This window comes from Vitis riparia, chromosome 12 (assembly GCF_004353265.1).
Source record: "Vitis riparia cultivar Riparia Gloire de Montpellier isolate 1030 chromosome 12, EGFV_Vit.rip_1.0, whole genome shotgun sequence".
NCBI lineage: Eukaryota > Viridiplantae > Streptophyta > Magnoliopsida > Vitales > Vitaceae > Vitis > Vitis riparia.
This window is the reverse complement of record NC_048442.1, coordinates 6,004,238-6,076,326: the sequence shown is the minus strand read 5'-3', so window position 1 is coordinate 6,076,326 and position 72,089 is coordinate 6,004,238. Positions and strand designations below refer to the sequence as shown.

The following is a 72,089-nucleotide window of genomic DNA, read 5'->3' as shown; positions in this document are numbered from 1 at the left end:
AATCTGGGCAGTGGGCAAAATAAAGGTCGACCCATTGTTTGAGGGAGTGGCCCGAAGAGAGTGACATTAGCACAATTTGGCTTAAAGAGTTACCAAAACAATGGTTGGTCCATGAATTGAGAGGTTCACTCCCTAACTTATATAACATAGCAAATTACTACGAAGTAAAATAGAATAATTGCATTGCTTAATGTTAAGTATACACTATGCATATCTATATTTACACCATTAATTATAGACTATGAAATGTAAATGATGCTCCTTTGTAAAGTTTCAAAGATAAACGATGTATTAATATATGATGGTCATAGGCGTGATAATCAGTTTTGTTATAAGTAAGTTGGTTTATGCAGTGTTATTAAGAAATTAGTTAATTGTTTCAGCTTGACTAAAGGTTCATGCTTCTAAACAGGGGCTGCACATGATCAAGTAGCATTTAAATGGATCCAAGTAATACAATTTATTGTTATCTGCACATTGGAGGAGAGCTAGTAAGGGATGAACATGGCAATGTGGAATATATGGGTGGGAGACGAGAGGGTCTAAGTTTAGAACGATCAATGACATATAATGATTTTGTTTCAAGGATTTGTGGGAAAATGAACATCAATATAGTGGGACCAACATTTTCATATACTCTCCCGTTTGATTTATATGCACTTCAACCATTGAAAAATGATGAAGACTTGACAAACATGTTTCAATTTAGTGACCGATGTGCACATGTATATATATGTTTAGCATCAACAGTTGAAGACGATGAAATGATTGAGAATGGAGGACAAGGGTAAGTTATATCAAAAAAATATCTAATCTTAAATGATTCCATGTATTTATTTATTTTTTTAATATTTATGTTTATTCATTAGATGTTATAATGCAGCTTGAACGAAACAATCGTAGGGTCTAACTCACCGGTCCCATATTCAACAAGAGATGTTGATATTATAATGCAATCACGAGGATTTCATCAAAGATGTGCTGAATCACATGTTGGTCTACTAGAGTCAAGTCGTTTTGAGAGTGCAATATTGGGTAGTGGGCATACCTTCTCAACTGCAAATGAATTTCGGGATGCAATATATCTCATGTCAGTAGGAGGCCGTTTTAGATATAAGTTTAAGAGGAATTGTCTTAAGCATATGACTGTAATATGTGTTGTTGAAGGATACCCTTGGAAAGTAACTGCTCATGCTATTGGGAGAACAAAAATAGTTCAAGTGCATACATTTAGAAATGAACATAACCACTCTTTAGAAGATGTGTCAATTTCCGAACCAACAGTTCATTGTAATCGAGCCACAGCTATGATTGATGATATTATTCGTTCAAATCCAGATTACTTACCCCGTCAAATATGTAAAGACTTTTGTCGACAATACGGAATGCAATTGAATTATTGTCAAGCATGGAACTTGAAAGAGAAGGCTAAAGAACGAATTCATGGTGTGCCGCAATGTTCATATAAGTTGTTACCTTGGTTATGTACAAGGCTTATTGAAACAAATCCGGGGACGATTGCTGAATATAGATGTTCGGATGATGGTCATTTTATGCAATTGTTTGTTGCCCTTTCAATGTCAATACATGGGTTTCAAATGGGATGTCATCTTATTATATCAATAGATTCATCCCACATGAGTGGGCCATACAAGGGTGATTTATTTTCAACTTCTTCCTATGATGCTAACGATGGCATATTTCCACTTGTTTATGACTTATTTAGCTCTGACAATTACGAGGATTGGCTTTGGTTCTTAGAGAAATTGAAGATGGTCATAGGTGAAAGAGATGTTATAATAATATCTGATAGGCACCAAGGGATTATCCGTAGTGTTTCAAAGGTATTTGGTAGTGAAAACCATGCACATTGCTATCGTCACATTAAAGAAAACTTTAGTAGCTTTCTAACAAAGCTGAACACTAAAGGGAGGAAAGGAAAGGAAAATGCTTTGCAAATGCTTGATTCTATCGCCTATGCTAGGTTAGATTGTGATTATGAGGTTGCAATGGATACTTTAAGGACATTTAATCATAATTTGGCAAAGTGGATTGAAGAAAATAACCCTCAACATTGGGCAATCCCTAAATTTAAGAAGATGCATTGGGATAAGATGACAAGTAATTTGGCCGAGTCTTTCAATTCTTGGTTAAGACATGAATGACACCATAACATTTGTGTTTTCTTCATCGAGCATATAGATAAGTTAGGATCTCTTTTAGTTGAGCATAAAAATGGACTTGTAAAATGGAATGAGTGTATTGGTCCTAAAACAGAAGAAAAGATTGCATTGAACATTGGAAAAGGTGAAAATTATATCACTTATTTACACTTGGGTAGTTCGATGAAAGTATCCAATGGAAAAGCATTCCTGGAAGTGGACGTAATAGAGCGAACTTGCACATGTAAAGCATGGCAAATGTCTGGAATCCCATGTGATCATGCTTGTGCAGCTATACGGTGAATGGGGTTTGATGTATCTGATTATGTTGATGACTGGTATAAGTACAATTTGCAAGAGAAGATATACTCTAGAAGCATGCGTACTTTGGTAACGCATGACATGCCAATGATTGATGAAGATGGAACCGTTCGTGATGCCTTGGGTCATACTTATCCCTTTCTTAATCCTCCAACCACAAAGCGACCTCCTGGAAGACCTAGGAAACGTCGAATAGAGTCTCAATTCATGTAAAAAAAAAAAACGGTTCATTGTTCTCGTTGTAATCAGCCTGGGCATAATCGTGCGACATGTAACAACCCAGTGTTGTAAGTTTTTTTTATTAAACTTCATAATGTAAGATCGACTTTATATTAGTATGAAATAGTTTGGTAATCTTCGTTGTTGTTTCCTTGATTATAAGCAATGAGTAATTTATTGGATTTGAAGTGTTTGGTGTACATATATTGTGATTGTATGTTGTTCTTCAATATTATGGGATATGTGACCGAAATTCTCTATTGTACCAAAATACTTAGCCTTTTTACGTAGTAACTCTGGTCAAGAAAAACTAGAGAAAGAGTCACTATGGCTTTTGTAGTATTCCGGGTATCGTTCTCAAGGACTGGCTTATGAAAATTGTTAATACTAGAATAGATGAATTGTTTTTGTTTAAATCCTTAAGTGAAAAACAATATGTGAATAATGTGAAACTAAGTAAAATAAATTAAATTAATAAGAAAAAATGAATATTGATTTTAAATTCAATTGATTCAAGTTTGGGGTTTTCCACAATCCAACCTAGGGTATAGAAATTAGAGAAAACAAGGGTATTTTAAGTAATATGATCTTAGGGTTTTGAGATCCTTGGCCACTCGCGATCAAGTTCAGTTCTATAACTCAAAATTGCATCCGAAACCTAATTTTTCCTTTTTAAAACAAATTCCTAAAACCATCAAATGAATGAGATTGATTATCAATTTAAGATTTGGCTTTTTAACCCTTCCTACTCCTTATAGCTTTGTTTAGGGTCAAATAAAGGTAGGTAAGACGAGGATAACTAATGATCAAGAATTACCAAGAATCACTAGTATCAAGTAATAACCTATCGTATCATTCCCTAAACGAACTCACAAGGATAGGATTAAAAAAATGATAAATTGTCACCCAACCAATAATTAATCTCATTATTATAATAATTTACCCATTGTCCCTATAGGTTTCCTAGCCCTTAGGTTTTCATGCTTCAAGCCCCAAGTTGGCTCTTAGCCTCTCATGGGGGTGATGTCACATTCACAATCCATAATTTGAATCAAAAGAAACTAAAAACAATATATTCAATAAAGAAGAAAAAGAAAACAAACCAAAGTTCTCGTCTTCTTCCACCTTCAATGTCAAACTCTCCAAAAAAAATCCAAGATCCCTCAAACCTAGAATTGAGAGAGTTTATATAATATCCTCAATTACCTAACATGTGGCATACTCTCATTGGCCACTTATTACAAAATAATTTCCTAAAAATGATTAAAAAAATAATAAAATGGTGATTTCTAGTCGTGTGGGGTCCACTTAGGGTGGATGAAGAGCCTAGATGCAATTCCCGAGGTAGAGGAGGCGAAACATCAAAGTGGCAGTGGGTGAATTCGAAATTAGTGTCATTTCGAAGTGGATATCGAATTCATAAGTTGAATAGATGCAATTCCCGGGGTAGAGGAGGCGGAACATCAAAGTGGCAGTGGGTGAATTCGAAATTGGTGTCATTTCGAAGTGGATTTCGAATTCATAAGTTGAATTTCGAAATCATAAGTTGAATTTCGAAATCATTTCAAAATGACCCTCCAGCTTGGTGTAGTTGTCTTTAAATGTCCATAACTTCTTCATTTCAGCTCCGATTTGCAAACCGTTTGAAGCGTTGGACTCCTGACTTCCCGAGATTTGAAATGATATATAGTATGTATAAAATGGACTCCAAAAAGTGCTCCAAACTTGTCCTCAAAATCAGAGTATATAATGTTATCAGATTTTTGAGTTCTAAATTTCCATGCAGCTGAATCTTGCTTCATGCCTCATTTCCCATGCTTTCTTACCTTTTTTCTTACTCCATAATGGTCATTTCTCATCTTTCAAACTCATGATATCCTTGTCTTGTCTTTGCTTACGTTCCATGAGTCTTGACTCACTTATTTCCTCATTTAGCCCTTTCTTGATCTTTCAAAATCTAAAGTCATTCAATTTGCACCATTTTCTTCCCTTGAACCTGATATAAGTCTCCAAAGTACAAATTAAACGCATGGCTAGGGCCTTAGCATTGATTTAGGTCAAGTTGGGTGATTTGAATGTCCTTTGGTGCGCAAATCATATCAAATATGTGCCATTAGAGCACATATTTTGGCTCCAATCAATATGTTACATGATAATGTAATTGTAATAGCAAAATATGTACCTTGGTCATGATTGTTCAAAGATGGCATTGGAGTGACATAGATTCATATGGAGTCCTTGGCAAAAAAAAAAAAATTATTAACTAGTGGGCATAATCGTGGCCAACCTTTACATGTAGGGGCTACCACTTTTTGGCTGATGACCCTTAAGCATATTATTTAGTTTTGTGTGAAATGGGCAGTAGCCAAAATAAGGTTGTGCCTGTTAGATCATAAGCAACCCTATCATTTTTCTTCTTTAAAATTGGTTTCGTGTTATGTGAGGTGTCTGTAAAAAGGAGGTTGAACCATTAACACCATGGGAAGGCATTCGAACATTTGTTTAGTATGTTATGCGTAGAAGGCAATCTAGGGGCGCACCTTCCATTTGAAAGGCATGCTTGTGTGTTAATGATATTATATAACTATGCTACATGCAGAAGGCAAAACAGGGGTGCACCCTTGGTTGCATAAGTATGCCCATGGGTATGATAACTTTATTGGGAAATTCTATATGCAGTATGCAAAGTAAGGGCACACCCTTGATTTTAGGGGCATGTCTATTACTAAAACCATTATATTGGCAGGCTATGTGCAGTAGTCAACCTAAGAGCAAAACCTTGATGGAAGATGCATGAATGTGGGTGAAAAACTTCTTTCTGTTAACCTACTTGCAGTAGGAAAAAGAAAGACATGACTCTCTGTCAAAGGCATGCCTTTAGGATGACTAGAGTTGAGGTGTGGGTTGGGCAGTAAGGCAATGGAGACATATTGATAGCTTGAAAGGTTGGCCCTTGACGTTCATATGAAATAAACGCTGGAAATGATTCCTTGTTGATTCAAAATCATAGATTTTTTCTAAATATTTATCATTTTAAAAAAATTTAATTGCTCAATTTTTAATTTATTTTTTATTTCAAATTTATATTATCATTTTATTTTATATTATCTTTATTTTTTTAACTACTTTTTTTATTTAGCTCATTATTAATCTTTTTTATTTATCCATTTACTTTTATTTAATTTCAAAATTTTGTATTTTAAAATATTACAAATATAGTTGTACTCAGAATTTGCTACAATATAAAAAAAATGATGAAGTCCTAATATTTTATAACTTAAAATTAATTTGATTAGATAAATAATTAACAATTTTAATTATTTAAATAAATTAATGTTAATAGAAAAATTGTCACCACATATTTGTAATAAATTTTTAGAAATCATATCTCAAACCAAATATTTGATATAAATCAATTTAGTTTTTATTTAAAATGTAATAAAATATGTTTTAATAAAAGTATTTTTTTAAATTTTAAAATAAATCACTTAAATATATTAAATGAATTTATGTGAATGTTTTGATAAAATTTAATAAATATTATCTTTAATCGTACTTATATCAATTACACTTACAAAATATCTTTAATATATATACACAGATATATATATATATATATATATATTACAAATTTTGCGAAGGATGTACAAATGTTTCCAAAGCGTGTTTCGAGGTGGGGATCAACCATGAATCCCTTCCTTATGGGTTGCCAAATTAAATTATGGTCCATCCCTATTCAGATGGGGGTCCCGGAAGCAGTCGGATCAGATGTACAAAATTTAACAAAAGATTTACCAAATTTTGTGAAGAATGTACCAAGAGTCCGAAAGTTCGTTCCGAAGTGGGGATTGACCCCCCAATCACTTACTTATGAGTTTTTAAATGAAATCGTGGACCATCCATGTTTAAATGGGGGTCCTGGAATTTGTCGGATCGGATGTACCAAATTTAATGAAGGATGTACCAAATTTTGTGAATGATGTACCAAGGGTTCCAAAGTGCGATCCGAAGTGGGGATCGGCCCCAAATCACTTTGTTATGGGTTTCTAAATGAAATTATGACCCATCCATGCTCAGATGAGGGTCCCGGAAGCACAAGGCTCGGATGTACCAAATTCAATGAAGGATATTCCAAATTTTGTTAAGGATGCACCAAGGGTCCAAAAATGCTTTCCGAGGTGGGGATCAGCCCCAAATCACTTTGTTATGGGGTTTTAAATGAAATTATGGCCCATCCATGCTCAGATAGGAGTCCCAGAATCACTAGACTTGGATATAGCAAATTTAATGAAGGATGTACCAAATTTTGTGAAGGATGTACCAAGAGTCTGAAAATGCGTTACGAAGTGGGGATCGACCCCCAATCACTTCGTTATGGATTTCTAAATGAAATTATGGACCATCCATGTTGAAATGGGGGTCCCGGAATCTGTCGGATCAGATGTACCAAATTTAATGAAGGATGTATCAAATTTTATGAAGGATGTACCAAATTTTGTGAAGGATGTACCAAGGGTCCAAAAATGCGTTCCGAAGTGGGGATCAGCCCCAGATCACTTTGTTATGGGTTTTTGGATGAAATTATGGCCCATCCATGCTCAGATGGGGGTCCCGGAATCACTAGGCTTGGATTTTTTAAATTTAATGAAGGATGTACCAAATTTTGGGAAGGATGTACCAAGGGTCTGAACGTGTGTTACAAGGTAGGGATCGGCACCCAATCACTTTGTTATGGGTTTTTAAATGAAATTATGGACCATCCATGTTGAAATAAGGGTCTCAGAATCTGTCGAATTGGATGTACCAAATTTAATGAAGGATGTTCCAAGGGTCTGAAAATGCATTCCGAAGTCCGGATTGGCCCCAAATCACTTTGTTATGGGTTTTTAATTGAAATTATGGACCATCCATGGTCAGATGGAGGTCTCGGAATCACTATGCTCGGATGTACCAAATTTTGTGAATGATGTACCAAGGGTCTGAAAATGCGTTCCAACGTGGGGATCGGCCCCAAATCACTTTGTTATAGGTTTCTACAAGAAATTATTGACCATCCATGTTGAAATGGGGGTCCCAAAATCTGTCTGATCGGATGTACCAAATTTAATGAAGGATGTACCAAATTTTGTGATGAATGTACCAAGGGTCAAAAAATGCATTCCGAGGTGGGGATCAACACCCAATCACTTATGGGTTTCTAAATGAAATTGTGGACCATCCATGTTGAAATGGGAGTCCTGGAATCTGTCGGATTGGATGTACCAAATTTAATGAATGATGTACCAAATTTTGTTTAAGGATGTACCAAGGGTTCCAAAGTGCGATCCGAAGTGGGGATCGGCCCCAAATCACTTTGTTATGGCTCATACATGGTCAGATGGGAGTCCCGGAATCACTAGGCTCGGATGTACCAAATTTGGTACATCAGATCCGACTGATTCCCGAACCCCCATTTCAATATGGATGGTTCATAATTTAATTTAGAAACCCATAACGAAGTCATTGGGTGTCGATCCCCACTTCGGAACGCACTTTCGGACCCTTGGTACATCCTTCATTAAATTTGATACATCCAAGTCGACAGCTTCTAGAACCCCAATTTCAACATGGATGGTCCACAATTTTATTTAGAAACCCATAAGTAAGTGATTGGGTGTCGATCCCTACCTCGGAATGCACTTTCGGACCCTTGGTACATCCTTCACAAAATTTGGTACATCCGATCTGACAGATTCCGGGACCCCCATTTCAACATGGATGGTCCACAGTTTCATTTAGAAACCCATAACAAAGTGATTGGGTATCGATTCCCACTTTGGAACGCATTTTTGGACCCTTGGTACATCTTTCACAAAATTTGGTACATCCTTCATTAAATTTGGTACATCCGATTTGACAGATTTCGGGACCCCCATTTCAACATGAATGGTCCATAATTTCTTTTAGAAACCCATAACAAAGTGATTGGGGGTCGATCCCCACTTTGGAACGCATTTTCGGACCCTTGGTACATCCTTCACAAAATACATCCTTCATTAAATTTGGTACATCCGAGTCTAGTGATTACGAGACCCCCATCTGAGCATGGATGGGCTAAAATTTCATTTAAAAACCCATAACAAAGTGATTTGGGGCCGATCCCCACTTCGAAACGCATTTTTGGACCCTTGATACATCATTCACAAAATTTGGTACATCCTTCATTAAATTTGGTACATTCGATCTGACAGCTTTTGGAACCCCCATTTCAACATGGATGGCCCATAATTTAATGTGTGCTAAAATTGTGTTACATTATGGTAGGAATGATTGTCCTAATATATTCTTCTTACAGCATATGACATGTAAATATTTCAAAATTAATGATGGTTGGAATATATTCCTCCTACAACATTACATCAGGTTTATGTACATAGGGTTCCATATATTGTGGGAATCCGGACAGGAATATATTCCTAACCTATACTATGTAGGTCTTATGTACCAAACAGTTGTGCATGGAAACCTATTTGAAAGGAATATATTCCCCCTATGTGTAAGATGATAGATCATTGTCTCATTAGTAGGAAGGAGAAGGTTGTGGACGTACATATGGATGTGAAAGGAGTGAGTGGAAGATACAGCTTGCAATGACTTTGTCACGACTAAATAATACTTGATGGATAATCAATTCTATGCATGATAAAGGTGTATAAAATGGGTGAGGCAACAAATAGTTCATTCCATATGTGAAACATTTACAGAGCAGCACACATTTGGAGGCAAAATTTGGAGCCTTGCTTGACGAACTCCACACTGGAAAATAGTTCGGTTTGGTAGGGTAAGTGGTGGTTGAATGTGTTTAAAAATTGTGTTCGAACATTTTTTTTGTGTCACTATTATAACGTATGATTCGTAGCTCTTGCAATCATGTCAATCCACTTTGTTCATGCCAAGACCGTCATTTGAAATGAATTATTCTTATTTTGCAGTTATTACGGATGGCTAATGATGTATATTATGTAGTTTCGCTGGTTGAAAAAGAGGTATTTACAATTCGTGGCCAGAATGTCAAGAACAAGTGGTTAGGTACAAAGGAAATGTGTATAAGTCGTACAAAACATTCGAAGAGGCTAGACGGACTTGGGTGTTCTATAAACCAAGGGTGAACTGTACGAAAAGCACATCTACCCCAAACCTTGGAGGAGAGGTGAATCTCCCAACTCTGATGGAACAGAAAGGGGATAAGGGAATGCATTGGGCAAAACATCAACCTTTCATGACTCCTTTCATTATGGGTTGTGTTTGCACAATTGTTTTTATGTGGATAATATCAAAAATTTGAAAAATAAAAATTGATTTTAGGTCCTTCATGTAATATACATGTACTGCAAAATAAAAGTGATTTGCCAAAAAAAATTCAGTATGTGGTATGTCATCTTTATCACAATTATAAAAATTGAAGTTAAAACTAGGGTGATTAATCATGTATACATTATTGGGACTAATACTGATAATAGAAACCAATCAATGACAACTAATTAGGTAATGACAACGTTTTTTGTAGGAATCAGCATGAAGGAAAACTACGGCCACCGCCTTCATGTTATACACATCCCCAATGGTATGATAAACTTTGGAATCTTATGTTATATGCAATACACAAAATAAGGGCCCACCCTTTATTTCACAGGCATGCCTATGTCTCGAAGATGTCATGTGCAGTAGCCAAATTATGGGCACACCTTTTATATGACATGCATGCAAGTGGGTGAAAACCTAATCGTAGTTATTATTTGTGCAGTATAAAAAAGATAGGCATGCCCCTTGTGCAGGCGGCATGCCTTCATAGTGACTTTATCTTACTTGTTGATTGGACAGTATGGTCATGGGAGGCAGACCCAACGCATGAAGGGTTGGCCCTACACGTTCACATCGAAATAAAATGTATGGACAATTGCTTCATATGTGTTGAAGCCTAAAATATAGAGTCAATACATACTAAGATTGGAAAATGGGCAAAATGTCATTCAGACATTCAAAATAACTTAAACCAACATCATAACTAGCATCGCATTTACACATAAATATTGCATAGAGTGTTGACAATTGGTGCAAGAGAGTATAAAGTTTACTGATGATTAATGAAAGCATGCATATAGATAAGTATTGGAAAGCGTTGAAGTAAAAGGAGTTAAGAAGTTGTTTGAGAATGAGAATTTATAAACTTATTACAGAATCCATGAAAATGTTGTGCGCACACATACGCATTCGGTTGTAAGACGACCAAAAACTAAGGTTACTTCTCTCCATCAGTCGGTGCATCTTCGTCTTCTTCATCTCCACCATCATCATCACCATCTTCCTCGTCATCTGTCTGTGATGGCGTAGGAGGTAGAGCATCAGGGTGCAATGTTTTCCATGCTGCAATGGAACGATCGCATTGTTGACACACAATCTTCAATTGATTGTTCATTGATTTGCACATTGTGTAAATATCCCTAAGCTGAGAACTTTTAGTTGACCTACACGAAGAAGAGGATGTTATTTGTTTGTCTATCGACATTTTCATGCGCATAGGTTGCATACGCGGGATTCACTCATAAGGCAGTGTCTTGAAATCCAATCCTGCATTTTGTAAAAGCAAGCAAACAGTTGAACCATATGGTAATGCACGTGTGCTCACATTGCTACGTCGTGCCTCTATCATGTTATGGCAAATAAGTGCGGGCAAATTAATTTTACGGCGACGTGCCATGTGGAACAAAATATGCAGAACATATAGTGTAAGCTCATTAAGATGACCCTTCTTGTTCAAGACGGTATGAAACAATATCAGACTTAGAATCCTGTATTTTAGAAGAAGAGATCTACGTTCAACGCTTGTACCCAACTGAAAAGAATGGCTGCATAATTCCTTTGTTATTGTGTCTAACATTGCCTTTATATCAATCTCTGAAATACAAAGTTAATTGCTTTCTTGAGTGTTTCTAAAGAGAAGGTGCATCTAATAAGGGATGGGGAAACTCGCACAGCAACCCCCTTGAATGAAGTGTGAAACGAATATTTCTCCTCGTCAACATTTCTGATATTGCTATAGAATGCTCGCGTAGGAGTTGGATAACATTCTTGCATTAGCTGTATAAATGGTCTCAACTTGTAAAAATCTAGTAATTCAGCAACACCATGTTCTTCAAACCCAGCAATTAGTATGACATGCTCAACGACAATTGGTCATTTTGCTATGAGCTTATCACATTCGTGCTCATCAGGTGGGTGGCGAGGCATGAAAGGGTCATGTTGGACTTCCTCAAGTACAATTGACGTTGAGCCATGTCTAACCTTCTTTTTAGGCGGCATGATGTTTGGTCCTTGTAATGGCACTACATATCGTTAAAAATTCAGTGATGGAAGTTAGAGATGAAAAGTTTAGATTCATTACATCCAAGCCAACCACAAATAGCTTAAAAAGGAATTCAAGCAACTCCCAAAAGAGTGGTCGCCACAACCAAGAGAAAATATGTGCAGAAAACAATGAAAAACAAACCTTATTAGTGTTGTAGCGATAGTAATTGTTGATGATTATGCCGGTGAAAATCTTAGAGTGAAAGGAAAGGTTAACTACAATGGAGGAATTGGTAGGTGGAAGATAATTGTTGTGATGTGCAACGTGTATAGGTGGTAGAATATGAGGTGTAAATGGGAATGAATATGAGTTGTTGAGGATGTGATGTCAACCAAACTGAGTAAATGGTTGAAGTTGGAATGGAGGTCCGCCTGTGCAAGAGATGTAGCTAGTACATACATGCATTTAATGTTCCATAATGAGTGCATAGTTACAAGTCACTAAAGTTGGATGGGATGAAACAACGTGAATGAAGTCTTCTACAAGCCTACAATTGGAGACTATCATTATGTGGAGTGAATGTGAAGTTATTATGTGGTAGGTGCATCATAAATATTGGTAATATGTTGACCTCTAGTTATTAACTGTCCACTGTGGTACAATCAAATCAAATGCAACAAAAGTTTTCCAAGTTTTTGTTCTCTTCGACACAAAATGGCCAAATATTTATCAAATAAGTGTAATGTGGTTGATATAAGTATGAATAAATATAATGTTTATTAAATTTTTATAAGAAAAGTAGCATTAATTGATTTAATATATTTAAGAGATTTATTTTAAAATTAAAAAATACTTATATTAAAACATATTTTATGACATTTTAAATACTTTAAAAAATATATCATTAAATTATTAAAAATTGACAAAAATGCGCATGGACTCCAATTTTTTTCCACAAAAACAATAGTAGAAGTTTATTTAATTCAATTTGGAAAAAAATGACCCATATCATTAAAAATAATTATTTTTAAAAATCATTCGTAAATATAAAATTGTATGGCTTTATTACTCTGATAGCTACACATAAAAGCTAATCACCTTGCTAAACAAAGATTTATTACCACTATGATATTTTCCATCATGCCAAACACTGCACAAGTATGCAATTTCGTTTTGTAAATGCTTATATCATCCGCAATCATTTAAACCTCCATAAATGATCAATAACTATTTGTATTTCATGGCATTGGCAGAATTGAACCTTTTGGGAATACAAGAAATAATGTTGATGGGACAAAATTAGAACTTCTAACAAAGTACATAAATTGGAAAGTTAGGACAAACTTGAGAAACTGAGAAAGAACCACCAGATTCAGCACACATTTAGGGTTCCATTCTGAACTTTCATCATGAAACATATCCTGGAATCAGTAGCTAGGTATAGTCCCCAATGCAAACCAATTGGCATCTTTTAGAGTAGAAATACTGGTGGTTGATGAGCCCAATCATAGAACTTCATGAGCTTTCCCATAATACCTGTTTATAAACGGTGCCTGAAAGGCATTCCAAACAACAATAATTACTATTTAAAGATTAATGAGTCATAGTTATTTCTTGAAAAATATGTAGAGATGGCACAAATAAGATAATGCAATTAACATTCATTAGCAAGTGTCTGCTCTAACAGAAGAGACCAAATTCATTGATATGCTGCAACCAATCAACTATTTTTTATACTTATTCACAGAATGGATGGCAAAACATACCTTCAATAAACCATGGCTAGGTGAAAACCAGGTGAATCAACAAAAAAAACTCAACTTAATTAGCTAAGTAAAAGTCAAACCATTTAGAACTAGTGTCATATTAATCCATTTGGATACCAAGGAAAAAAAAATAGCCACATAATGACAAAGCTTTTGGGCGATCAGTTAGTTGATATTCAAAATAGCAGACAGGTTATGTTAGCATGGAACAGATAAATAAATTAAACATATATTCCATCAAGAGATTAATTTTTGACTATTTATGTAGGGAACGACTTATAGAAATACACCATGATCTTGAATATCGCATCAAGGCCAACTTCAAAATGCATAAGATTCATAGGCTATCAATAGTCTCATATGGAGAAACAAAAATAGTGGTGTCGAAGATATTCTGTTCTTTCAATAGAAGGGATGTTCAAAATTGTACCTTAACATTTTTGAGTTTTTGTCAATGAAGAATAATCGGAACAAACTCTAACAAATTCTTATGCTCTCTTTCGTTTTTAACATGACTGTCCATATTAGATTGTGTTGATTGGTTGGGCTCTTGATGATTTTAGAGAGGTGTTTTTGTTAATCTCTCAATCTAATTACCTTTATGTCTCATTTCTAAACTTCTTGTGTACATTTGTGCACCTTCTTTTAATTAGGCGGTGTTAATAATATTAGCTTTTGCAAAATAAAAAATAAAAAAATTGTACCTTAACATTTGATATGTCAGGAGTATCATCGGTCTGCACCAAGTAGAACTTGTTAAACTTCATGTTTTCAAATGCTGCTTTAGTCTACTAACTCATTTCTGAAAGGCCTTTTTTCGGGCTTCTCTAGCCTACAAGAAAAGGAATTGACAAGTACTCAACATATTTGAAATTTATGTACAAGACCAAAACTATTGCAACGATTGGTATCTGCTATAAAATACCTGTCTATTGGCTTTTTTTACCTCTCGGACATTGTCTTTAACAAAATTCTGAGCAACCAAAACAATTTAATTTCATGGTATGGTTAATTACATGAAGGAGCAATCAGTTACATGCATATCATCAATTACAGATCACCTTAAATGCATCCTTTTGATATGCATCCAATTCATCCTCCTCAATCAGCTTATCAGTGAACTCCTAAAGATAGGAGAAGTACAGTTAACCACAAGATGTAAATAAAACATAATAAAAACCTATAAAGCTTATGAGTAATGAAGGAACTTATTCCTTTAGAGGGTTCCTTCCACAACACTCCCCCAAGAAAAATTAATGCAGGAACAAGTCATCTTTTGTCTTATTAAATGTCTAACCATCAAAAATCACTCTAAACTAAGTTTAGTATCAATTGCTTTATAGATGCGAGACAGGCAAACCCACAATCAGATGGTAACAAGGATTCTTTAAGCTAAACAGAAAATACAGCCATTTGACCAAATTGGTTTATAAGGTTGTTGAATTATCTAATAATTGGCTCATGATTATACATAAACATAGAAAATTGGGGATAAGTTTAAGCAACCAGACCATGTCATTACAATATTATCAACTGATTTAAACAGGTTATATGGAAGAGCACAAACAATTTATGGAAGCATAAAGAAATTGTCAATAATATAACCTTAAAAAATAAAAGTGTCATTTACTATAGTTTTATATATATAGGAAGGAGATAGCACCTAACCTGGTAGTCAAATGAACCATGCATGCATTGGAAGCAGTATTGATAACTTATCCCTTCTATTGTATCATAAAGAAGACATGACATAGCCTCAAAATCTATTATTCACTATTGATGACCAAGTTAGAGTTTAAATTAGAATGTATAGTTAAAAAATTGAATCAAATAAAACAAAAGAAATTAATTGTGAAGGTTACCCAATACTATTCTGCATTGTTGGTTGACCAAATATTAGCTATAACCATTTTACCAATTTCATTTTCGCTATCAAGAACCATATGAGTTGCAAATTTCAATCTTTCAAGGCTCATGCGTTCCTACACATTAAACTTATGTTAGACCCTACATCTTGGTAACATTTAACATGTATATTTGAAAATAAAAACATAACATCATATTTAACAACTTACAGAATTAATGGTTCTAGTAAGACCACTTCCATCCCAATGTTGCATATAGAGAATAGCATACATCCCAGTATGATATCTGCAATAACAAGTATGATTTGTGAGATGTTATTAACATAGGACCTAATTAGGATTGAAAATGAATACATGAAAAAAAAAAATGTAACTAACAATTTTGGATCGCCAACGATATTTGCATACTATGGATGTAAATTATTTATATTCACATCATTCCGTTTGAAGGAATTTTTTAATAACTGCGACATAAATCCAACTACTTTGGAAGCTTTATTAACAAAGTGAATCCGTTGAATGCTATGATATGATGAAAGTAGATCCACCCTTTTAGCCTCCAAATTGATTACCATGATGACCCATTCATTAAATTGGTACAAAACACACAATCATCATAACAACAATGAAGGCTTAAATATTTGAAATATAAATTCAAAATTACTAAAAAATTGTCATCAATCTATGTAATCAATACAATAGTCAAGCATTACCTGGTTGCAATATTCAAGATTAACACAATAGCTACCTAATCTTTTCTTGAGTGTTGATTTTGAGGTAAACTTGCTCATTGAACCACATATTTTCTATAAAAAGTTGTTGAGATCATAGTAACAATGTATGACTAAAACTATACATGCATCTTATATTAGGGACAAGATTTGGTGTACTCGAGGAAAAAACCTCACCCCAAAGTATGGATTAAAAATGTGTCTGCGAGAAGGATTCTCTTCTTTTGCATTCATGTATCAGTAGAACATGGAAATCACCTACATAATGCCTCTTCATTAGTTAAAATGATCAATGGAAAGATGAGGGTATTTTTTCTTATTTATCATAAACCTTACCGGAATATCAATGAAGCTCTCCCCTACTAAGCATTGAAGTTGTTCCCGTGTCACGCCATAGCCACCATATGCACAAAGCATCTCACTATTAATCACATGAAACACAAGACGTGAGTAATTTTTTTTGTTTTTCTAGACAAATCCATAATCATAGTCTTTTAAGAACAATACTTGCTAAACGTGTGATTTGGGACTAACCTAGGATCTTTTGACTCATCAAACACATAGTCGGCAACATGTGTCTCTTCCTCCGTCAACCTTTTGTATTTTAATACACATAATTGTACAAAAGGTGACTTGCACGCAGCTGCTTGTTGCCTATGACGATGTACTTTAATTTTTACTCTTCGTGGTCGTATTTCTTCTGAGGTTTGTGGTGCTACATCCGCATTGTTGTCCATGCACGATTGCACTAACACCAACATATTATGTGGCCTAGGGTGAAGGGGATCCTCGTTTGCAAAGAACACATCCTCTTCTACATTGGGTATTTCTGACACCCCTTCATTTGTACATCCAAGGTCATCTTCAAAAGATCTTCTTTGACCACCAGAATGAACAGGTGAATGTTGTGGATTATTTGTATAAAATGGTGCACCACTTTCATTAACATGTTCATGACAATTTGAAGGTTAGCCTTCCTCTGTGCGATAGTGTGAAGATGTGAAACGAGTCCTCAACACTTTCACGTCACGGTTGTATGATGCAATAAGACTATTAAGATGACTTTGTGCATCGGTGATTTGACGTTGTGTTGCCTCCATGTAAGCACAAATAACCTAAGTCAAACATAATGAAGGAACATTAAATGACATATATTTAAACTAAGCCTTAATATAAGTTACTATTCATAGTCATTAGGTATGAAGGATTACATCAAAGTCTTCATTCTCATTTGGGCCAACTGGGTCATCAACTGTAGGAGCCTTATTTTTTTCTGTTTCATCTTGCTCCGTCGATGTACTAACCAACTATCATTGCAAAACATGTAAATTGTCATCCCGATAATCTAATTACAATGATAATCAACTATCTTAATATAACTAAAAGCTAATTATACCTCAACTTTGCCAAATCCTCCAAGCATTTCCAACTCCAACTTGATGCGTTGCTTGACCAAAAAATCGTTCCATGCAGCAATGCGAGGAATGGTAAGTTCCACATACATGGCTGGAAAATTAGATATTGAAAAGTAGAATATCCGTTGCATTATATAAGACATAATTAGTGGTAACATCATGGCCAACATAGTGTATAACCATTATTAAATATCTAATACATGAACATATACTTATAAATAAGAGTTACCTGTAGAAACATCAAACACCTTTTAATCCAAACACTTTCCTTCCTCCTATGTTTATGTATAGCTTGAATAAAAAATTCTAAGACATATTCTTCCCAATTTATGTTCCCAAGTAATTGCTCTCGGGGTGTATACCATAACGAGTGACTACCTTCCAAACGAGATGTGGGTGCCAATAAGGTTGCACAAGCGAAAATCAAGAAGACCCGCTTAAATTCCTCCATATCATCGATGCCAACCATCATTGACTCTATATCTTGCAAACTCGGCATTTGACTAGCTTTAACACTCCCCTTCTCAACAATTAACTTTCTTCCACTATGCGGAATGCCCATCGTCATCCCAACATCATGACATGTCAAAGAGACCTTCTTACCCCCAAATAACTCAAGTTGGGAATAAGCAATGTTTGTGTTTTTTATCAACCAAAAACATAAATCTAAATTAACCTCCTTACAACCTAATTGCAATAGCCCACCAAAACCAAGTTCTCTTATTACATCTTTCTTCACTTCTGAGAGCAAATGGATTCCAGAGAGAAATCTACGGCTAGAACAACGACACCATATGTTCATATTATCACTACATTAAACAACCATAATTCATTAATAAATTAATCAAATGTTAAAGACATGTGAACGTGAATATAGTGTTCCTATATACATTCATCATAATTATTACACAAATATAACATATATTAGCAAAGAAATGGAAAACATTTTGTTACATCATGTAAATGAAAATCATTGAGATTAGTTTCCCCCAGCCTCTCAATAATATGGTTATCAATAAGGGTGAAATTGTTATATATAAGGTCACCCACTATGATACCCACTGCCCAAAAAAAAAAACAAACAATGTGCATTTCAGTGGGCCGGCCAATTAAACAAATGGTATGCCTCAAATTTACATACTCATCTAACCAAAAATATATGGTAAAAAGAATCTCAAATATTTTAAATTAGTATTATCTTCATCTATTTAAAAATAATTTGAAATACATGGATTGAGTTATCCAATTATTCCAAAAAAGGTCATTTTATTTGTCATGTTATTCAAATCAATTGACAACTACACTCCTCCATATAAATGTTTCCTTATTATTTTAGATTTTTTTTGTTATTTTATTATTTAAGATTTTTTTTCCTCTAGAAACAAACACCTTATAGGATTCTTATTTTAGTTTTCTAAAAGTTTAGGAAATATTGTTAAACAAATCATATTTAATCATAATTACCAATTCAAAAAGTAATAAGGTTGTTTATTAAATAATAATAATAAACTCCGTACTATATAATTATTTTAATATTATAACAAATTTATTATTGAAAAACTCTAATAACAAATTTTATTCATTATTATATTAAACAATTATTAATATTATATAATAAATATAAATTTATTATTGGTTTATTTATTATCAAGAATATGAATCTATTTTTAACTTATTAATACTATAATAAATTCTGTTTTTTTTTCAAATTCTTACTTTATAATGTTTCTAGAGAAAAACAATTCCCAAGTAATAAAATAATAAAATAATAAAGTAGTAATAATAATAATAATAATAATAAAATATCTAAAAAGAATGGAAATATTTATACGAAGGATTCTAATTGTCAATGGATTAGGATGACATGACAAGTAAAGGGCTATTTTTGGGAATAATTAAATCATAAATTAAAAAGTGCATGCATTTTAAATTATTTTTAAATAAATGAAGATAATATTGGAATTTTCTTTATCAACCAATCAGTTTTGAAAAAAAAAAGTTCTTGTAACGAATAAGCTCTAGAATTGAGGAGGTTAGTTTTTGTATATATATATATAATGTATATATATAACGGTTCATGTAAATTTTGATTTTTTTTGTAAATTAAAATATAATGTTTTTTTATATTGATAAATAAAAGCCATATTGTTTTAAATGTTTAAAAAATTTCTACATTTGTATTAAAAATATGTGGTAACAAAATTTTCTATTAACATTATTTATTTAAATAATTAATATTATAAATAATTTATCTTAACAAATTAATTTTAATTTATAAAATATTACTGATAAAAACTGAAATTTTGATTTAACCAAAATAAAGATGGATAATTAATAATTATTTATAATTAATAATTAATAATTTTGATTTATAATATTGTTCTTATGATTTGTTTCCTTTTTATTTCTCTACTAAATCTAAAAAACAAAACGGCCACCCGAGTGAGGCATCAAGAAGCCCTTTTGTTGAATTTCCTCTCCAGGCGAGCATCATGCCCTATTTTCCTCTACCACTCTCAATCCTCGCAGGTATTAATCTAATCATGTTATTATTATTTCTTTTCAACCCCCGTTTGCTTCCCAAGAAAATCTATCTCTCATTTGATTTCCGGGAAAATTCATCCTCGTTTGATTTCCGAGAGAAATCCATGCAAAACTCCCAAAGAAAACCAAAAAAAAAATGCTTTTATTTTTGTTGCTCCCTGTGTTTTCTGGATCTGTTCTAGGGTTCTATTTGCTTTTGTGCCATTGGATTTAAATTTTACAAACCCTAAATCCACGATTTTTTAGCCAGGCTGAAAAACACAACCTTTACCCGCAAATTCTGGATCTGTGTGCGGGCTGGACTGGTAAGTGGAGTGCGGGTAATGAGGATACCTTTGCCAACCACTCAACCACACCTAAACTTCAAAGCGCATGACATTACGGAGTTGGGTTGTGCTACAATTATTGGAAATGGCAGTGGGCCTCTACACTCTTTCTTTAATTAATCAACTTTTCCTTTTATTTCCATCAAAGCCTCTTTTTAAGACCTACAGCTTAAAGCCTAGAATTTTATTTTTATTTTTTGATAGTTACAAACTTACAGCCTCACTAGCTTCAGTGAGATTTCCCGTGTTTATTTTTTTCTGAAAATGGGTAAAAATACCCATTAATACCAAAATCTCGACGATATTTTTAAAAAATTACCCAATTTTCTGTCAAAGATCTCAACAAGCAACGATAACAACCCAAATTAACTCATAAATCCATTACATTCGTACCTGGGAAAGCTCCTCTCAGCTCGGGCCACCTCTCTCTGTTTTCACTACAAGCTCCCCTCGCGAATTGTGGCTGTGAAAGAAGGTGAAAAAATATGGGTTTTTGGAGTTAGGGTTTGGTTCAAGAGAGAAAAAGGGATTTGGGGGGTTTGGTTCAAAGAGAGAAGAAGGATTTGGGGTTTGGTTCGGTTCAAGAGAGAAGAAGGGATTTGGAGGGTTTGGTTCAAAGAGAGAAGAAGGGATTTAGGGTTTTGATTCAACACAGAAGAAAGGATTTTGAGTAAATCTCACTATTATATTTTAGTAAATATTTTTTTTTAAATATTGCCACGTGGAGTGTCTAGATGGCTGATGACATGTAAATGAGTCATGTCATTGGCTTAAGTGGAACATGGCTTTTCTAAGCAATTGATTATGTCAAAGTGCATGAGGATATTTTTGGAAGGGCTTCAATATCACTATTACAATGTATGAAAGGTTGTTTATTTTCCACAAAATCCACTGAATTTGAAAAGTAAAAAGTAAAGTTTCCAAAAGGCAAAATTTTGCCCCTTGGTGTATGGTTACATAAATTCCCCAAAAGAGAAAGAAGAAAACAAATTGGAAAAAAAACCCAAAAATGGGGGTAGTCATCTCCCTTGCCTTGGAATGGGGGAGAAGAAAATAAAAAAATGAAAAAAAAAAGCATAAAGAGTGGAGATGGGGAGTCTTTTGGACGTGGGAGGTATGGGTGGTAGGTGAAGGTAGGTGGAAGGTAGGTAGAAGAAGAGAAATGAGAGAGGAGAGAGAAAATAAAAAAAAAAAAAAAGATAAATAATATAATATAATATAACATAATAATAATAATAATAATAATAATAATAATAATAATAATAACAAATAAAATAAAAATAAAACAATAAAATAATAAAAAGAATTAAAGAGTGAGTGAGCAAAAAACAAATATAATCGAGATTTAAAATTTATTGACAAAATTGGGCTCAAATTTAATGTAAAAAAATTTGGACAAATTTTGGGGTCTACACTTATTCATTTATTTTTTTTAAATTAATCTTTAAATTCATTTGTTTCTTTCATTGTTGGTCATGTTTCTTGGTAAATAATGTCGTCCATTTGTGGCAATCTTCCTAGAAATCACATTGTATCTTATAATCTCATACACCAAGACCATCTTTGATTTCCAAAATAGAGAAAATACAGAGAAAAGAAAATAGAGAAAAAAATAGAAAGAAATAAAAAGTGAAGGAAAATAGAAAATAAATTTAAAATTAATAAATTATTTTTTATCTTCTATTTCAAATTCATTTCACTTAAATAATTAAAAATACATATATTTTTATTTAATTTGAATTATATTTTATTTTCTTTTATATTTTTCATGATGAAACTAAATATGAGAAAATCATTTTTCTTTAACATTTTTTTTTCTTAATACTTTCTAAGAGGAATTTTTATATATAAAAGTACAGTTAATTTAAATTTAATTTTTTAAAATACACATATTGGAAAATATAACTCTAGGGTACTTTATGTCATGTTGGAAGTTGTCTTTTGAAGAGACATATTTTACAATTTTCATATTAATCACACCATTGAAAATAAAAATATATTTATACTAAGGATATCTATTGAAGAGACACCTTTAGTATAAAATCCAAATTTGTGAAATTGTGGAAGGTGTGTCTTGAAAAGACACCTTTAGTATAAATTCAATTTTTTTTTCATATGACTGATATGAAATTGTGGAAGACGTTTCTTCAAAACACATCTTCAATACAAATTCAATTTTATGGAAATGTGAAAGGTGCCTCTTAAAGAGACACCTTTATTATAAACTTAATTTTGTAAAATTGTACAAGGTATCTCTTCAAGAGACATATTTAGTATAAATTCAATTTTTTTCAATGTGTGACCGATATGAAAATTATGGAAAGACGTCTCTTAAGAGACACTTTTAATATAAATTTAATTTTATGAAATTGGGGAAAATATCTTTTAAAGAGGCACTTTAAATATAAATTCAATTTTATAAAATTGTAGGTGTCTCTTCAAAAGACACCTTTACTATAAATTCAAAAATTTTCAACATGTGGCTGATATGAAAATTATGGAAGGTATCTCTTAGAAAGATAGCTTCTAACATGACAAAAACTACCATAATTCCTTAATAGTTTCACAGTACCCCTTTTTAATTTCTTTTGTTTTTTATAATTCATTGAAGAAGTTTAAAAAAAAAAAAAAAAAACCCTTTCCAAGAACCAAGCATAGTCTAAATAATGTTGATAATTTTCTACTGATTCTCCCCAAACTTTTATTGGAAACTAACCCAATGGGGCTTAGTATAGAATTCTTCCTATAGAATTTTTAATCTACCTATCATTTTGTTGGTCTTCGAAACAACTTTACAAAATTCAAACAAAAAAAAGAACAAAAATAGAGGGAACATTGATTTCTAGCTTTTAACAATAAAAAAAAAAAACCAACAATTTCTTAAAGTAGGTTTTGGACCTAATGAAATACATAGCAGTTAAAAAATGTTAAATGACATATGACTGTTTGAAAACAATGTTAAAGACCGATCATTGTGATTCTTATTACAGCTAGAATTTTATTTATGTATTTTTTGTTCGTGTGTCACATTATGGAGTCTACCATTGTGAGAACTAAAGCCCCTTAAGCTTCAACACTCATCTCAATTTTATGAAGGTTCTTTTAATTATTATTTTGAATTGGGATTTGGCCACAACCTAAATTAACCAAGAATTGACAATTGAGACAAACTCATACTCCAAATCCAATTGGTTGAACTAATTGCACTATGGAATGCTCATAATGTTGGTTCGGTTCAATAATTGAGTCGCTACAGGTATCAAACTGAAAACAAACTAACTAAACTATCATTCAACCCTTTGGACCAATTCTATTGTTTGTGCTGTCGATTTGGTTTAGCAATCTAGTCGTGCTGGGTAATGAATTGAAAACAAAGTTGGGTTGTCTCTTGACCAGTGAACCCAATATATTAGAATGTAAAAGGCAAATGATAATTATGCATGCGCTACTTTTGTGTTTGTTGTAGTGTTAAATTATTTTGAATGTGTATTCATATGTTATCATTTTTAATAATTAAATATATTGTAGCAAAGTGCAAAAGGCAAATAATAATCATGTCTCTTGCTACTTTTATGTTTATTGTAGAGGTAAATTATTTTGAATGTGTATTTATATGTTATCATTTTATAATTAAATATATCATTTATCAAGATTTATACAATAATGTAAACTTAATAATTTTTAAGATAATAGAGTAGGATAATGTAATGGATAAAATTTTATTATTTCATTCTAGAATATATCATTGAAATAGTAAATCATAAATATTATATATTCATACTACTTAATAAATATACAAATATGGAAATGATATATGTTGGCAATTTTGTTTATTTTAATGTTTAACCTTAAAAGTCTTTTTAGATAATGAATTACTCTTCATTGAAGATTAAGAGTTGTTGTTCGTCCAATTGGGAAGTCATAGGTATGTCTAAAAATGTTTGGCTTATAGCAGATTAGGCTCCCAAGAGGTATAAAAAGAAACAATACCTTCTTAATTAAAGAAAATTGATTTTTTTTTTTATGAATATTGAATGAAATAGGGGATGCTCGAGTGGAAAGCAACACTCAAGCGCTAGGATCGCTCAATCGCTTAGCATTGTTCAAGTGCCCAAGGTTCTCAAGTGATGGTTAAGTGTGCCCAAAGCGCTCACAATTTTTCTGCTGAGATTTGGAAGATATTTTTTAGAATTTCATGCAAATCTCATTTGAAAACCTTATGATACCAAACCTCTTTGAGATATTTGTCTATAAATACCTCATTATAACCCTTCTAGGGTTAAAGATTGGAGAGATTTTGAAGAAGTCTCCTTGAGAGAAAGCATAATGAGCCACACTATTCTCGATCTCTCATTCGAAGAATTCAAGCATTGAATCTTAGGTTGAAGACTTTCATCCCTTCAGCAAGGTTGAAGAGTATTCATTGGAGCAATCAGAGGTTGCTACGTCGCGAATGTGGATCAAGTTGTAGGTACTTGAAAGTAAGTCTTTAGAGTAAAGTGATCAAGTAAATATGTATAACTTGATCTCATATAGTAGATTTAGATTAACAATCCTAAACCTCATGATTTTTTATCTCGATAGTTAGTGTGGGGGTTTTCCACATAAACATCCTTATGCTTGATTGCATATCTTTATTATTTTATTTGCATTGCCTATTATGAAAAAATTTGATAATAGTGACTAAGTATATCCCAAACAATGTTATAATAATGTGCAAAAACATATAGCATGTATTTATTTTATAGAAAATTTTGATTTATATATAATTTCACATATTTTATAGGATATTTCTCACATCTTTATGTACAATCATATTGAATATTCATAAAGCTAATTTCATTATTCATTTATTATAATGGTAATATTGAATTTAGTTTTTAGTTATTTATTTATTATTTGATTTTTCTCATTTATGTTGAATATTATAATGATAATATTAAATTTATTTTTTAATTACACAACTGTAACTAATATAATTATCACTTATGCTGATTGCTGAAAAGTTAAATTGTAGATGTTATGATTCATTATTTATGTTGAATGCGAATTAAGCAGTTAAATGTGAAAGAGGGACTTCCCACCTCTATTTCTTTTCTAAAAATGAGCGACTGTCTCCTACTGAAACATCAATACCAATTCTGGAAAGAGGAGGAATAGGAGCATATAGCTCACATTCCACACATTGTGGTATAAATGATTTTCTTCAAAAGGCAGTAAGTTGTGATTGAAACTTTCTAGTCATATTGTTTTCTTCCTGCTTAGTACATGCTTTATCACTCTGGGGTTTAATCCTTCGGCAATACTTTCTGTTATCATGACTGCCTTTAATTAACCATAAACTAACTATTTTTTATATCGACTTTGCCTTAAGGAATTGTGAATTGATTTGATCTACTCATACTGCCGCCCTATAAATTTTCTTCCCTGCTAACTTTATGTTGTTAATAGTTTTGGTGTTGTGCTATAAAATTTTTAGGGTCTACAAAGTATTGGTAACATGTTTTCTCTTTTTAAGTATGTTTTGGTCTTAAAAGAAAACATAAATTTGTCTTGTAAGTAATGTTTGACTGTCAAATTCTTTTGATTACCATGTGCCCATTTTTATTTTCAGGCTGACATTTTGAATCTTTGGAGTAGTCCATTGGGGATGAAGATTTGGAGTAGTCCATTCAAATCATTTTTGTGATCACTTCTTACAAGATTTTGCATTGTAGAAGTTGGTTGATGTAAAGTGAGAAGAAAGAATTAAGGTAGCAGCTTTTCTTTGAAAATAAGAAAGTACATCAATGTCCTAATTAAGTTCTATGTGAGAGTGGGACTCCTAAGAATGATTAAATTGCATAGAATTCAATTTATTTATGTCTATCAATCTTTGTTTAATTTCTATAGAAAATATTAATAGAATGAACTATTTCATATTTTGGTATAATTTAAGCCTGATCAATACTACTTAAAAATGTTAAAAGGATTAAATTGAGATATGAATTACAGTACCTATTGATTTTTTATAATTTACCAAAAAAAAATTAAGATAGGAAAGGCAAATGAGGAGAAAGAGAATTAGTAGTAGGATTTCAAATGAGTGTTGTGATGAAGATGATGGGCTAAGCCCTTCATATAACCTATGAGGGCTAGCTGAAGTTCTGTAAGCCCTTTTATGGGTTTTTTCTTCATTGTTTTTTTTTTAAATCTAAATAGTAACTTATTCATATAAAGGCAAGTCATAAGTGTGCTATGAGTGAATTGAATTTCCCTCATTAAACTTTCTTTGTATTTGCGGTTGATATTGTATGGTTATGATAATTTTGTTTTTGTTGACATGCAATAGAGTTGGCTCCTCCTCCTCAGTATTGACAAGCTGCTCAATTTTCCTTCTTATTTTATTTACCAATAACATCTTAAAGCTTGTGGAAAATTAGGTTGACAATATATCAAGTTGGCTTACATTGGGATGAGGGGTTTGGATTTTATTATTTAATGATCTTACATGTGTGTAATAAGAGTCTGTTTGGCAGTTATATTAGAAAATATTTTTAGTCTTTTTAATATTTAAAATAAAAAATTTTAAATGTTATAAAAGTTAAAAACACTTTCTAAATTAATTTTCAAATACACTCTTAAGTATGATAAAATCAATATAACTCATAGCATGTTTAGATGAATATGTGAGAATTAGAACCCTTTTAATATTTGAAAGCATTTTTTTCCCATAAAATTTGATATTTTTTATAAAATTAATAATTATTTTTAAAAAATCTAAAATAATCATTTAAGTAATTTTTAAACTAGTAACTAATAGATATTTCTTTTAATTATTTTTATTATGTAATATATCATCAAAAATACTATCAAGTCACTTTCTCGTGCAATTTGACTAAATCAAAATAGATCTTAATATTATTAAATATCAATTTGTTTTTATTGTTGAAGTCTTAATTTTTTGGGAGAATTATGTTTTAGGGGTAGATGGGGCGCCAAATTAACAAAAGGTCTGTGTAACTTTTCAAATTGAATTGAAGGATATGAAATAGTAACGGACAAATATACCATTTAAGAACACATATAAAATATTTTATAAAATTAAGTTAAATGATTTTTTTTCAATAATTTTTTTTTCAAAAATACTAAATTAAATAAAAGTGGTTTTCAAAAATATTAAATTAAAATTTTTTTTCAAAAATATTAAATTAAATAAAACTATTTAAAAAAAATTAAATTAAATAATTTTTTAAAATATTAAATTAAATAAATTTATTTTAAAAAAATATTAAATTAAATAAAAGTATTTTTAAAAAATATTAAATTACATAAAAGTATTTTTAAAAATATTAAATTAAATCAAAAATATTTTTAAAAAATATTAAATTAAATAAAAGTATTTTTCAAAAATATTAATTTTTTTTCTCAAAATCAACAAAGGGCATTTTTGAAAATATTGAAGGATAATATCCTTCAACTCAATTTCCATACTTTCATTGAGTCTTGGGCTCAATTTGAAAAGTTGCACGGACCTTTTGTTAATTTGGGGGCCCATCTACCCCTAAAACAGAATTCTCCCTAATTTTTTCCTAATGACGTATTACTATTGCTATGAGTGTTAAATGAACAATCTTATCCTTAAAAATAATTTATTTTATTTTAGCTATTGTAAATAATTTTGATAAAGATATTTTGAAACTAATAATTTAAAAATTATTAATTTGATATATTTAGGAACATCCTTAAATATTAAAATATATATAATATTATTTTATCTCAATGAGATAAGATATTTGAAACTTAATAATTTGATAAAAAAGATTAGTAATTTAATATAACTTTTTATATCCTAAAGTACCAAAATAGATTGCAATAAACAAAAGTTTAGGGAAATTGAGTTTTAACTCACTATTTTGAAAAAATATAGAAAAAAGAATTCTAACTTTTATAAATCAGTTTTATCTTCACTCATTTAAAAATATTTTAAATACATGCACTTTTTCATAATTCAAATAATTATTTCTTAAAATAACATTTTTACTTGTGATATTAATAACATTAATTAACAATTTTTTTAAAAGTGAGAAATGGTTTGAGATTAATAAAATAATAAATTTAAAAATTAAAAATACAATTAAAACTCAAAATAACTTTAAAGCTAAAAACATAAAAATAAAATATTAACTTTTACTTAGTTAAAGCACTTTGTTAGAAAATATAGATATCAAGAAATTGTTGAAAATAAAATAGGAGTAAATTTTTTATTTTTAATTGTATTCAATTTTTATATATTTTAGTTTTAATTGAATTTTTAATTTTAAAATTTTCTTATTTTATTATTGATGTCAACTAACAAAATTTTTATTTAATTTTATTGAAAAAATATAAGAAGATGAAGGGATTTATATAATACAAGATATAAAATCATTATTGATTAATATAATAAAGTAAAAGGATGTTTTAGGAAATAATTATTTGATTCATAAAAAAGTGCATGGATTTTAAAATATTTTTGAATGAATGATGATAAAATCAATTTATAAAAATTGAGTTCTTTTTTCTGTATTTTTTCAAATTAGTGAGTCAAAACCTACTCTTCCTATCAAATTATATGAAATTATAATTTGATTTATTTTTAAGTAAAAAAAAATTAAAGTAAAATTGGTTTTCTTTAGGTGACAATTGTAGAAATTAAAAGAAAAACAACTTTTTTCATTGACAGAAAAATTATAAAAAATAAATAAATAAATCAACTTTTTCATTAACACAAACTTGTTTTAGAATAATTAATAATTTGGAAATAACTTTAAATTGTCTTAAGTAAGGGAAAGAAAAAAGAAAAAAAGAAAGAAAAAGAAAGAAGAAGAAGAAGAAGAAGAAGAAGAGCTAGTTCATTCTTGTAAAAGCATTTCTAAGAGAAGTAATGAAAGACTAGAGATTAATTACACTTTAATTTTAACCACTTGCAAACAAGCCCTTAATTAATAAACAACAAATATGATAAAATATCATTTGTGATCATATTTACTTAACATTAAAATTTCATGGCATGCTTCCTAACATTGAATGGTCTAGGTTGTGCAATTTGATTGTAATTCATTTTTCCCATGAGATTTAAAGCCTCTTTGTATCTTTAGAAAATTTTATGAGCAAATATAAGAAAGCCTGAAGGTACTTTGATTCTCGAGAAATTTGAATGAGAATGCAACGAAAGAAAGTAGAATAAAACAAAGAATGAAAGAAAACAAAAATATAGATATAGAGTCAATAAATTATTTTTTTTATTTACTATTTTAAACTCATTTAATTTATTTTAAATTTTTTATATAAAGATTGAATACAAATTTATAAGTTCCTAACTAATTTTAATTTTATTTATTTATTAAAGTAGGCTTAGAGAATTGAAATTTTCATATAAAAAAAAAAAATGAACTATGAGTCTAAGGTTTTTCTAACTTTTTCTTAATCAAACAACACTCTCATTCAAATATGTAATTTTCCTAAAAATGAAAGACTAAGGCTATGTTTGGTTCCCGGAAAGTACAAAGGAAAGAAAAAAAATGTTAAGGAAAATGATTTTCTCATATTTGGTTGTCCTATGAAAAATATCAAAGAAAATCAAATATAATTAAAACTAATTAAAAACTTATATATATTTAAATTATTTAATCTTTATATTGATGAGTTAAAATAAATAAAATGAGTTTGAAGTAACAAAAAAAATAATTTATCAATTTTTAATCTATTTTTTTATTTTCCTTCACTTTTTCTTTCCTTCTACTTTTCCTTTGTATTTTCTTTCCCTCGCATTTTCCCTCAAATTTTCCTGGAACCAAACATAGCCTAAGTAAATGAAGTTCAATTGAGGTGAAATTTAAGTTAAAGGAGTTTGTTGATGAGTCTAGAAATTTTAAAAATTAATTTCTAAGTCAAATGGATACCAAATTAAGATTATCAATTAAGCCTCAACCAAAATCAAATCCCAATTTGCCCAAAACAGAATATGTTGCAATGCTACTTACTTTCTTGATTTTTCTCATCAATTAAATAAGTTCTAAATATTATGAAACTCTCAAAATCTAATATATAATGAGTTTAAAAAAAAATTAAATGATTTATAAACTTAAAAAAATCTAATTACACTAAACTCTAAAAAATAAAAACTATCTCGGCATAACCTGTTGAAAATCCATTAGCGTTTCCTTAATTACTTTCCTATGAAATTGAAGTTGGAGTTGCATGAAATTAAGCTCTACAATTTTCTTTTTTATTTTAAAAACATATAAAAATAATTAAGAATTATTTTTATATGAAATAATTATTAATAAAAACTATAAAATAACCTTTTAGATATTTGGATATAATTTATGATTGATGTTACCTTAAATTCTAATAGGAAGGGTTAGGATGTAGGAAGAGGCCTGATTTACGCTTGTCTCAACCGAAAGGGCAGATGCAAGCCTAACCTGGCCAATAACTCAGGGGCCTGCATTGACCTAGTGAGTCTTGCCTTGCTGAGCTAGATGGGCCTAAGCCTGGTCCTGGCCGTCAAGGTGCCTCCAGGAAGATCCGGGAAGCTTCCCTTTTCCTATGAGTAGGTAAGCGGTCCTCATCAGGAATATTGCATGTTACCCCGTAAGTCTTGCAACCCATGTTCAACATCATTTTCTTCTTTAAAGGGTGGTCCACACTTCTTCCTATCTTATCTTTTTGTGGTGGATATTCAAGGGTCTCTTTTCAACATTTTAGAATTGAGATGGTTGATTTTGTCAATATTATAGACTATTCAAAAGTCTCTTAAAAATCATTTGACAAAACTCATCTGATATTCAAAAGTCTTCATCTACCTCTTTCTTCTGCATAATGGTGATTTGAACATATTTTTTAATACTTGTTTTTAGAAATTGTTTTTAAGTTAAAAAACAAAAAATAACTTTTTAATATTTCATAAAAATAAGAGTTTTGACAAGTTGTTTTTTAAAAGCAGTTTTTAAAAACAAAAAATAAAAAACTCAATTGTTTTTAGAAATAATTTTTCTATTTTTATTTTGTAAAAACATTTTAAATCCAATTGATATAATATTAACTAAATTTAATTCAAGTCTTATTAAAAGTGAAAAATAGTTTTATAATTATAAATAAATTAAAAATAAATAATGCTTATTAAAACATGAATAGTAATATTATAATAAAATAATAAATTAAATTTTTTGGTATAAAATATATTATTTTGGTTTATGTTAGAAAAATATGGATAGTAACATTTTCATAAAAGCATAATTTGTCTTTTTAAATAAATAATGATAATTTAAAAATAACAATGATTAATAATATTTTATTTAAAATAAATTATTAAGAAAGTTTAAATTTTTTAATATGTAAAATCAAGTTTTTCATTACATGCACACAAGTCATGTTCAATTACGGATACAATATTCTGGAATATTTCATTGAACCGCAATTAATTAAATTGACTTTTTGAATTTCAAATTATTTTCTTTAAAAATTATTAAACTTATTAATAAATTCAATATAAAGTGTGCCGCTGGATTTAAAGTTCATTTTTCTATTGAGAAAATTTATAAAACTTTAATTATGTGTAAAAGAATAATAAGTAAATTCATTATAAGTCAATTTCTATTCATAAATTTATGGTATTAATGGATTTATTATTTAAATTTAAATTATTTTTAAACATTATTAGACTCGTTAATGAATTTAACATATTAAGTTTTGTTTAATTTAGAATTAATTTGCTTAGTGAAAAAAATCCAAAAAAAAAAAATCTGCATAGAAAAATAATATAGTCCTTTGAGACTAATTTTTATCAATAAACTTTTCTCATTAATGAGTCCATTATTTAATTTTTAAATTATTTTTAAAATTTTCTAAATTTATTAATAAATCCAACCTATTAAGTATTTAAATTTATTTGTGTAGTGAAAAAATCGGATCAAATTGCAATCCACATAATATCGGTAGGTAGAAAATGAATTCTTCTGTACCTTTAGCATTAGTTGATAGGCCATCGTCTTCATCCACCTCTTTCTTCCAAGGCCAAGGCTCTTCCACGTTGCTCTGCAACTGCTTTCTTTAATTGTTCTTGGATCCACTATTGACTTCCCTTGCAAACCAACAAACATGGCTGGGGCTATAGTAGGAGGAGCACTTCTCTCGGCTTCTATCGAGGTTCTACTTCACCGGATGGCTTCTCGCGAGGTCCTCACCTTCCTCCCGCGACAGAGACTCAGTGCTACGCTCCTAAGGAAGTTGAGGATAAAATTGCTGGCAGTTCAGGTAGTGCTCGACGACGCTGAGGCCAAGCAATTGACAAAATCAGCTGTAAAAGATTGGCTGGATACCCTGAAAGATGCTGTGTATGATGCAGAGGACCTGTTGGATGATATCACCACTGAAGCTCTACGCTGCAAAATGGAGTCTGATGCTCAAACCAGCGCAACTCAGGTACGTGACATCACCTCTGCCTCGCTTAATCCGTTTGGTGAGGGGATCGAGTCCAGGGTAGAGGAGATCACTGACAAACTAGAATATCTTGCACAAGAAAAAGATGTTCTGGGATTGAAAGAAGGCGTTGGAGAAAAATTGTCACAAAGATGGCCCTCGACTTCCTTGGTAGATGAGTCTGGGGTGTGCGGTAGGGATGGTGATAAAGAGGAGATAGTTAAATTTTTGTTGTCCCATAATGCAAGTGGGAATAAGATAAGTGTGATCGCCCTGGTGGGTTTGGGCGGTATTGGAAAGACCACACTTGCTCAATGGGTGTATAATGATAGGAGAGTGGTGGAATGTTTTGACCTTAAAGCTTGGGTTTGTGTTTCCGATGAATTTGATCCTGTCAGGATAACGAAAACCATTCTTAAGGAAATCGATTCTGGGGCTTCTGAAAAATATTCTGATGATAGTGATTTGAATCTGCTTCAACTTAAAGTGAAGGAGAGACTTAGTAAGAAGAAATTCTTACTTGTCCTTGATGATGTTTGGAATGAAAACTATAATAATTGGGATATGCTACAAACTCCATTCACCGTTGGTCTAAATGGAAGTAAGATTATAGTAACTACACGTAGTGATAAGGTTGCATCGGTCATGCGTTCAGTTCATATTCATCATTTGGGACAGTTATCCTTTGAGGACTGCTGGTCGCTATTTGCAAAACATGCATTTGAAAATGGAGATTCTAGTCTACGTCCAGAACTAGAAGAAATTGGCAAAGGGATTGTAAAGAAGTGTAAAGGATTGCCTTTGGCTGCAAAGACCCTAGGGGGTGCCTTATACTCAGAGTTACGAGTAAAAGAATGGGAATTTGTGTTGAACAGCGAAACGTGGGATTTACCGAATGATGAAATTCTCCCCGCCTTAAGGTTAAGCTATTCTTTTCTTCCTTCACATTTAAAGCGGTGTTTTGCATATTGCTCAATTTTTCCTAAGGACTACGAATTTGAAAAGGAAAATTTGATTCTATTGTGGATGGCAGAAGGCTTTTTGCAACAATTTGAAAGCAAGAAAACAATGGAAGAAGTGGGTGATGGGTACTTTTATGACCTATTATCAAGGTCATTTTTTCAAAAGTTTAATAGTCGACGTAAATCATATTTTGTAATGCATGATCTCATTAACGACTTAGCTCAACTTGTTTCTGGAAAATTTTGTGTTCAATTGAAGGATGGTAAGATGAATGAAATTCTTGAAAAGCTTCGCCATTTATCATATTTTAGAAGTGAATATGACCCGTTTGAGAGATTTGAGACCCTAAATGAAGTTAGTGGTCTTCGTACCTTCTTTCCTTTGAATTTGAGAACTTGGCCTCGATGGGACAAGGCTTCAAAGATTAGAGAGCCAAGTATATTGTATCATTGGCATGTTGAAGATTTTCGATTGAGCGATAGAGTTTGGATTGGTTTCTTATTTAAAGTTCAATATTTACGAGTATTATCATTGTGTTACTATAAGATAACATATTTGTCTGAATCAATTGGTAATTTGAAACATTTGCGCTATTTGGACCTTACCTATACACTCATCAAAAGGTTACCTGAATCGGTTTGTAGTTTGTATAATTTACAAACATTGATATTATACTATTGTGAATGCCTTGTTGAATTGCCTAAAATGATGTGCAAAATGATTAGCTTACGTCATCTTGATATCAGGTATAGCAAAGTGAAAGAGATGCCAAGTCACATGGGTCAATTAAAAAGTCTACAAAAATTGAGTAACTATATAGTGGGCAAGCAAAGTGGGACAAGGGTTGGAGAGTTGAGGGAGCTTTCCCACATTGGTGGGAGTCTTGTCATTCAAGAGCTGCAGAATGTGGTTGATGCTAAGGATGCCTCAGAGGCCAATTTGGTAGGCAAGCAATATCTGGATGAGTTAGAGTTGGAATGGAATCGTGGTAGTGATGTTGAACAAAATGGAGCAGAGATAGTGCTGAACAACTTACAACCTCATTCAAACTTAAAGAGACTCACTATTTACGGTTATGGTGGTTCAAGATTTCCAGATTGGTTAGGTCCTTCAGTTCTGAATATGGTGTCGCTACGTCTCTGGAATTGTACGAATGTGTCAACCTTCCCACCGCTTGGGCAGCTACCCTCTCTTAAACATTTATATATATCGGGGTTGGAGGAGATAGAAAGGGTGGGCGCAGAGTTTTATGGGACTGAGCCCTCCTTTGTCTCCCTAAAAGCTCTATCATTTCAGGGTATGCCAAAATGGAAGGAATGGTTGTGCATGGGAGGCCAAGATGGAGAATTCCCTCGTCTCAAGGAGCTTTGTATAGAGAGGTGTCCCAAGCTAATAGGAGCCTTACCAAACCATCTGCCTTTGTTGACGAAACTAGAGATTGTAGACTGTGAGCAGCTTGTGGCTCAACTTCCAAGGATTCCAGCCATCCGTGTATTGACGACGCGCAGCTGTGACATCTCACAGTGGAAGGAACTACCACCACTACTGCAGGATCTCTCAATTCAAAATTCCGACTCTTTGGAGTCCATACTGGAGGAGGGAATGTTGCAAAGTAATACTTGTCTTCGACACTTGAGAATCAGAAATTGCTCTTTTTCGAGACCCTTGTGCAGAGTTTGTTTGCCCATTACATTGAATTCGTTACATATAGACGAGTGTAAGAAACTAGAGTTTCTCCTACCTGAGTTTTTAAAATGTCACCACCCTTCCCTTCACCATTTGGATATCTTCAGAAGTACTTGCAATTCTCTCTCATCCTTCCCACTCGGCAACTTCCCAAGTTTAACTCACCTCACTATCTGGGATCTCAAGGGGCTTGAATCCCTCTCCATTTCAATTTCAGAGGGCGATGTTACATCTTTTCATGAGTTGTACATCGGAAGTTGCCCTAATCTTGTGTCTATTGAATTGCCAGCTCTCGACTTCTCACGATATTCCATCTTCAACTGCAAGAATCTCAAGTGGCTGCTGCACAACGCTACATGCTTTCAGTCATTAACAATATTTGGTTGTCCTGAATTGATATTCCCAATACAAGGTCTGCAAGGACTGTCCTCTCTTACCTCTCTCAAAATCTCACATCTTCCAAATCTCATGTCCCTTGAAAGTTTGGAGCTTCAACTGCTCACCTCTCTTAAAAAATTAGAGATCCGTAACTGCCCCAAGCTCCAATTCTTGACAGAAGAGCAGCTGCCCACCAACCTTTCTGTTCTAACAATCCAGAACTGCCCATTGCTGAAAGATCGGTGCAAGTTTGGGACAGGGGAAGATTGGCATCATATAGCTCACATTCCACACATTGTGATCGATGACCAAGTTTTGTAATGAAGGTGGCATAACACCAATTTATAGTCAGGTACTTGTTCTGTCCTAAAAATGATTGTCTCAGGAAAACTAACATACTTAAATACCAAGTTTGATTTGATCCATTATAAATAGGAAAAATATGCTTTAAATTTTCTAATTATTATAACAATTTCTTACTTTCTTTCAGGTCATCTGTGATGCTTCACTCTGGCTCTGATCAACATATCTTCATAAGGAATCTTTTAAGACTCCTTGCTTAATTAGTGCCTTGTCAAATGCTTCAGATTTCATTTAGAGTGAATTGATGCTTAAAAGCCAAGCAGCTCTGCAGGTCTGATTTTGTAAATTGTGTTTCTTGTACAATTTTATGGACCTTGAATTTGTTTTCATTGGCTAATTTGCTGAAATCTGATGGCAGCCCTTTGATCCTTGTTCTCTCAACAAACTCTAGCTGTCTAGCAATGATTTCCAACGGACCATTTTTTTGTTGTGAGTTCAGGTTCATGACTCTCTTTTTGGACAACAGTAGCCGAGATTTTTTGCACCCAAAGAATCATGAGTTGATACTCTGCTGGAGGAACTACAGAAGCTCAACTCTGTTGGAGAGTGGAGGATGCAGCAGGCTCTATGATTCCAGTTAGTGAGACATTTCAATTGCTTTGGTTTAACTTTCGAAGCTACAAACTACAATACTCATAATCTCATATGCATTATTTTTCAGGTTCTTTGAGGTTGCATCTGCGTTGATATCTTAGTTCTTCTCTAAAAACAACAGGTATGTTTCTTTTAATTCATACTTTTCATAAGCTGACACATTGTGGAGTTCCATCATTTTCAACACAAGATAAACCTAATACTAAATTCTACTGAAGCTAAAACAAAAATCTTACTGCCTGAGGTTCTGTCTTTCATGAATTTTGTTCACTATGTTCATATGGCATCTAAGCAACCTAGACGTTAACATTTTCCTTGGTCTACATATTGTTTTCATCTCTTTCAGCTTTGATTAATCTGCAGATGTTCGGTTTAGGCACCTCAAACTCAAAATCTTCAGCTTCTGTCATGCCATCTTCTCATTTACATGATTGTCATCCACCTTTGAGCTTTACTTTGTTAATGGTAAGATAGTCATAATAGTACTACAATAGTTGAGCATGGATTGACAACAATGCATGCTTTCAGTCTTCAACATCACATGGTTGTCCTGAATTGATATTCCCAATGCAGGGTCTTCCCTCCAACCTAAATTCACTTACAATAACAAACTGCAACAAACTTACATCCCACATGGACTGTGGCCTGCAAGGGCTGGCCTCTCTTACCTCTCTCAAAATCTCAGGTCTTCCAAATCTCAGGTCCCTGGACAGTTTGGGGCTTCAACTGCTCACCTCTCTCCAAAAATTAGAGATCTGTGACTGCCCCGAGCTCCAATCCTTGACAGAAAAGCTGCTGCCCACCTCCCTTTCTGTTCCAACAATCCAGAACTGCCATTGCTGAAAGGTCAGTGCAAGTTTTGGACAAGGGAAGATTGGCATCATATAGCACACATTCCAAACATTGTGATCGATGACCAAGTTTTGTAATGAAGGTAGCATTACACTAATTTTTAGTCAAGTACTGGTTCTGTCCTTATAGATACCAATTTTAATTTGATCCATCATAAATGGGAAAAAATATGCTTTAAATTTTCTAATTATTATAATAACTTCTTGCTTCTTTCAGGTTATCAGTAATTCTTCTCTCTTGTAAATTGATGCTTAAAAGCCAAGCAGCTCTGCAGGTCTGATTTTGTAACTTGTTTTTCTTGTATAATTTTATGGACCTTGAATTCGTTTTCATTGGCTAATTCACTGAAACTCATGGAATGCCTCTGATCCTATTTTTCTCAATGAATTCGAGCTGTCTAGCAACAATCCTTCCAATGGGACCTTTTTTTATCGAGTTCAAAGACTCTGTCTGGAAGATTGTAGCAGATATTTTCTGGCATCCATAGACTCATGATTGATAATCTGCTTGAGGAACTGAGAAAGCTCAACTCTGTTAGAGAGTGGAGCATGCAACATGCTCTATGATTCCCATTAGTAAGATATTTTAATTGCTTTTGTTTAACTTTCTAAGCTACAAATTACAAGGATTTATAATTCCATGTGCATTATTTTTCAGGTTCTCTGTGTTAATATTCTAGTTCTTCTCTAGAAAAAACAGGTATGTTTCTTCTGTGTTAATACTTTTCATAAGATGACACATTGTGGAGTTCCATCATATGCATGACAAGATAAACCCAATTATAAAATCAACTCAGCCTAAAACAAAATATCTTACTAACTGAGGTTCTCTCCTTAATAATTCTATTCACCATGTCCATATGGCATCTTAGCGCCGTAAATGTTAACATTTTCTTTAGTGTAATCATTGTTTTAGCTTCAATTAATCTGCAGATGTTCAGTTTAGACACCTCAAACCCAAAACCTTCAGCTTCTGAGAAGCCACCACTTCCTAGTCTCTGCCCATCTCCTTCCCATTTAATTATTGTCATCAACCTTTGATTTTTTTACATCGTTGATAGTAAAAGAATCATAATTGTACTACATTTGTTGAGCATGGATGCTACCATTTAATTTCCATATTCAAGTTTTTCTTGTACTTATAAATGATAATGTGAGCTCTGGATTTTCTTCTTTTAAATTTGTGATTCTGAGGCAGATGCTTGGAGAAGAGAGAAGTCAAACCATATTCTCTGTCATAGCAGTGCAGAGTATGGTTTTGTTCCACCAAGTTCAGGTCAGTTGAGTGGAATCTTATTAATACTTCAAGGAGGCATGATCAAATTGGCTGATTTTCCAAACTTGATGACTGCCTCTGACCATGAGCTATTTTTTTGTATCAACTTTGTGTTAAGAAATTGTGAACGTATTGGATCTGCTCATACCACCTCCCTTCATGATGAATTTTAACAACTCAGTACTTGGACGATGGCTACTCAACTAAATCCTATTTATTGGACCACAATTTGAGCTTTTCTTCCTAACTCAGGTAGAGTGCTATAAAAATTCAGTCTAAAAAGTATCTATAACCCCCTATGAATTTGAATGTCAGATGCAGCTGATTAGCATGTGACCATTTTTATTTTCAGATGGTGGCACTTTGATTCTTTGGAACAGTTGTAGGAGGAAGCTTTGCCAAAGCCTCCCTATGCAATACATGGGCCTTTGGCTGCAAGTGAGATTTGAAGATTCTATTCTCTCTTGGAAGACTACAACTCATTTTTTTTTTTAGTTTTGAGCCTTGAGCTTTTACTTCCAAGCATGTGCAAAGAAGAAAGAAAGCAACAACAAACGTCCACTTATAGAAGTTTTACATGGAGTGAGACTCCCATGGAAAATATTGTAGCTATTGGTTTGTCAACCTTGAAGGTTATAGTTTTGTTTCCCATTGGATCTTTAAGGAATGTGTTTATTGAATCATACATTTTGAACTTACTATTGATTTTGTGTATATACATAAATATAAATGATGTTTTCTTCTTCATTCATGTGGAATTTGCTTCTCTGGTATGTATATGCCGAAAAGTAACAAATTTGCTCTAAGGTTTTACTTGAAGTGAGGTTCAATATGGCCTTCTTCTGCATTTTGGGGTATACAAGAGTTTACTTCATAGGCAAATCACTTCCAATCCAGCCTTTTTTAAAATTTTTGGTTCTCTTTTCTACCCTAAACTAAAATTGCACTACTATTATCAATGGCTAAATATTTAGAGAGAAAATTTCTCTAAATTATTATTATTATTATTATTATTATTATTATTATTGTTTAATATGATTGAATTTTTTGAATAATTTATTTGAGTAGATGATCAAAACGAATTTTCTATTTTTATCAAACCAACATTGAATTGGAAGAAGAAAAGTCCAAGGGGGCTCACATGGTGGGTTCAGCTGTTGGTTTGGGTGGAGTCACTGCAACAGAATGGGTGTGGGCTCCTCCCCAAAAACCCACTCACATGACATCTCTCTTTCCAACTTTCTCTCTCTGTTCCCGAAACCCAATGCCCACCTTTCCCTTACAACCATTTCAAAAAGGCAACAGCCACACTGGCCCCACACTTTTCCACTGCCCCAAGATTCCAATTCCATGAACGAGATCAGAAACCAATCCACATCCACCCACTTCTCCATCCCCACTAATGGAGAAAAGAAGAAACAGGAAAATTTTGGGTTCCCCTTTAAATGGAACAACTCCAAATTGAGGTATATGCAAGCTTTCAACAATGGGTGTGTGTTAATTTAGATATGCCAATCCAACGGCCCAAAATGAACTTGGAATCTAATTGTACTTTTTCTCCATTATAAGGCACTAAAATGAATTCCATGATTAAGATTTTGTTACATGGTCACATGTTTTGGTTTGGATCCAAGGACCCAAAACCTTAATTTGGGTTATTTTCTTGGAAGATATTGAATCGCACTTCATTAGGGTTTAATATGTAAATAAGTAACCGATCAAAAACTATCACAAATTTAATAAAGAAGAACCCCATAAAAAGGGTCTTTAAAAAAGTTTAATACTAAGATAGTGTTTGTTTTTTTAACTTTTTATTGAAAGTAATTTGTTTTCAGAATTTAAGTTGTTTTTTTTTTTACTTTTTTTATGATTGATTATAAACTTTTTATTAAATAAAAAATTAAAATATATATATTTTTTTTAAATAGAAAAAATAATATATTGATTTTTCTTTATTTTTTAATACTTAATAGAAATAAAATACTATAAAAATAAATAACTTAATATTTAACACTATTAAGTATTAAGGTTCTATTCAGAATTAAGCAAAAAAATAAATACCACTTAAATCCACGCGATGGATTTTAAGGTTATTTCATTCATTTTAATCAATTAAACATTAATATTATATAGTGGCAAATGGTCTTGTTGGGTTGGATGGTTTGGGACCCTGCCCCAGACCCAACCCTTTGACAGCATCATTGATTGTGATTTGTGAAGCATCTGTTGTCTCGTATCCTTCTTGTCTAAAAAGACCATAATATACTCTCCCTTTATATGATTCTCCAACCACCCACCCAACTTGCTCATCTACACAAAACTTTAGATCTGCTGCATCTGCACTTCACCTTCAAGACAACAACAACAATGGAAGCTCTCCTGTCCCAATTCACCTTCCTCTCCAACCAGGCACTCTCTGACAAAAACTTCGATCCATCGACAATAGAAGAGCTGATGAAACTGTTTGAATTGGAGGCCTACAAGTCATGGGCATCCCTGGAGCTTGAGCAGCAAAAGGAGGTGGAAGAAGCTGAGATATCAATGAAGGAAGCAGAGGCATATCTTGACTCAGTAATGGACAGTGCTATGGAGGAGTTTAGGCTGTTTGAAGAGGAGCTAGAGCGAACATCCAAGGCTGAATATGATAGCCTAGTTCAAACTGCAGATAATGCAAGGAAGATGGGGAAGTTGATGGAGAAAGCAGCCACTATTGCTTCCAAGAAGTATATTGAAGCTGCAATGAATTCAGCTACTTCTACAATGAAGATGGCATGGAAGGGGATTTCCTCTAAAAAAGTTCATCCTTCTTGAGATGGGGTTTCCCCTTTGTGATGATATTATGAAATAAGGCCACTATAGGTTGGAGCACGTCTCCTCTGTAGTTGTATGTCATTTGGGGTCTTTTTTTAGGCTTCTTTGTGGTGTGGAAGAGTAGATCTGTGAAGTTGTTGTGTTTCAAAATCTTGGAATATGAAACACCACCCATCCACAAGAAAAAAACAAAAACAAAAACTGATCCTTTGTTTAAAGCACATCTTATCATTCTCAAAATCACACCATACTTTCCTTTGTTATCTGTGGAGATCTTGTTTCCTTTTTCTCTATTTTGCAGGAAACATGCCTAGGGTTTGGTTCTTCTATTGATTTCCCACTTGTTTTAGGGGATTTACATCACATAAAGATTACTACTTTAGTTGATTAACTGCAATGTTTGTTGAAACTCAAGGGGTAACACAGGAGAGCTAGCCCTTCCCATTACCCCCAAACCCTCCCTATCCTGGTGAAGGATTTCATTGAGACAACTAATTCAGAGCATTGATATTATAAGCCCTTCTTTTCTTACTTTATGTTCTGAATGAACAAGTAAAGCCTCAGGTTTGGGAGGCATTAGAATTCAAATATGGTCTTCTGCTTTGATAATTAGTCTTTGTTTTCAGCTACTTTTTGCTTCCTTTACTGCTGTTTTTTTCCCTGTTTTTGAAGCATTAGGATATACATAAGGTTTTCCAGCTTTGATAACCTTTGTTCTCGGGTACTAATCGCTTCTTTTACCACTATTTCTGCCCTGCTTTTGATGCATTAGACTGTAACTAAGGTCTTCAGCTTTGATAATTAGTCTTTGTTTTCAGCTCCTATTTGCTTCCTTTACCGCTGTATTTTGCCCTGTTTTTGAAGCATTAGAATGAAATAAGGTTTTTCAGCTTTGATAACCTTTGTTCTCAGGTACTAATCGCTTCTTTTGCCGCTATTTCTGCCCTGGTTTTGAGGCATTATATTGTAACTAAGGTCTTCAGCTTTGATAATTAGTCTTTGTTTTCAGCTACTATTTGCTTCCTTTACTGCTATATTTTGCCCTGTTTTTGAAGCATTAGAATGTAACCAAGGTTTTTCAGCTTTGAAAGCCTTTGTTTTCAGGTACCCTTTGCTCCTTTTACTGGCATCTCTGCCTGGTTTGTGAAAGCCCAATCCTTTTCACCTTCCATGGCAAGCAGAATGATAGTTTCCCTTACAGAATCTCACCATCTCATCCTCTTCCCTACTCACAATTTTGCCTAATTGGTTAGGCAAAAAGGTTCATTGAGTTTTGGGTTGAGAAGTCATGAACATTTGGTAAGACTTAGGCATCTAGTAAACTTGAGGATCATGGATGTATCATCAACACAGAAGGAACCTAGATGCATATTTCTTTGGGCATTTATTTATCTCTTCTTGGTTTTAATTCTTAGTTTTCCCCTTCTGGGTATAGATTCCATTCACCTAAAGTCTTGACATAAGAGGGCTATGTATCCTTCTTTTACTATACAATTGGAGAAGGCCTCACACTCTCTCCAAATGCTTCTGCAAATGTTGAAGATGGTGAATATTTCTTCCCTCACATCTATCATGCTTTCAAAATCCCAAGTTGATGATTCAGGATTATCCATATAATGATAGTTGAAATTAGAAAATGGAACTTATGGGTGCTGCTAGATTGCAAGAACAGCTAATTATTGGAGTGGTTGTATGGGAAATGGCAATGATGATGAAAGTTACAAGAAGAGTTCCTATGAATATGTATAAAATTTTACTTTGTAGTGCTTCTATTATAAATACTTTTAGGCTATGTTTGATTCTCAGGAAAATTTGAGGGAAAATGCAAGGGAAAGAAAATCCAAAGGAAAAATAGAAGGAAAGAAAAAGTGAAGAAAAATAAAAAATGGATTAAAAGTTGATAAGTTTTTATTTTTTACTTCAAACTCATTTTATTTATTTTAACTCATTAATATAAAGATTAAATAATTTTAAAATACATAAGTTTTTAATTAGTTTTAATTATATTTGATTTTCTTTTATATTTTTCATAGGACAACCAAACATGAAAAAATCATTTTCCTTTACATTTTTTTTCTCTCCTTAGGCTATGTTTGGTTCCCGAAAAGTACAAAGGAAAGAAAAAAAATGCTAAGAAAAATGATTTTCTTATGTTTGGTTGTCCTATGAAAAATATCAAGAAAATCAAATATAATTAAAACTAATTAAAAATTTATATATTTTAAATTATTTAATCTTTATATTGATAAGTTAAAATAAATAAAATGAGTTTGAAGTAACAAAAAAAAATAATTTATCAACTTTTAATCTATTTTTTTATTTTCCTTCACTTTTTCTTTCCTTCTACTTTTCCTTTGTATTTTCTTTTCCTCGCATTTTCCCTCAAATTTTCCGGGAACCAAACATAGCCTTAGTATTTTCCGGGAACCAAACATAACATGTTATGTTTGTTTCCCGGGAAAGTATGAAGGAAGCAAAAAAATAATAATAATTTATTAAATTTGATTTTTTTTTTCTTTCCTTTGTTTTTTTCTTCTTTCAACTTTTCCTCCGTTTTCTTTCCTCTTACATATTTTTTCAAATTTTTTGAGAACCAACCATAACTTTAAGGAAGTCAATAATAATTCATAGGAGTGCAGGTATCTAAACACAGTAGTTGAATATAAAAAAATAAAAAAAAAAATGCTTTGATAGTATTTTTTATTTTGAAAGAATCATTTACTAAGTGATTATTTTTAGGATTCACTTAAGTAATTCTTTATATTTTTAAAAGTTTAAACACTCAGACTAAAAATAGTTTTTTATTTTTTTTAAAAAAAAAAAAACATTTTTAACACTATTTGACCATTATTTTCTAAAAATAATTTTTAAAAGCAAAGTAAAATAAAGAACAATTTTTTCTAAGAATAAGTAGGAGTCATTTTCATTTGTTTTAAATTAAAGAATTTAAAAACAAATTTTAAAAAATATGACCAAATGAGCCGATAATTTTTACTTAAAAAAATAATTATTTTCAATAATTGGTAAATGTCTCTAATCATCTCAAAATCACTCTCAAATAAACTCTTAGAACTCATTCATGAGTGATTTTAGTTAAAGAGTTTTTATTTGTAGGACTTTCATTAGTACTGCATCTATTAAAAAATATTTCAAAAATGATCCATCTGTATTTGAATATAAGATGATATTTATTTTTTTACATAATAGAAAAAGTCAAAATATATATATTTTTTCTATTTAATTAAAAGTTCCATATTGAATAAGAAAAGTCAAACACATGGTGGTGTTTATTTTGACTTTTTCTATTCGACTAAAAGTAACGGTTGATATCAACTAATACAACTAAACTTAACTTATTAATAACAAATTCACTTTAATTATATTAATTAATATCAATATTTTATCTGATTTGATTTTTTCTATTCAGCCAAAAAAACAAACACCTCTTTAATTTTAAAAAATTTTTTGGTAACTTACTAAATAATAAAATAAAATAATTAATTTAAAAGTGAATTTGGCATATTTTCCATAAATCTACTATTTTTGTTACTTGTTACTATGTTGTTCATCTTAATTAATGTAATTTAATTATAAACATAAATTAATTATGTATAGATTTATTAGGAATTAATTTTTTATCTAAAAATTGGAAATTGATATGGTCCGATTCGACTTGACCCGGTCCAGAGTCCAGACCCGACGGATGGTTGATTAACAGTTGAAACTTGAAACTTAAAACCCTAGTTTTGAGGTTTGGGATCTGAGACCTTGTTTGGCTTTTACGTTTGGTTGAAGAGAAACTGAGGGGAAAACAAAGGGGAAAATAAAAATAAAAAATAAAAAAGAAGAAAAGGAAGACGAAGCGAATCTGAAGAGCATTTTAGTTTCAAACCCTGGAGGATGAAGACGATTTCAGGAAGAGTGACGTCTTCCAATCCAATCTCTCTCTCCAAAGCAACCTCAGTTCTCACAACCTTCGTGGCCGCCGAGACCGGAGCCTCCCAGGCCGTGGCCGCCTACCTCCGCCGCACTGTGGAGGCGTTCAACGAGTTAACTCAACTCCACAGAGAGCTCAAAGGCTCAAAATCCGGCCGCAAGCACAAACGAGCCAAGGAGGGTCACGAAAACCCTCGACTTCCCGAACTGACCAATGAATATGATATAGAAACAGAGAGTGCAAAGGGGTGTCACGAGAAGAAGAAGAAGAAGAAGAAGAGGAAGAGTGCGGAGGTTGAAGAGGGAGGAGTCGAGTATTCGGAGGAGCAGCAGAGTAAGAAGAAGAGGAAGAAAAGCGATTAAGAGATAGTGATTTGGAGGACTATGGGATTCGGCTTTTTTTGGGTAATTTAATGGGTTCCATGTAATTTTGTTTGAATTTGTTCATTATAAGTTCACATTCATGATATTACTCAGAAGTGAAATTTTAATGCCCTTTCAATGTAATCTTGTTTGATTTTGTTCAGTAGAAGTTCATAGTTATGATATCAATTGAAATGAAATTTTGTTAATGATTAGTATGTATTTTTCTGAAGAATTGTTAATGCAATCATTTTGCAAGGCACTTCTCTAATACACTCTATGTTCAAGTGACATGGAAATGCCTTCATACATATGTGCATTATATGCTTTGAAGTACTGCAAAAAGCAATTTCTTTACTGGACAACTGCAAGTTCATATCAAGCCTTTGAAAAGATTGTGTACAAATTGCTCAATCCCTAAAAATGTTGTAAAAATTTTGAAATAGAAATAATGACGTTTAGCAATTTCCTTTTGGTAGCTGTTAGCCTGTTAGAGAAAGCATATTAAGGGAGAACTACGATTTTTCAGAAAGAGCTAATTGCCTCATTTTTTTAGGGACTGATGTGGTATGATAAGTATGAGGGATGGATATAGCCTTTCCTTGCCTCTTTCTTATAGCAACAAATATGGATACCTTTATCATGATGTCTGGTCCATAGGAACTTCAAAATTTTCAGAAACCTATCAAAACAAGAGGCTTTGATTTCTTTAAAAATGCACATGGCTCGAATTGATGATGTTGCATACTTCATTCTTTTAAAATGTTTACTTATCTGAATATCTCCTGGTGAAAGATTTTGCCTTTGCATGGGAAAGGTTCCTTTTCTAAACTGTATTTCAAGCATCTTTCTATTAGTGATCATGTAACCTCCTTTCATTTGATAAGCTCATCTGGAGAGCCAAAGTACCTCTCCAGGTCAAAGCTTTATTCCGGACAATGCCCCATAAGACAGTCAAGATGCTGTTCATATTTGCCTATGTTATGTCATGCCAGTATTTTGACTGCAGGCCACTTTGTTTTTGCACTGCCACATTTTTTATTGGAGATGATGAAGGCTTTCTTTCTTTCCTTTTTTTTTCTTCTTCTGGGGTGGGGTGGTGGTGGGAGTTTATATCCTGTGAGGGGTGGGAAGAGACATCTCTAACAAGTTGGTTTTTTCTCTCAGCGTTTTATTTGGGGAAAGAAGAGTATAGTTATTTGGGCTTTTGACATCCTTATTTTGTGGAAAGGAACACTAGGGCCTCTGAATTCAAAGTTTATTTAGTGGAGGTGCTTTGGAGGAGGATTATCTTGCTTACCCCTTTTTGGGTGATCTTTATCAAAGAGTTTGAAGGGATTTCACTTATGATCATTATAGCGGATTGGGGAGTGTTGGGACTGTATATTATCAGATCTACCTCTTTGGGCTTTGATGGTCGCTGTATGGGTACCCAGGACAGATGGGTGTTGGTGTAGCCTTTACAAACCAAAGGAAGGGCATTATGCTGGCTTTGTTTAAAACAATGACCAGTTTATCAGCCATTTAGTCAAGATATTATCCCTTTTTGAAGAGTTATGGAGGTCTTTATTTTGTGTTGAGCAATTTTTATGGTTGTGGGTGAATCTTTTGTGCTCATTACCTAGACCTCTAGGAATAGAAGCAGGGCACCCTGCAGATATGGTCGCTTTTTACAATGCAAATTTTGAACATTCCATGAAATCCTAGGTCTCCATAGTTGGATTCCTAGATTTTGAATCTCCAATGAAATCCTAAGGTTTGTTTTTTCAGATCCCTAGAATTTCACTTGGGTGGCAGAAAATCTTGCAAAAGCAAGGAGGACATGGATTCTTCATTTTTGTAAGGGTAACTATAATCCTCCTTGTTGGAGGCCCATGGTTTGTCCTCTTTTTTTTTTTTTTGCTTTTTTTGTTTTTTTTCTTTAAACTTCTTTGTTAGTCTACAAATATCGTGATTGAAGGCCTTGGTTTTTCTTTTTCTTTTTCCTTTTTCAATTGCATTGTTATTGTATGGATATCTATTTGTGTTGGCTTTAGGACTGTTCATTCTTTCCGTTTTAAATTGTTATTCTTGCATTGTTATGTTATGCTTCTTATAAAATGAAAGTGTTTATGCTTCCACATTTCACAATATACATGCTTCTGAACCTTTTTTTGTCTGATCTTGGGTATACGAAAAAGTAGTCTACTTTTCAGCAATATGATGCTGGTAAGAAAGGAAATTATCAGACTTGATGTAACATTGTCTTCTGGTTTATCTTGGCAAAGTTTCTTTCTACCATCCTAAGGCCTTGCAAACATTTTAGGAATTGCCATTGTTCCTCCCACTCTTCCATGTATTTAAGTGATGAAGAATAAGATATTTTAAATGCAACCGCTTGTGGTGATCCAACCCATTTGATAAGATAATTTACATTTAGTGTTGAGCCCCCAACTGTCCTTTTTCACAAGAACACTATCCTTTCAATCTTGGTTTTCTTTGTTTTTTTTCAGATTCTGGATGTGTGTGCATACTTTTAGGAGCCTACATCACTTATGCCTCTCCTAATACCTTGAGGGTTCCATTTCTTTGCTTGTTGGGAGATTAGTTATTGACTTTTTTCATCTTTATAACCTTTATTCACCCTACTGTTCTATAAAGAGCCACTTCACAGACAGACAACTGGCAGTCATTCCCAATTTATTCTCAGGTATCTTCTTAAGTGATTATCTATGATCATTTCTTTTTACTCAGCTGAGCTGAGCTATCTTCCTTTCATATTGGTGATTAGAAGTGTGTTTGATTGTTTTTCAGGTGCAAAATAACTGAGGCACATCAAAAGAACATAGAGATTTTTGTTGCTTTGACACATTTCTATGACCATGCAGCTTTTTCGTTATTGTGTTCCTTTTTTATTGAGCAATAATACATATGAAATCAGTACAAAGGGGGCATAAGCAACTACACATAGATCACTCAAGATGGGGAAAAACAAGAGTAGGCCAGGCCAAGAGGCCTTATGTTGGCCCCACCATAGCAATGAAATCAAGCAATGTCAAACTATCCTCCCCAAAGGAAATCCTTAGACCAAGGAAACAAAGATTTCAAGATTAAGTCTTCCATAATCAACACAAACAACTCCATCCCATTGGAAGTTCTCCAGTTCCATTCCTTTGAGATGCACCAAAATCAGCTGACAGATCCCTCTTGCTGTCTCCTGCACAAGAACCTTGCCAACTGCTCTAAGACCCTTTGAAAGAAGGAGGCAACTCCCAAGAAATTGGATGGGAAAAAAATGCTAGTAAGCAATGGGGCACCAAGCAATGCATATGGATGTGATCATCTGTCAGGGCCCATATTCACTTATGTATCCCTAAATGAGGGATGCCACTAATCTTGTTGATTGTGGCAGTGATTATTGAGGTGAATGACATTTCAATAGTGATGATTTTATTTCTTCTGTTCTGATGCCAATTGTTTATCTTTCAAATAACTTGCAGTAAAAAATTGACAGTGTCCTCATCTTCTTCAATTGATATGTTTTCTCTTATCTTTTTATAATCTGCTTCCCAAGATTCTCTCAATTTTAAAGTATGAATAAATGAATGTGAATACAACTACCAAGAAAAGAAAAGAAAGAGAATATAGATATTATCTTATCAAAAAAAAATTATGAAACTGCAGTAAGTGATGCTCTGTGTCTGTTGCTTTTTAATTTACATTCATGTAACTGGGGCTTCAGAAATCATGCCATTTGTATTCTTCCTGAAGAATCTCTAATCTGGTCAATCATAATTGCATGAATCAAAAGATATGTTTCAACAATGTGACTTCTTACTACTGGAAATTGATTAGACATTGGGGACAAGTATTGTGTTAGTGGCTTTGGTTCTTCTATTTTGTATTTTTTCAGGTTAATTATTTTCTATGATGACTTTGGTTGTTTGAAGTTTATTGTACCATAGTGATGTGAATTTGTGTTTAGCATGTTGATTGGTTCAATGGGTTTAACTAGAAGTAACGGTTACATTTATCACTTCATGGCTGGCTGTCTGGAGCTCATCATTGTTGCAAACCTCAGTCAACTTGCCCAAATTAATTCTATCTTTGAAATGCCTAGAATTTAACTGCAATGTTAAGTTTAAAATGTAGTTTCTAGTATTCAATGCAAAATTCTTTGCTGTGAATGTAGCCAATGTTAATTCTAAATTTGAAGTCCAAAATATGGGTGCACCTGAAAGTTGAGTGGTAGAGAGGCCTCAATTAAAGTGGCTTATTCCTGGAAGGCTTGTTAGTGCATCTTGATGATTTTGGTATTCCTAGGGGACTACTGTGAGATGTATGAATAGATAGAAGTCATTTACTGAAGCTAAAATCCTCCCTATATTTGGATCAGTGAGGAGAGTACACTGGCAATTGCTTGAACATTTTTCTGTTCGGTTTGTATTTTTCTTCCCTCCTTGGATTTTTAAGGAATCACAAACACACCAAGTCTAGGAATATCATTGAAATAAATGAAAAGTTGAGGGTTTTTTTATGCCTCCTGCCCATAAAGAAGGGGATTGCTTTCACTCTTAATAATAATGTTTCAGGAAGTGTTTTGCAGCTTTTGCTTTTGCCCTTCAGTGTTTTGTAAGCCTGCATGAGGTTGTTGTGTAACGCCGATCAGATGAATTCAATAGTCGACTCTTTCTGTTGCTCCTTCTAGATTGCTGCTGATGCTTATCATGCTCCTTTTGGCTTCTGTCAATTCTTCCAATCTTGTTTCTGGGCTCAATTTAGTTCTTTCCTTTTTGTTTTGGAGAATGACTGATGAGTTAATTATGGTGGGGCAATATTTTTTTCATGATGATGCTGGGGATTTTCCCACCTTGATTCTGTAGATGCATTTCAAAGCCTCTTTAAATTTGATGTTTTCTTTGGATGCTGGAGTATTTGTTGGGTTCTGGACTCTGATCAAGCGTTTGAACAACTTACATTTCTTTTCCAGTCTGGGAATTATTTTCTGGTTAGTGGTCTGGTCTTCCTTCAAGATGAAGATCATATTTATTGAAATCTGAATGATTGTAAGCTTTCTGTCATTTGTGGCCTTTGATTTATGTCTTCATCTACCGTAAAAACCACTTTTATTACTTTTGTTAAACAAGAAAAACTCCCCAAATAATGAACTATTTTTTATGATCATGTATGTGAATGACTTTTGTACAGGGAAAGTTCGAGTCCCTATGGATGTTTCACTTTTGATTGTTGAAAGTATATGCTGAAATCTAGACCGTTAAATGAGGGTACAAATGATCATATTAAAGTACAAAAGAATAAAATCAAGTACTAATAATAATAATAATAACACCAAGGTATAAAATAATGGACTAACTTGATTGTTCTTATGTTTGATATATGTTGAATTGGGACCTTTTGAAGAAGTGTTAGCGAATATTTGGTAAACCAATTTAGTAACTTAAGTGATTTAATAACTTAATTTAAGTCATTAAATAAATTAAGTATATTTAGGAAAATAACTTAAAGATACGACTTAAAATCAAAAATAATTTTAAGTAATAAGTAAAACAATTAACTTATTTTTAAGTCCACATCTTCATTTTACTTTTTTATCTTATTTGCTCTAATTGCTTTCACGATCTCCTTTATTATTCTACAACTTTCATTATTACTCGACCTTATTTTTCTTAATTATAATTTATAAAAATAAATATATTATCTTAATGATTTAAAATGAATTTTAAGTTAATTTTATCAAACAGCCTTTATACTTAAATTAAAAATTAAATAATAAATTTTAAGTCCATAAATTAAGTATAATTTACTTAAAGTTAATTTAAATCATTAAGTAATAAGTATTAAGTTTTACCTAGTGTAGTTTAAAAGTAAATGTTGGTGAGGGCTTATTCTTTTAAGGCACTTTGTATTGCATCTTCCCACACATCTTTTAAGTCATTTTGTTAAAATAATTTTACTTAAATGTAATTAGGAGAGTTGTTGAGTAATTTTATGTGATACTTTTTCAAATAATGAATTGTTGATTCGAACTTTTTACATTCACATGTTGTATGAGTGGTTTTCCCGTAAAAAAAATCCTTTGTCTCGATTGTGTTGGATTATTATTAATTTCTTTATAGGATTAATTGAATTAAAATTGAAAAGAAGTTATCGAAGGATTAAAAAACAATTAAATTTTGGACCAAAAAGGCACCACAAATTCCTTAAGCGAAAATGTATAAAAGACTATTTCTTGCTTAAAAAAATCGAGAATTATTGGATTTATGTTGTCTTTTAAATATAATATTCTTTGTATAAAATTATTTTTAAAATAAATTTCTACCACAAAAGATAAAACTTGCTTCTTGTTCTTTCCCTCAATTTAAAAATAATTCAATAAACTTATTTAATTAATTTTGAATATATATATATAACTGTTGTAAAGATATTTCAATCATTTCTTTTACTTAAACGATGTTTGATAACAAGTTTATTTTAAGTATATTAAGTGAAATTTTGGTTTGGCTTAAAACCTACCACTTTTTCCCATACCTTCATTTCTTTTTATTTTTATAAAATTATTATTTCAATCTTATTTCTATTAATAATTTTTCTAGATTTAATTAGTTCATCTTAATCTTAATATATTTTTGAAAATTGAAGGTAATTGAAGGAAGTTTGTTTAGATATGTTTTGATGGCCATATTAAGATTTTATGTTTAGATATTTTAAAAAATAAAAATAATACCACTTATCTTGTTAAGACTTTATAAATAAAGTAAAATTAGATTATTTTTGGGATTTTTTTTAAAATTTTTAATCTAAGTATGTTTTTTTTTATTTAACTATTCACTTTAATAAAAAAAAGGTTATATTATTGATATATCAAATATCTAACTCCTAAGTCATGTTTGGATCGTTGGAATAAAAAATAAGTTTATTCCCATTTATTAATGTGTTTAAATTATTTTTTAGAACGAAAATAAAAATTAAAAATTGTGGAAACCATGAGATCTGTTTGGTAACTATTTTAAAAAATAGTCCTAAAAACCGGTTTTTAATAATAATTTTTGAAAACTATTTTATGATATTTTATAGAACAAAAATATATTTAAAAACTTAAAATATTTTTAAATAAATTTTAAAAATAATTTTTATATACAATAATTTATTTTTAATTATTTTTTAAAACAACCATTAGAAAATAATAGAAAATAACTAAAGAGATGTTTTCTGAAAATATTTTGTTTTCTGAAAATATTCTATTTTTTGATCCTAATAATAGAAAATAAACAAATAGTTTTTGGTTATTAAACGTTTTTTTTAAATTAAAAATTGTTTTTTAAAACAGTTCTAGATATTCACTAAATCTCATATAATAAAATAAAATCGTTTTAAATTTGATTAATAAAAATAACAAAACAAATTTATTTGTCTTATAATTAAAATAAAAAGTAATTTAATTTTTTAGAATTAAAACAAAATTAAAAGACCCCAAACCCAAGCAATGGTTTACTGCTACGGGCCCACAACAGATAGTTACAGGGCTAATCTGAAGCTCAGAAACTCCTTCAAGTAAAGCCTTTACCTCTTTGTCGCCGCTCTCTTCTTCAGCGTCTCTGTGGGGTTAGGGTTTCAATTTTTATTTTAATCGCTTCTCATGAGAGTATTCCCTTTTCTGAATCACTCGGATCGTTTTAATAGGTACTGTTTTCCTTCATTTTCCTCTTTTTCTCGCTATCCAAACGCTTCCAGGTTTGTTGATTTATTTCGTTTTTTTTGTTTGTTTGTTTGTTTTTTTTTTTTGGCAGCTGAGAAGGTATTGTGTTGTATACTGTCTTCGAGATGCCGCGGGATTTGTCTCGATCGCCATCGTACCGGCGGAGGTATTCGCCCTCGCCGGTGGGCCACAGGTATGGCAGGAGGAGCCGGAGAGATCGAAGCCGTTCTCCCTATTCATCCTATTCTCATAGCAGGTGATCCCGTTGGTTTTCGATGCTTTGCTTGATTTATTTATTTATTTTTGTGAATTTTTGATGAGCAATTTTTAGAAAGATGGTGACTGACTCCATATCTCTCATCCGGAATCAAAATCCAAAACCTTCGGGTTATATGTACGCAGCTTATCCTTTTCTTATCGTTGATCCCTCCCTTTGAGGATAATGATTTATTGCTTGGAAAATTGCTTGTAGGATGAGAATTTGTGGAGAATTTTGGGGAATGTTCGATGTTGGATTATTGTTTTCAATACAGAGATTCTTCTTTGTAATTTAAAAGACAAAGCTTTAGCTGCTGTGGAAAAAAGAGAAAGAAAATGCTCTTATAGTCCACTGAGAATACAAAAATCCTTTAGATCTTCTTTTGGATAACTCTCAGTTTAGTGTAGAAAATCAAGTACTTCTTGTATTATGCCAAAGTCGTGACTTTACATAAAGTATGACAAACTTGAGTTTACAGCTCAAAAAACATGGTTGATGTGATTTTTCTGTTTGTAATTGCTTATTATTTTGGCTTCTCTGTTTTACATGTTCAAGCAGACGAGAGATTGGTAGTTAGATTGTGTACTTTGAGAACGCATATGATTTTGCTGCCCGGAGGTTCTCCACCTTTAATCAGAAAATTGATCATTTACATGCTTATGATTGATTTCCATCATGCTGATGTTCAAGTATTGGCCCTTTGTTCCTCGAGTTGATGATTATGTTGCTCAGTTTTTAGACAATCGACAATATCTGGATGGCCCATCTGACTGTTTGGAAACCTATCTTTCACATGGAAACCAGAAAGATGCCAAAAACAAATATTTGGAGCAAAATAGTGATAGAATGCATTCCTTCTATAAGAAAAGAAAATAAATCCCCCCCCGCCCCCCAAAAAAAAAAAAAAAAACCTCAGTTTCTTCCCCATTATATGGGAAGTGAGCAGGTGATAGGTGCCGATGGGTGTCCTTTTGTTGCTCGATTGTGACATTAGCTTCTTCATGTGATAAAAGATGGAGCACACAAAGGTTATTCTTAACAATGCATGAGGTAACTGTATATGCTTCTATATTATCATGCTAGATGGTGGGTTGGCTTGAAGCTTTTTTATTATACACATTCTATTATGTCCAAAATTCTGTCATTCTTAAATATCTTTTGTTATTATACAGACGAAAAAGTCGTTCTATCTCCCCACGACGCCGTAAAAGTCGATCACCATCTCCAAGACATCGTAAAAGCCGTTCTCCAACACCGAGGCGATACAAGAGACAAAAAAGTAGTGCTACATCACTGTCTCCTATGCATAAATCTTCTAGTCCAAGTCTTGGGTCAGTAGATCACAAAATTGCTAGCGAAAAAGTGAGAAAAGAAGAAGAAGAGAAGAAAAGGTATTCAATCACCTCACATCCTTGTTTTAAGTTATATTGTATTTTTCCTTGAGTTGTTTTCATCTTTAGGTAAAATCTAACTTCCCTATGCCTTTTTTTTTTTTTTTCCAATTTTCCTCTTTATCACATTATTGACTTTTGTTATATTTTGGAAGTCCATAGATTAAATTTGTGTGGTTTTTATTAGGGTTTGGAGAAACTAAACTTAAGTGTCGAGCGACATTCTATAAGTTGCAAGATTTTGGTTCTAGGTCTATTATGGGATTTAAATTTTGTTAAGTTTCATTCATGTGCGATTTTGAATTCCTTCTTGTTGGTAAGGATGATGAGTTTGGTCTGTGCCCCTTGGTTTTTTGTAATATGATTTGGTAGTGATTTAAAAAGATGTTGAGGCTTAAGCCTTGATGCTCGCGTCAATGCTTGGTTCTGGAAATTAGCATTGAGGCTATGACCTTGACATAGGGCAATAGAGGCTTACGCCTCACTTTTTCTAGGCTTACAACCTTGAGGTTATAGCCTCGAGTCTATTGAGGTTATAGCCTTGAGTCTATTGAGGCTTAAGCCTCAAATACTCAAAAAGGGTTTTTAATGGCTTTAGGTCTTTTTGAGCTTTCTGTATATCTCTTATAAGAGGTTTAAGTCTAAATATTCAATGTTTTTAATGAGTTGTGCTTTTGTGGTTTGTTTATTTTTTTATTTTTTTTATTTTATGGATTTATAAGTTTTGCCTTGCATCCAAGACTAGGGTCAAACTTCTTACAAAGTAATGGTTTAGTTGGTTACTAATTAACCCTTTAAATGGAAAGGGAAAGAAGAGGTTAAGGCCTTATTTAGAAACTGAATTGAAAATATATCTGAAAAGCAGTTTTTGAGAATAATTTTTGAAAACCATTCTCTGATGTTTTATAGAGAAAATGCCTATTTGGGAATCTGAAATGTTTTTAACTTTTTTTCTATGTTTTTAAATATGTTTTAAAAATAACTTTCATATGTAGATCTTTATTTTTAATCATTCTCCACATTTGTATAATTATTTTTTAAAATAACCCTTAGAAAATAAATGCAAACAAGTGAAAATAACTAAAAGATGTTCTATGAAAACACCTTGTTTTTTGTTTTTAAGAACATAAAATTGTTTTCTGTTTTCTAGTTGCCAAATATGTTTTCTTGTTTTTTTATTTTGGAGAACAAAAAATTATTTTAGAAAATAGTTACCAAACATACCCTAAAAAGAAGAAATGAAAAAATTATAGGCCATTGTAGTGGCTAATCTTATTATTTATAGATAAAGGAAAATGATCATTGCAATTAATGGATGAAGAACAAGAATGGGTGAACATTAACACTAAAGGAAAGGATAGTAGAACAATTAGATATGATTATGATTCATTAGAGGAAGTGATGATAATATTGAATATTATTTGATTAAGTATGAGAGAGTTGGATTTTAGAAGAGAGAGAGAAACAAAATTAGAAACTATTGACAATGACATAATTAATTTTATTACTCTGAATTTTATGGTTTTCTTATTATTTAATTTTTCATGTGATTTTATATTATTATTATTACTACTGCCAATGAGATTTGCATTATTATTATTATAGATAGGACATGGTCCTTTTTTGCAATTAGCAATAAGGACATTGAGATTTGTATTATTATTATTATTATAGATGGGACATGGTCTTTTTTTTGTTAATGCATACACCTTATTGGTAACAAGGACAATGAGATTTGGTTTTACATATGACTCTGAGATTGTATCAACAATATTAATTAGCAATGCATTCCATAGGTAATGGGGATCTTGAGCTATATGTACTAAAAAAACATGCGCATTTCTCTAAACATCAGCTTGTCTTTTTCACTCATGACTAGTTTCATTTTCCAAAGATCATTTAATATATATGTTTGCTTTTTCTAGGAAAAAAAGTGAGACTTAAATATTAAATTAGAGTTGAATTTTATGGTTTTCTTATTATTTAATTTTCATGTGATTTATATTATTATAGATGGGGCATGGTCCTTTTTTTGTTAATGTATACACCTTATTGGCAATAAGAACAATGGGATTTGCATTATTATTATTATAGATGGGACATGGTCCTTTTTTGCAATGGTCCTTTTTTTGTTAATGTATACACCTTATTGGCAATAAGAACAATGAGATTTGCATTATTATTATTATAGATGGGACATGGTCCTTTTTTGCAATTGGCAATAAGGACATTGAGATTTGTATTATTGTTATTATAGATGGGACATGGTCTTTTTTTTTGTTAATGCATACACCTTATTGGTAATAAGGACAATGAGATTTAGTTTTACATACGACTTTGAGATTGTATCAACAATATTAATTAGCAATGCATTCAACAGGTAATGGGGATCTTGGGCTATATGTACTAAAAAAACATGCACATTTCTCTAAACATCATCTGTCTTTTTCACTCATGACTAGTTTCATTTTCCAAAGATCATTTAATATATCTGTTTGCTTTTTCTAGGAAAAAAGTGAGACTTAAATATTAAATTAGCATTTGTTACAAAGTTAAGAGAAGAAAAAGTTGGCGATTCCTAGCTGTAGAAGTGGAAGTAAGAACTAGTGCATTTCATGAAAATTGAGAACCCTTGAGCATTATGATTCTTTTCTGACTATTGAAGCATTGTGCACTATTCACAGGCTCAGGCCATCGCTGAGCTGTAAAGGGAAAAGCTTAGCCCAGGGAGAATGTGCTAGGCTAAAAAATTATTGGCTACTAATTTTGTTTAACAAGATAAAGAAACAGGTCCTCATCTCTTTTCCAGACCAAAAAGTGTTTATTGTTGTCTGCAATTTGCCATGTTTTCTTTTTTGCTTCCAATTAACATGCTAAAAAAAGTACTATTGGTGGTTAAAAGGAAAAAATAGTAGGTGATTAATGGCTTTTTGTTTCAATTGACAGTAATCCAATCACAGGGTTTTAATGCTTTATATGAGATTTATGGCATCATGATGGTAATGTGCTAGTAATCCATGATATTAGATTAAGGAGCTTGTAAATGAAGTTATTTTTCTCAACTTAGGGAATATTCCTTGTGTACTAAACTCTAAGGCTCTGTTTGAATCATAGAAAGTAGCAGGGAAAGGAAAAAAAGTAGGTAAAAATTCAAAATATCTTGTTTGGTTTACCTTGAAAAATACATGCCAAGAAAAATCAAATATAGTGAAAACTATTTAGAAACTTGTGCATTTTCCAGTTCTTCATTCTTTATGTAGGAGAGAGAAGAAGAGAAATAGCTTGGAAAGTTATGTGAGAATTTTAATAAGCTGAAACCTATCTTTTATTCTCGTCCATTTTTTCTTTTCTTCCATTTTCTTTTCATCATACTCTTTAGTTTTATATCATGAATTGCTTCGCTGAAATGTCTCTCCTGAAAGACTTAATTGCATGCCATAAAAGCATTTGCAAGACCAGGGGCATTTATACCAGTCGTCTATTTTTTATAACATCAAAAACTACCCATGTTAATAGGGATGTACGGATGTAGGTTAACAGATGCAAAATCCATTCTCTTGAGTTACTGAAATGCTTTGTAAGAAATCAATGGTACGAGTATTAATTAGACATCCTTGCATATATGGATGGAATTATATGACTGTTGTTCATATGCTTTTTAGCCTCCCTTGTTAGGAGGATATGGTTATGGGTTCCCTTGATGTTTTCTGGGCTGGCTAAGTTCAAGACCAACCCTACCAAGTGGTTAGGCTTCAGATTAGTGTTTTAGGACAGAGGATTGAACTGTGCCTGGGCTATATAATCATAATGGGTTTATGGAAAATACTTGGAATACAACCTACCAAGATCATAATGTAGTTATTGTAGCGGGTGGGTTGGTATTATTTTGGGAAATCCTAAGTGTAACTACTGTACTTATCCCATTTCCCATTTTTCCGCTTAAGAGGCCTATCTATAACATGACATTTTGATTATGGCACAGTTAGGAGAGATCCAACAGAATAATAAAATAATTATTTGATTAGCCACCTTGGGGTTCGTTTTTAGTGAAGAATAAAGTGTTTTTTAGTTGTATTATATATCTTTATGGTTATTCTTTCACTTCTAACCTATCAGATATGGCCTAAAAGGGATCCAACTTACATCAGTCTTGGCTGACCCAGGTTTAATGTTTAACCTGATCCAACCTGACCAACTTGCAGCCTCAGGGTTCCTTCTGTCAATTTAAAATTTCATGCTTTTCTTGGCATAGAATCACTAGTTCATTTGCCTTTGCTTTATGCACCCAACACTCGATACTAAGAGAAAAAGCAATTTATTACACAACATTCAGACTTCTGATTGTCAAAACTGTATCTTAATACAAGGATTGGAGTATTTGGTGATTGTTAGTTTTAAAACTGCGACAGGTTTCTTGACATTCTTCTCCACAGGCTTTTCTGAAGGAAGATACTGCTATAGTTCAACTTGTTATATTTGATGATCAATTGGTGCGTCGTTTATCTACTGTTCACCAGTTTTGAAACTCATTTATTTGGTCATCAATTAGAGGTATGCCTTATAAGCATAAGCATAAACATGTATTTAGTGCCTTCATTAACATAAAGGTTAGTTTGCCTTTCATTGTAGTTATGGTTACATGATGTAAGAAGTGGAAAAAAGTGGAAATGACGTTTGCCATCTTGATCATTGTTTCAATTTCAACTGTTGTCTGGTTCAAAGATGTTGAAAATCAAAAGTGCTGCATTTTCCCCTCCACAACAGTGGCTACTTTCTCCTTAACTTTTTTCCTGTTATCAGGCGTCAACAGGAAGCTGAACTGAAACTTATCGAAGAAGAAACTACAAGGAGAGTGGAAGAGGCAATTCGGAAGAAAGTTGAAGAGAGCTTGAACTCTGAGGAGATCAAGCTGGAAATACAGAGGCGCCTGGAGGAGGGTCGGAAGAGGCTCCTGGATGAGGTTGCAATTCAACTGGAGAAAGAGAAGGAAGCTGCTCTTATTGAGGCTAGACAGAAAGAGGCAAGTATTTTCTGGAAATAATTTGGAAGGCATATTTATGTTTCTGTCATCATGGTGCACTGATACTTGTTTGGGTGCTTGGGAAATAATCTTTTCTTTTTTATTCCTTTCCCACTAAGTCTTGACCCTTATAATACAGAACAATGAAAAAAGTTATTAACTTTCTCATACATTGTCTTCTATTTATTGGCTCATGCAATTGGGTTCTCAGATGAAGTACCCTTGTATTTTATAGGATATGGAGTAAGAAAAAGCTAATCTATGAAGGCCCATGCTTAGTCTGTAAGAGAAATACTTCGGTGTTATTGGGCCGCCTCCTTTCTTCTTTACCATTTTTACCGTCACTAGGGAGAACCCCGGAAAATGGCAGCTTTTGAGCAAAAACCCAGCTATTCCTGTTGTGGTGATCTTATGTTACTTACCTCTGGTTTGCAATTGAAGAATTTGCACTGCAATACATATAATTTTGATTGCTTCTCATTTATTTTAAATTGTTTTCACAGGAACAAGCTCGAAGGGAGAAAGAGGAGCTGGAAAAGATGCTAGAAGAGAACCGGAGAAGGGTGGAAGAATCCCAGAAAAGGGAAGCCTTAGAGCAGCAGCGGAGAGAGGAGGAAAGATACCGGGAGTTGGAACAAATCCAAAGACAAAAGGAGGAGGCTCTGCGAAGAAAGAAACAGGAAGAGGAGGAAGAACGGGCAAACCAGATGAAACTGTTGGGTAAGAACAAATCGAGACCGAAGCTGTCGTTTGCATTAGGTTCAAAATGATTTGTTCACACACATTTAATCCCTTATGGGGTTGGACTTGGATTTCGTGCTTGTCTTGTAATTCTAAGGAGATATATTTGTTTAAAAAAAAACACAGTTTTTGGTGTGCTAATGTCCATATTGAGTTGTCCAGCATGCTTGATAAACTTGAAGAATGATTGGTGTTCTGCGCAGCTTCTCCAGAAACTACACGGCCCTATGGCTACATTGGTTGGCGTAAGGATTGGATTTGCTTCCATGTTCTCTTTTATAGAATTATTGTGAGGAGAGTAGGTGGTTGTTTGATAAATCAACTTAATAAGTTAAAGTGATATAATAATTTAATTTAAGTAATTAAAATTAACTTTAAGTAATAAGTAAAATTAATTAAGTTATTTTTAAGTTCATATATTTATTTTATTTTTTTATTTTTCTTTATTTCAATTATTTTTATGATTTTTTTTCTATTCTAGTATTTTTATTGTTAATTAATTTAATTATTTAAAATATGTTTTAAATTAATTTTATCAATAATTTAATAGTTAAAGTAAGAATTAAATGATAAGTATTTAAGTTTTATCAAACATGAATTTAAATTAATGATAGAGGAGAATATAAATGTAAACAAATATAGGTTATGTATGTTTGTTGTATGTATTTCAACCATATTGTAAGGAAAAAAAAATAAATTGTAATATGGAATCGGCATGCGTACATGTCTTATTCTATTTATGCCACTTTTCACGCAAAAACTTTTGGATTGAATTTAATTCTTGATGTCTGTATCAGGATGACAAACAATCCCGGTCCTCATTGTTTGAGGTTTCTATGGCCAAAAATGGATTGGGGGTCCTCTGTTGTTGCTTTAGGTTTTCAAAACTTTAATGCTCTTTTCATCCATCATGGCTCATTATTGGGCATAGTGCCTTTTCATCTACCATCATTCGACTCTGATTGAAGGCTTCGTCAGGAGTCTAGGATTCTGTTATTTGAGTCAAAAGGATATCTCTCGTAAACATGAAGTATAGTTTTTTTCATATGAAAATATTTTTTATTAATTTTTTTTATTCTTATCTTATATTCAAGCACTTTTTGAAATATATATATATATGAAAAAAAAAAGAAAAAATGAAGGAAAATAAAAAATAGAGTTAAAATTGATAAATTATTTTTATTTGTTACTTTAAACTCATTTTATTTATTTTAATTCATCAATATAAAAATTAAATAATTTAAAATAAATAAATTTTTAACTAATTTTAATTATATTTAATTTACTTTGAAATTTTCTACATAACAACCAAACATGAGAAAATAATTTTTTTTTTTAATATTTATTTTCTTTCCTTAATACTTTTTGGGAACTAAACACAACCTTATAAATTGACACATTTCCTTTTGTCCACATTATTATTTATTCATGTAGGTCAAATATGTTTGTAAATATTTATATAGTAAAATGTTTTAAATTTGACAGAAATTTATATCTAATATTGCTGAATATATCATTTAATATTACTCTTTTTTTTTTCCGTTTTTCTCATATTGGTTTTCACTTAAATATTGAAGCTTTTTTTATTTTTTATTTTTTTTTTATCGGTATCCGACTTTGGTGTTTCTTCCATATGTTTTGGGTGTTGTGGCAAACAAAATGTGTTTCTAGTATCAGTTAATTATGAAATCTGTTATTCATTTTTTTTTTTTTTTTTTGAGAGATTGATATGATACTAAGATTTTGTCACAAGATGGTATACTTTTAATATAAGCTCACCAAAATAATTCAGTGTTGAACATTGGAAAAAATTCATTCTTTTCTTAAAAATTGAAGGAAAATGTTTCAATTAATTTTAAATCCATTTTTTTTATAAGTAAAAGATAGCTTACAATTGGGCCCCATAAAAAAGGAGGCGTGTAACATGAAGGGTACAATAATTAAAATAAAAAAGAAAACAAATAAAATTACAAGTTGTCGATACGTTGCTCTATCATTCTTGAATCTAAATGATATGACATTGTAGTAGTACATGATGGGAAAAACTCGGATCTCTCAGTTTCCTAAGTTCGGATCATACCTCAGATTCGAATGTTCCCGAATCAAATCCACACGATGAAGATGAAGATTGAAACTGGAGAAGTCTTGTAAACTCGAAGTCTTCCGCCCGATGACTTGAACCTTGATCTTAGCATAATTCCGATGGGGAGAAAAAGAAAGTAGAGGCCATGACTCTCTATCTTTCTAGATGGTGGAAGACCAAGTTGTGGAAACCCTAACCCTTAGGGAGTATTTCTAGGATTCTTAAGTGGGCTTAAGTGACTTGAGCCCACATGGGCTTGGATAACTTAATCTAACCTAAAATGAGTTCTAATAATTAATTAATTAGCCAAATCCAAAGACCTTGTTCACTTACCTGTATGCAACATTACGTAATTACCAAAATGCCCTTATACACAAAAGTAAACCTAGAGCTAATCTGACCCTCATAACCCATGCCAACAAGGTATATGAGCTCAGAGCGGGGACCACTAGGACTTATAGGAATACTGACTCCCACATGATCCAATTTTAAAGTTGATTCAATATACCACTACAAAGAATTAATTGAACTCCAATATCCTATATAAATAACAACAAGACACCAAGTGCTCAAGTCCGTGACCTGCTATCCATTGTGTCTAGTCTCCCCATGAACCAGTATCTGTAGTCTAACAAGGTGAAAGTTATCAGTCTTTCAAGACTACCTCTACCATCATTGAGTTACAGATCCTCTTATTGTGTGCTCAATTAACATATCTTAGCTCTCAAAGAGACTATGTTAAGTTCTACTTAAGGAATTACTATAACCATAGTTTCCATGAACACACCTTCTTAGGATCACCCAAGATGACACATTGTCTCAATCCCAAGAGATATCATGGTGCCTTTATTGAGAATACCTATTACTACCAACTTCCATCAACAGTGACCCAATCCATAGGGAATATATGATTAGCTTACGATCTCATTCGTAGGTCAAAGCCACTACTAATTTTAGAACAAGTTCAATATTCTCTCAAGGTTGAGAAACAATGCAATGAAGCAACTTGGTGGAGTCTTAACTACTTGATAGCCTTAAATCATAACTCACCATAGGTCATGTCCAATGGGCAACCATACACATTAGTGCACTCACCATGGGAAACTCATCCCACTAGCCAAGACCAACCATCCCTCAAATTAGAAGGTGGTGCACTACAACCTCTAATGGGTTGCCTAGGCCCATGAACCAACTGTGAACAAGTCATATATTTGCAAGGAACCCATGACTTAGATCTTTTGTGTAACTCTTAATACACCTAAGTCACATATAATACAAAAGATGCAGGCAAGAATGCTTGTAAAGTATAATACATGGAATAAGGATAGATAAAAATAAAATTGGAACATCATTAAATAAATAATGAATTCCAAATTTATTACATCATGTCATGTTTTTAAAGGCTTTATCCTAACAATACAATCCTTATGATGTTATGAATGCAGTTTTACCTAAGTTGGACAGATGCATTAGGAGTTGATTATATCTGAAGAATGTGTCCATGAATGACAACATAGCATGCCCAAATATAACATCTACTATTTGGTCAGTTTAAGGCAGCGAAAACTATCTTCCAAACAAGTTTTGTTCAAATAAGTGAAGTTGACACATATTCTTCATTTTCTTCCACCTTTTAGGCACTACCATGATGTTTGCTAACCAATAAGGGTATTTTACTTCTCGAATGAAAACTACATCAAGAAAGTTGGCCACCTTTATTTGGTTAATTTTCTAACTATTTGGATGAAAATGATAAACCTTTTGCCTAACCGGGCGTGCTATTGGATAGACTTTCAACTTATGAGAGGCCACACTAGGACTGATGTCTAACATATCCGAATGCTTCCAAGTGAATACATCACTATTTTGCCTTAGCATTAGTGCTAGATGGACATGTTGTTCAGTAGTCAAAAATGACCTTGCAAATGCTATTCTCAAAGATGTTGATGCCTATCAGCGGGTCTATAGTTGGAGATTCACGTTCCTCCACTTCATTCTCTTATTTAGTTAATAGTTTCTATTTAGAACAATTGCTTGAAGATCTAGGTACTTTGGTCAAGCTCTCTTTCTTAGTTTGCACATTTATTTGATATCATTGTTAGGATGCTAACTAACTCCTATGCAAGTCAACTTGGCCTTGATAGGTAAGAAAACTAACCATATGATGATAAATGCAGGATATCCTTCATCTTATGGATTCATGCTTGCCTTATTATTATGCTGCAAGGTGAAGTATCCATTACAATTAAGAATTTTACCTTTAGAACAACAAGCCCAAACTCGAGTGGAAGTACTATGTCTCCCAACGATATTGTAGTAGCACCATTGAATCTAGTCAAGATACGTCCCAAGCTTTCTAGAGTTGTTAGAGCATGACCCATCAATTTATAGGTGGACATTTGTAAAAGATTGATAGAACTGTCTGAATCGACGAAAATCCTACACACATTAAACCCATTAATAGCCTAGATGAATATAGAGCATCCTCATAAGGAATGATTACTCGATGTGGGTTGATGAGTAGAAAAGTTATCGATTTGTCAATTGGTTTGGTGTTGCTTGGCATGAAATAATATTAGAGGGAATGCATCCGCTCTACTAGAACAGTGACTTAATCATGGATGATTTTTACCTCTTGGAATTGTATATGTTGTCAACTGGTCCACCATGGATGTGAGAATAGTCAGGCGAACTTCAGGAGAAGTGTGTGTTCTATTCCTTTCACTAGGTAGAATTTCTTTATTGTCCACTAGCTTGATGATATACTATAGGAGGTGCCCAAATTTTAACCAAAAATTGAAAGTGACGACATTGTTTCGTAGTATGCTTGTGCTCCTTGTGGTAAAAACATTATTATTGTTAGTCTCTTTTCGTCGAGTCCCCTCTCATGGGGTTCGACCACCTGAATTTGGGCAAATTGCGTATCACTAGGAAAAGATGCTCATAAGTAATGGTTAGGGGGTTAAATGCAATGACTCTTTTCTATTCTAATCATACTATGTGGGCTTCTAAATATGCCACCATGATTCACTCCCGAGGGCTTTTGAATTTTCTAACTTGTTTTCTTGGTTTGGATGTGTGGTGATTAGAGTTTGTTGTGAAGCCACTCAGATGTCGTCTTTTAACATTGCATACTTATTGGCTTGTTGGAATAAATCGTCCATAGTCTCTAAGATTTATTTTTATTTATTTATTTATTTTTTGGTGCAATAGATTTGAAAAAATGGAGTACCCAAACTTATGCTCCTTTTGAAAATCTACAACACTGTATCCATATTGCATGACTCCACCTGGAGAGCAACTTGTTCGGATTGTGTCATGAAATCCTAGAAGGACTTATTTTCCATCATTTTTACATTTTAAAGGCCGCTAATGTTTTGCTTTTACCAAGCAAAACATTAATGATGTGCCATAAAGGCTTTAGAGATGTCTCTAAATGAATAGATAGAGTTTTGTGAAAGACAATAAAACCAGGACAAAGTAGGGCTATACAGAATGATCTAAAAATCTTTGCACAAACCTACGTCGAGAGTTATTACTTGCCCATAATGTATTAGGTAATGGAGCGAATCGCTCGTCCTATCATACATTATGAATTTGGAACCATGAATCCTCTCTATGATTCATAATTTATTATATGAGTGTTGAACGGGATGGATAACATGTCATCAAGGTGTCTTTTGACCGACACTATAGGTGTTTTATGCCCTAGCTCTCTTAGTATTTGATCAAATCCCAACACTCCCTAGATTTTTTTGCAATATTTGTAAAAGCACATTAAACTTATATTTATTTAGTATTTAATTATTTTATACAATATAGAACGATAATTAAAATTAATTAATTAATAATATTATTATTTTAATTCATTTAAAAGATATAATAAATACAATATAGTTTATGTATACATACAAAATTTTATGTACATACAACAATAAAACACATTTAGTTTGGTGGTGGATGCTATGCATCTCATGCTTAAGATCTCCTAGGTTCAAACCCCTTCACTTACATGTTTAAGTGTTTTTTTTTGTTTAGCTTTAAAAATGCCACCCCACATCAAAAGTGTAGGGAATCCTAGATCTCTTTGTCCCCTATTACATGCTCATGATAGATATATAAAACTAACCCTAGGGCTTTTAGGTCAACAAAGGAAGCAAAAATACAATTTTTAACAATCAAGTACTAGAAGAATAGCGCTATAGATGTTTTTACCTAGATGTGGATGTTCTTAGGTTGATTCCTTGTAGTAAAAAAAAATGTCTGAATATTCTGGAGGTACACCTAAAGCCTTTTGCCCAATAATTCGAATCATGACATTCGCACTCCAACGGGTAGCCTTTGGAAGGGAGGATACATTTTCTCTCACTGTGTGGAAATGGAAGACAACAATCAAAAGCCTTGGAAACTCTAACCCCTAATGGGTATTTATAGAGTTCTTTTACTAGGCTTAAGTGACTTGTTTCCACAAAAGCTTGAGTCTCTTAATTTAGCCTAAAGCGGGTCCTAATAGATTAATTAACCACATGATCATCTAATTAATCAACTAACCCAATATAGAAAACTTGTTCAATATTCCTTATGCAACCTTGTGTAATTACCAAAATATCCTTACGCACAAGAGTGAACCTAGAATCAATCCAACCCTCATAACCTATGTCAACATGGTATATGAGTTTAGAGTGGGGACCATTATGACCCATAGGAGTATTGGCTCTGTCAGAATCCAATTCTACAGTTGATTCAACATCTTACTACAAACAATCAACTGCACACTAGTATCCTATGTAAATAACGTTGAGATAAAGCTTAAGCTCATGACCTACTATTCACTACATATAAACCTCTCATGAGTTGGTACCTGTAATCTAACAAGGTAGTGTTATTAGCTATCAAGATTATCTCTCCAATCATTGAGTTACAAATCCCACTTATTATATAATCAATTAATATACTCTAACTCTAAGGAGCATATGTCAAATTTTGACTAAAGGAAATGTTACGGTCATAGTCTTCTAAATCACATACCCTTTAGATCACCCAAAGGAGTATGTTGTCTCAATCCATGATATATCATGGGCCCCTATTGAGAATACTTGTTGCCATTAACTTCCATCAATAGTGACCCAATTCATAGGAATATGTGACCACCTTAGGGTCTCAACCATAGGTCAAAGCCTCTTGTTGACTTTGGAACGAGCTCAATATCCTCTCAAGGTTGAGAGTCTATGCAATATAGTAACTTAGTGAATCATAACAATTGATAACCTTACGTCATGATTCACCATAGGTCCTATCTAGTGTGCATCACATACACTAGTGCACTTACCATGGGAAAAACCAGTGATCAAGACAAGTTATCCCTCCAATTATGAGGTAGTGCACTATAGTCTCAGATGGATTGTCCAAATCGATGAATTGACTATAGACTACTCATTACTCTGCAATGACTTTTGGCTTGGATCTTTTGTACATCTCCTAATACACCCAAGTCTTGTACAATGTAAATGATGTGGGAGTGTGTGCACAAACAACCAATTAATTTATATGGGATAATAAATAAGAAACAAGAAACATGAATAAATAAATTTATAAATATATCTCAATTAGTTACATCATATCATGCTTTTTAGGGCTTAATCCCAATAGAAAGTTCAAGAGAAAGCAATGCCATATCTATTAGGTTAGTGCCCTGAGAACAAACACAATTATGGGCTTAGGAATGTTGGCATCCTTACTTGATATTGGGTTGACCCATTATTGCAATTGCAATTTTATAGGAAATTGCTCATTGACATTTCTAATATGGTTATCATGTCGAGGTGGGCCGATAAAAAATCGTCAATATATGAAATAACATCCTTGATTAGAGGATTTGAGGTATTTACAAATCCATAGTAGAGTTTTGGACTCAAAAGCTTTTATGGAAAATTTCATGGTACAACCAGACTTGGTTAAGAAAATTAAGACCCTATAAAAGAATGGTTTGCTATTAATGCAACTTATAGAGGTGATTGGAATGTTAGAATACTTTGTTCCTAGGCCTTATATCTCGTTAGGCGCGTACAACTATTCATAGGGCCATTAAATCCTACGCATAGCAAAAAAAAATGCATTAAAAAACTTAATAGGATCTAGATTGATCTATAAGTTAAAAGTGGTTACCGAATATCTATATGTTCTAAATCAATTCCTTGCAATGAAGAACGTCATCGAATGTTGCGTTAGTCGAAGGTGATCTTGTAAACCTCTTATCTCAACATTTCCAATGTAGTTATTGTGTCGAGATAGGTCAATAAAAAATCGTTGATATATGAAATGATGTCATTGACTAGAGGATTTGAGTTGTTTACAAGTCCATATTAGAATTTTTGACTTAAGGGCTTTTGTGACAAATTTCATGGTACAACAAGACTTGGTTGGGAGAATTAAGGCTCTATAAAAGAATGATTCACAATTAATGCAACTTATAGAGGTGATGGGAATCCTAGATTACTCTGTTTCTAGGCTTTAGATCTTGTTAGGTGCATACAACTATTTCTAGGCTTTACATCGAATGTTGCGCTAGTCGAGGGTGATCTTGTAAACCTCTTATCTTAACCTTTTCAATGTGGTTATTATGTTGAGATGGGTTGATAAAAAATTGTCGATATATGAAATGATGTCCTTGATTAGAGGATTTGAGTTGTTTACAAGTCCATATTAGAGTTTTTGACTTAGAAGCTTTTATGTCAAATTTCATGGTACAACCAAACTTGGTTAGGAGAATTAAAACCCTACAAAAGAATGATTCGCAATTAATACAACTTATAGAGATGATGGGAATCCTAGATTACTCTATTTCTAAGCTTTAGATCATGTTAGGCGCATGCAACTATTTCTAAGGCCATTGGATTCTATCCAAAATAGAAACAAATGCATTAAAAAACTTAATAGGATCTCAATCTACAAGTTAAGAGTGGTTACTTAAGATCTGGATGTTCTCAAATCAATTTCTTGTGATAAAGAACATCATTGAATGTTGCGCTGGTTGAAGGTGATTTCGTAAACCTCTGATATTTCTTTTTATGACTCTTTCTTAAAGCTTAGCACAAAGATAGTAGAAATCTTTGAAGGTTAGATGGTAAGGATCTCGCTCTAGACATATAGGAAATAATAGAGAATGGAAGAGGAATGAAGCTCTAATCCCTAAAGTGATATTTATAGGCTTCCTATTGAGCTTAAATGACTTGAACCCATTTTAAGTTTGAGTCAATTAATCTAACCTCAAAAGGGTCTCAACTGATTAGTTAACCTAATAAGGCTCTAATTAATCAATTAACTTAATCCAAAGATACCATTCACTAACTCTTATGCAACTTTGCATAGTTATCAAAATGCCCTTATGCACATAAGTGAACAAAGAACCCATCCAACCCTCATAAACCGTGTAATCAAAGTATATGAGCTAAAGTAGGGACCATTGGGACTCATAGGACAATGCTAACTTTCTAAGAATTTAATTCTAAAGTTGATTTAACATCTCAATATAGCAAATCAACTGCACTATACTATCCTATGGAAATAACAATGAAACACTAAGTGCCCAAGTTTGTTACTTACTATCCCTTATATGTAGTCTCCTCATGGATTGGTGTTAGTGGTCTAACGAGGGAAAAACTATCAACCTCTCAAAAGCACCTATGACATCCTAAAGTACCTATAACATCCTTGAGTTCCAGATCCTTCTATAGTGTAATCAACTAACGTATCTTAGCTCACCAAGAGCTAATGTCAAGTTTCACTTAAAAAACTACTATAACCATAGTTTGCATGAACACACCTTCTTAGGATCACCCAATGGGACACATTGTCTCAATCCCATAAGATATCATGGTGCTTCTATTAAGAATACCTATTGCTACCAACTTCTATCAATAATGACTCAATCCATAGAGAATATATGATCACTTTAGGATCTTATTTGTAGATTAAAACCATTACTAACTTTAACATAAGCTCAATATTCTATCAAGGTTGAGAAACAATACAATATAACAGCTTGGTGAAGTCATGACTACTTGCTAGTCTTCCTGTCTAATGTATAAACATACATATTAGTGTACTCACCATGGGAAGCTCATCTCGATAGCCAAGACCGTTCATCCCTTCAATTAAGGAATAGTACATTACAACATCTAATTGATTGCCTAAATCTATGAACCGGTTGTGAACAAATTATCTACTTATAAAGAACTTATGACTTGGGTCTTCTATATAACTTTTAATGTACCATAGTCATGTACAATGTAAGAGATGCATGCCAAAATTCTCATAAGCTACAATGCATGGAATAAAGATAAATTAAAGTGCAACTGAAACTTTATTACATGAATAAAAAACTTCAAATATGTTATATCATGTCATGCTTTTAAAGGCTCTATCCTAATAGGGAACCCTATCTTGATGGCCAAGAATAATGATCATTCCAATTAGAAGGTAGTATACTATAACCTCAAATGGATTGCCAAAGTCCATGAACCGGCTATGAACAAAACATCTACTTGTAAGAAACCTAAAA

General features: G+C 32.5%; 4 protein-coding genes and 1 long non-coding RNA gene across 19 annotated transcripts; all 5 read left to right on the top strand.

The window, feature by feature from the left end:
* The first annotated feature begins 32,695 nt into the window (after positions 1–32,695).
* On the top strand, positions 32,696–39,980 carry LOC117926521 (putative disease resistance RPP13-like protein 1). Of its 13 annotated transcripts, none has more exons than XM_034845627.1 (12): positions 32,696–36,497; positions 36,636–36,779; positions 36,948–37,084; positions 37,170–37,223; positions 37,466–37,567; positions 37,676–38,036; positions 38,171–38,228; positions 38,356–38,529; positions 38,612–38,653; positions 39,152–39,229; positions 39,348–39,481; positions 39,582–39,980. In XM_034845627.1, the coding sequence occupies exon 1, from the start codon at positions 32,798–32,800 to the stop codon at positions 36,464–36,466; it is 3,669 nt and encodes a 1,222-aa protein (XP_034701518.1). In that variant the 5' UTR covers positions 32,696–32,797; the 3' UTR covers positions 36,467–36,497; positions 36,636–36,779; positions 36,948–37,084; positions 37,170–37,223; positions 37,466–37,567; positions 37,676–38,036; positions 38,171–38,228; positions 38,356–38,529; positions 38,612–38,653; positions 39,152–39,229; positions 39,348–39,481; positions 39,582–39,980. The 13 variants fall into 13 exon arrangements, with proteins under 13 accessions (XP_034701518.1, XP_034701515.1, XP_034701516.1 ...); XM_034845624.1 differs by having other exon boundaries at positions 36,867–37,084; XM_034845625.1 differs by having other exon boundaries at positions 36,867–37,084; positions 39,148–39,229.
* Positions 39,981–41,485: 1,505 nt separating this feature from the next.
* LOC117926158 lies at positions 41,486–42,305 on the top strand. The gene has a single exon (XM_034845238.1). The coding sequence runs from the start codon at positions 41,507–41,509 to the stop codon at positions 42,038–42,040; it is 534 nt and encodes a 177-aa protein (XP_034701129.1). The 5' UTR covers positions 41,486–41,506; the 3' UTR covers positions 42,041–42,305.
* A 3,465-nt stretch (positions 42,306–45,770) lies between these two features.
* On the top strand, positions 45,771–46,601 carry LOC117926405. The gene has a single exon (XM_034845494.1). It carries the CDS (start codon positions 45,941–45,943, stop codon positions 46,337–46,339), a length of 399 nt encoding a protein of 132 aa, XP_034701385.1. The 5' UTR covers positions 45,771–45,940; the 3' UTR covers positions 46,340–46,601.
* An 874-nt stretch (positions 46,602–47,475) lies between these two features.
* Positions 47,476–49,854, top strand: LOC117926406. The gene is made up of 2 exons (XR_004653125.1): positions 47,476–49,028; positions 49,133–49,854. It is a non-coding gene; the product is annotated as an uncharacterized LOC117926406 (long non-coding RNA).
* A 4,052-nt stretch (positions 49,855–53,906) lies between these two features.
* On the top strand, positions 53,907–61,593 carry LOC117926403 (uncharacterized protein At1g10890-like). 3 transcript variants are annotated; one of them, XM_034845491.1, is made up of 5 exons: positions 53,907–54,019; positions 54,127–54,291; positions 55,467–55,685; positions 60,486–60,705; positions 61,209–61,593. In XM_034845491.1, the coding sequence occupies exons 2-5, from the start codon at positions 54,161–54,163 to the stop codon at positions 61,473–61,475; spliced, it is 837 nt and encodes a 278-aa protein (XP_034701382.1). In that variant the 5' UTR covers positions 53,907–54,019; positions 54,127–54,160; the 3' UTR covers positions 61,476–61,593. The 3 variants fall into 3 exon arrangements, with proteins under 3 accessions (XP_034701382.1, XP_034701383.1, XP_034701384.1); XM_034845492.1 differs by lacking the exon at positions 53,907–54,019 and having other exon boundaries at positions 54,203–54,291; positions 54,853–55,685; XM_034845493.1 differs by lacking the exons at positions 53,907–54,019; positions 54,127–54,291 and adding an exon at positions 54,298–55,344.
* Positions 61,594–72,089: the final 10,496 nt, after the last annotated feature.

Bases quoted from the DNA above. Each gene is read 5' to 3' on its own strand.
- LOC117926521 (XM_034845627.1), top strand. From the start codon at position 32,798: ATGGCTGGGGCTATAGTAGGAGGAGCACTTCTCTCGGCTTCTATCGAG.
- LOC117926158 (XM_034845238.1), top strand. From the start codon at position 41,507: ATGATTCTCCAACCACCCACCCAACTTGCTCATCTACACAAAACTTTA.
- LOC117926405 (XM_034845494.1), top strand. From the start codon at position 45,941: ATGAAGACGATTTCAGGAAGAGTGACGTCTTCCAATCCAATCTCTCTC.
- LOC117926403 (XM_034845491.1), top strand. From the start codon at position 54,161: ATGCCGCGGGATTTGTCTCGATCGCCATCGTACCGGCGGAGGTATTCG. The intron at 55,686-60,485 runs GTATTCAATCAC...TCCTGTTATCAG, and splicing joins GAAGAAGAAGAGAAGAAAAG to GCGTCAACAGGAAGCTGAAC. The intron at 60,706-61,208 runs GCAAGTATTTTC...TTGTTTTCACAG, and splicing joins TTGAGGCTAGACAGAAAGAG to GAACAAGCTCGAAGGGAGAA.